This window comes from Brachycentrus maculatus, unplaced genomic scaffold, assembly GCF_059751285.1.
Source record: "Brachycentrus maculatus isolate JH-2025_06_01 unplaced genomic scaffold, ASM5975128v1 h1tg000033l, whole genome shotgun sequence".
NCBI classification, from domain to species: domain Eukaryota; kingdom Metazoa; phylum Arthropoda; class Insecta; order Trichoptera; family Brachycentridae; genus Brachycentrus; species Brachycentrus maculatus.
The window spans coordinates 2,149,677-2,221,083 of record NW_028280787.1 but is presented as its reverse complement, the minus strand read 5'-3'; the positions used below and the strand labels follow the sequence as shown (position 1 = coordinate 2,221,083).

Below are 71,407 nucleotides of genomic sequence, written 5' to 3'. Positions count from 1 at the left end.
AAAATATTAACTAACCATCACGTCGCTTCCCCGCCGGGGTAGGCAGAGATAAAATATAACCCCACACTTCTCTGTCTTTGCAAACATTCTTCACCTCTTCCACATTGATGCATTTCCTCATACATGCCCGAAGATAATTGCGAATCCTCACCCAACCACTTTCAAGTATTTGAAATAACTGATCATGCCAAGTTTTCTTCGGTTTTCTTCTGCTTCTAACTCCAACTAAATTCACCTCGTATATTTATTTAACCGTTCTTTCCTCACTTATTTATTCGTTCCGCGTGTTTTAACACACTTACCTTAATTTTATCAATAATTTTAGTATCAATAAGTTAAAAAATCTTCATTACCAGTTTATCGTGAATCGAATTTCATAATATGACATATTTTGTCATTTTGTTCTTTATATTATAAATATCAATAATTTTTAAAAGGAAAATTATTTACATCATTCTGGAGTGAAGAGTTCATGATAAAAGAAATATGTTATTTATTGAATTGACATCAACATTGTGGAATAACGCGATAATTAAAACATAAAACTAAAACACTTTGAAACCACTTTTTGAGTTTATTAATGTAAACACGACTAGTTTCGAGAACTTCTCATCTTCGAATGTTCTCATCAACAGGTGAAAATTGGTTCTGATTGATTTTCGATTTTCCTACCCTTATCGTCACCCAATGGTGCATAGGGCACTGCATCGTATTGATGCAGTATTCTCTTGATCGTAACTTACACGAAAGCAAGGTGATCACTCCTGCGCTTCAGGGTCAAAATGTCCCTGTGTTTTAAGTTGATGAAACCATCTGTAGTTCTCAAAACTAGTCGTGTTTGCATTAATAAAATCAAAAAGTGGTATTATAAAACTGTTTTATTTTTTTATGTTTGAAAGATATATTCGTGAAAATACTACGTCGAGGTCCCTTGTAGATGGATGTTGAGAATGAGTGTGATATATAATGGAGTATCTGTCTGAGATCGATTGCAACATTAATTTTTATTTCTTCCTGTGAACCTCTACACATTCAAACACTTTGTTAGCTTTTAAGTTCAAAATATGCTTGCGTATTAGTATTGGGTTTTCAAAAAAAATCAATAAATCGGTTAATTTCGCATATATATATATATATATATATATATATATATATATATATATATATATATATATATATATATATATATATATATATATATATATATATATATATATATATATATATATATATATATATATATATATATATATATATATATATATATATATATATATATATATATATATATATATATATATATATATATATAGTGATTCTTTTTCCATCCAAACTTATCGTCTTTGTAGACTTTTGGGATCAGCTCTCCTCGTCCTCAGGCTGTAGGTCCTTCTATCATGGACAACGTCTCCTAGGCCATGCCTTCGAATCATGTTATCTTTCTGTAGCATCCGTGCATGCTTTGGTCTTCCTATAGAGGTGTATGAGGAAGATTCATGGCGATTGCCTGGTTCACAATATGATCAGGTTCTCTGCGTCCTATGTGCCCATACCATCTCAATGAGTTTGGGCGTATGATCTCTTACCGACTGCATAAAGAAGTCGGAGCGACTCGAGCTGAGGCGATATTTATACGGTACTGAGGTGATCAGCGTAATGAATTCATTAAAGGGAGAATGAGCATTTTCTAGTCAATAATAATATTTTAAATCAACATTAAATTAATAAATAAATTTAATAGCTTGTTCTCCACAATCTACAGCTACCGGGTGACAGCTAAACTAAGGCCTAATAAACATACAAAGTGGATAGATGGCAATGTCAAGATACAATGAGTATTAAGGTGATCGAACTTTTTTTATAAATATTTACTATTTCTATAACAATAAACTCTTTACAAGCGATAGCTGTATTTATAAAATTTAATAGCTGCAGAAAAATACAAAAACAAAAAGAAATAGTTTACCGTGAATAAAATTATATTAACACACTCGTATTAAAATATTTTGTTATGTACAAAGTTCTTCATACAGTTCAATTCAGGGATTTTAGAGTTAACGTTTTTTTTTTGCCAGTATTCCCACGATATTTTTTAATGCGTGTATTTTTTCAGTTGTTCTAAAACTAAAATGCTCATTCTCCTTTTTAAAAAAAAATATTTAAAAACCAACTTAATACCAAAATCGCTAGATGTTTTTTTTTTTAAATTTGGATTTAACATTTTAATGATTTGGGTACTATTTAAGTAAATTAAAATAAATTTTAACATGTGATTGACTCGCAGATAAAATTTATAAAATCGTTTTCGTATCAATTTTGAGCCTCGTTTGGTCACACTGATTTTATGAAATGAAAGAATTCTTCGCACATAAAAAACATGGAATATTATCACATTAAAAATGTTTATATGACACCTACATACAAAATATATTTGTCTCAAATGTGCTAAAATATATGTATACTATAAACGATTCCTTATTAACAAATTTAATATCCGAAAATTGTCAAAAAAGACTAATGGTGCTGTATTATTGAATATCGATCGCTTAACGCGCAAACGCAATAGTACTAATTACAATTTTCCCAAAGAAAATCAACAAAGTGGAGATAATTCATCGAAGTATTGTAGTTAGAAAAACATATAGTTCCAACAAAAAACTTGAGAAATTTAGTACGTTTGTGCGTCAAGCCAGAGTGGTTCTCAAACTCTTTTGCCGACGGATCTCTTTTGAAGCACTTAATATTTTATAGAGCCTTAAAATAAGCAATATATGGTTTAAAATCCTAATAATCATACAAAAATAGGTACGTTATACATTAGTGATTTCTACAACACGCGTACCACTTCAAGAAAGACCTCGAACTCGCATATCACGGAAATAATATTAAAAAAATTAAATTATTTTTTGAAAACCATAATGGTAGCACCAAAATACACTTCGTATGACGGTGAAAATCAGATTAATGTGACAAATATGTACCACTTTGAGCGCCCCTGGAGGTACGCGTACCACCTATTGGAAGACACTGCTAGCAGAATTGAACTGCGAAAACAGGTTAATTAATGTAACGACTAACGAGAGCTGAAATGTACTGTATTTTTTTTTATTATTAAAAATTCGCCAAAGAGTTTTAATTTTAAATTAAGGTAAAGATTTAGAAGGGAAAGGCTTGTAAGTAATGATATCTAATTTATTTCTGTACAATCTTTTCTTTGTTACTAAAATCTATGTTTAATATGTGTAAATTGTATGAGATGTTTCTGTGTAAACTGGATTTATTAATGTCAACAAGTCTTATTATTATTAACCACATTCGCAAAAGCATAATCACAAAAACTTTTTTTAATTTAAAAACTTTTTTGTAAACACTTATCCACTCACCGCATACGTGGTAACAAGGGCTTGACTTGTAGCTCGTCTTGGGCAGTCATTTTGTGTCGAGACGTCTTTTATGGAGGCCCCTCTCACCGACTTGATGACATCTGATCATGCTGGTAGCATTATTCTAGGTTACTATTCCACATTTTCAGCCTTTTGGGGCTGCATTGTGGCTTACATCACCTGGGATGAGGAAAATGCAAGAGCTTATATACTATAACTCGTCTTGGTCATCCATCTTGTGTCGTCTTTCATGAAGACCTCTGACCGACTTGATGACATCTTATCATGCTGGTAGCATTATTCTCGGTTACTGTGCCATATTTTTCAATATTTTTGGGCTGCGTTGTGGCGTACATCATCTGAGGTGGGTGAAAAATGTTTTTTCGAGGTTAGTAGAAGCCATTTTATGCCGTGGGTGGATGGAATATTGGTGTTATCATTTGTCGCTTGTGTTTCACTGGGAACAGACCATGTTTTTCAGTTATGCTTTCTGAAATAATATAATCGTACTGTGTAAAAGTACTTCGTATTTAGGGAGTTCATTTCATCATTAAAATATTGTCAATAAAAACGATGGAAAATATTTACGTGTTTTATTTATTCACTCCATTTTTCAAAAAATACGCTAAACAGAAATGGCCGTTATTCTGAGATATTTTACTGACGTCATCCGTTTTCTCTCATCGTCTATCATTCAGTGGCGTGCACAGATAATTAATTAAAATATAATCAGTAGAGGTAGGCAGAAAGGTAAACTGGTATAAGTATTACTTACTATGGTCCGCTTTCGTAGTGTAATGGTCAGCATGCTCGGCTACCGTTCTGGAGGTCCCGGGTTCGATTCCCAGGGGGGGGTCAAATAAAAATATAACTGATTTGAAATGACACTGTAATATTTATTAAATATTACCATGGACTGGTATCTAAAGCGGAGGGCTGATCACATTTCCTTCATGTGTTAACGATCAAGATAACACTGCGTTTATATTTGTGAAAAAAGACCCCGCTTAGCGTTGATTCGTTTGCCGCACCATTTTGGTGGCACAGATTACCCGCGCTAAGCGGGTATAAAATTTTACAGCGAAGCCCCCTTGAGGTAGTCTTTTGCAAGAATGGTACTATATCGTAGTCATACAGGAGAAAGTGACCAAGTGCATTGTTTTACAAAAACGTGATCATTGACTATTTGATATCTTACTAGCTTAATATTGCCCTGAAAAAATCCTAAAGGATTTTAAACTTGGAAGTATAATATATTGACTAGTTGAAAATGACTAACTGCATTGGTGTTTATTTTCTTGCCAAGCAATAGTGACTTAAATGACCCTCCTGAACATTTTACGTTTTGGTAGTTGGTCACTTTCTCCTGTACGACTACGATATAAATCTTACAAAATCATTATTATTCTTAATAATAACACATTTTACATTTTACATTTTAGCGAAATCTGCAGTATTTTTAGCAGAATTATTTATTATATTTGGCAGAAGCACCAAATCTCTGTTCCGAGCTGCAGCATCTAAAGTGAAGATAGCCATGATGATCGCCGATCTACGTTAAAAGTGGCACAGAAAGAAGAATAAGTATTTTTAGAAGGCTTCGTTTTTCCCGCCCTCTATTTGATATTACGAGGTAAGCGAAATTTATACTGATGACGTCGGATAATAAGTCCATTGAAATTTTAGCTTTTTTATCGCTATGCTTTACATCAGTGCTCCGCAACTGGTGTGCCGCGGCACACTGGTGTGCCGTGAGCCGGATACACATGTGCCGCGATCAAATTCAATATAATGATTATGACATTTTACAATTTTTCATTACGTATTTAATACACGATGACAAATAATTTTTCCTAATATTGTCTGTTTTTCAAAATGTAGGATATAATAATTCTCTCTCTCTCTCAACCCTTATCCGCACCCCAATGGTGCATAGGGCACTGCATCATATAAACGCAGTGTTATCTTGATGGTTAACACATGAAGGAAAGGTGATTAGCCTTCCGCTTCCGGTACCAGGCCAGGGTAGTATTGAATAAATATTTGACTGAAAAAATCATATATATTTATTTAATCCCCCCTTCCTGGAAATCGAACCCCGGACTTCCAGAACGGTAGCTGAGCGTGCTGACCATTACACTACTGAGGCGGATAATAATTACTACAATTAAATAATTTTTCAATGATCTATATCTTAGTCACACATGAGAAAGTGACCAAGTGCATTTTTTACAAAAACGTGATCATTGACTGTTTGATATATTACTAGCTTAATATTGTCCTGAAAAAAATCCCAAAGGATTTTAAACTTGAAAGTATAGTATATTGACTTGTTAAAAATGACTAACTGCATTGATGTTTATTTTCTTGCCAAGCAAATGTGACTTAAATGGCCCTCCTGAACATTTTACGTTTTGTTAGTTGGTCACTTTCTCCTGTACGACTACGTTATGTACTTTAGCTTTTGGTGTGCCGCGGAGTACTAGGAAGAATTTTAGTGTGTCGTAGGTAAGAAAATGTTGCAGAACGCTGCTTTACATCGTCAGCGACCTGCGGACGCAGCTTTCAGTGCCCATCGGTAGGTATCTAGAAATCTGCGCCAATTATAGTACCTACTCACCAGTATCTGTGTGTGTGTGTGTGTGTGTGTGTGTGTGTGTGTGTGTGTGTGTGTGCGCGCGCGCGTGTAGGCACTTTGCACCAGGGAGGAGGGACGTTCTGTAAGCATGGCGAGGAGACAAACATGGGTTTGCATTTTGACATCTCAACGTAGATGAATAAGGATATGGAAGTCTGGGTATTTACAGGGCTTATGACCTGTAATAGGCTAGTTTCAGCAGCTGTCAGGTAGCACGCAATATTTAACATTGGCTTACATTTTGAGATCTCAATATATGTAGATGAAGAAGAGTATGGAAGTCTGGGTATTAACAGGGCTTATGACCTGTAATAGGTTGGTTTTAACAGCTGTCAGGTAGCACGGAATATTTAGTACTGGGCGTGTTGTTGTTACGTTTAACAGACGGCACTGCAATGAGGTAAAATAATCTATTTAAAATAAAACACGTTTTTTACTTTTCACAGGTTAAAAAAAATCAGCAGCTGAAAATCACTTGGCCAAGTTTTTCGACGATAAACCACAGAACTTCTACACCGACGGTATTATGAAGCTACCCGGAAAATGGCAAAAGTCACAGATAATAAATGTCAAAATGTATTTGCTTAAACACCATTTTCAATAAAGACATTTTTTGTCAAAAAATGTACCAAAAACCGGGGAGACTTTTTTTATGACATATACGAACGCACGTTTTTCATTTATTCAAATATCTAAAGTTTAAACCTTAATATCTCCCATAGTTCTCTACATATTTCAATAAGAATGTTATCGTTAGTCTTGTGATTTTTCATATTTATTTATTAGCCAATAAACCAACATCGTGACAAAAATATTTTTTACTTACAGGCAGATTGTCGAGTGCTACTGCCATCAGCGTGGATAATCTCCTCCTAAAAACAGAATTAAAAATATTATAAAATTAACACACTTTATTTATTTTATTTTTATTTCAACAAGTACATTAATGTGCCTTTACTAATTACAATAATGAGCCCATACTGAGTTTTCCCGTGCTGAGGACATATTTTACAATATTCATGTTTTATATGACCCAATCGTTCAAAAAATAATTATTTATAAATATAAGTATCCGCTTCTGTAGTGTGATGGTCAGCACGCTCAGCGGGTCAAATAAATATAAGTGATTTTTTCACTGTAATATTTATTCAATATTACCCTGGACCTGAAGCGGAGGGCTGATCACCTTTCCTTCGTGTGTAAACGATCAAGATAACACTGTGTTCATATGAAGCAGTGCCCTATGCACCATTGGGGTGCGGATAAGGGTTTTATTATTTTTATTATTATATAAATATAAACTTTTCGAATGCCCCTGCTAGGAGATAATCCCCTGAGGGAGCTGTCTCCCTCCCACTTATTGGGCTCCGTGGGAAAGAGGTGCCGTAGAGGGAGAAACACGTAGTACGTGATCAAGAGTTGCCACATTGTACTACAGTCCCCTTCCACAAACTGATGGAAATATGGCAAATCATACATACATCAACAACAAACTAGCTAGACTTGATTTATTAGGAAATTCCCCAAAGAATCAGTCAGGTTGTAAGACCTGTAAATACCCAGGCTTCCATATTCTTCTTCATATACTCACTCCTTTCAAGAAAGTCATAATTCAAAAAACTTGATTTTTCAGGATAACGTTTTTAAAGTTTAAAAATATAATAAAACGTATTAAAAATAAATATCAAGCCACTTATTGAATTTTTTACTGTGCAACAGGTCTTTTTAGGTAAAACCTGAAGGTTTTTTCTCCATTTGAAAAATATAAAGTACATATATTAAAAAAAAATAATTAAACAATACCCTTTCTTCAAAATGCAAAAACAACACTTTCTGCCCTGTAGCGGGTAAATATTAAGTTAAAAATATGCCTCTTTTGCTGGGATATAGTACATTTTCTGGGCATTCCGAAAACATGCACAACAAAAAATTGACGATTTTTGATTTATGACGTTCTTGAAAGTAGTGAGCGACATGTTGAGATATCAAAAAAAAATAATAGTTTAACTTGGTAAGCAGTCATAGCTGCAATCATCGTAAACTAGCGAACAAAAGAAATTCGCGGATAAATCATGACGATAGTCAATTTTCATTGAGCCAATAATAAATATATTACTCTTTTGCAAACAATTAGTGCAGGAGTCTGCATATGTTTTTTTTTTAATTTGAGTTAATGAAAGTCTGGAATGGTGTATAATTACACTGGCCAACAATTTACAACTTTTATTTTGAAACTGGCATGAAAATACCTGATCCAAATGCACTTTGCATGGTTGAATTCAAAAACGAAAGCAAAAAAAATGTAGCACGTCAGATTTTTTAATAATAAAATAATAAAACCCTTATCCGCACCCCAATGGTACATAGGACACTGCATCATATAAACGCAGCGTTATCTTGATCGTTTTACACACGAAGGAAAGGTGATCAGCCCTCCGCTTTAGGTACCAGTCCAGGGTCATATTGAATAAATATTTCAGTGAAAAAAATCACTTATATTTATTTAACCCCCCCTGGAAATCGGACCCAGGACCTCCAGAATGGTAGCCGAGCGTGCTGACCATTACACTACGGAGGTGGACAAAGATTTTTTAACTATGGATATTTTTAATTCTGATATTGACTAAAGTTTTTCTAATTATTTATGTTTAAATATGTACAAACATATAATGCTATCGTATTCGATATTAACAATATAATATATTTCCACTGTTACTCCATAATTATCAATACTTTTTTTGAATCCCTTAGACCTTAGACTAAAATATTTAAGAAACTCCTAGGTGGACAAACCCAGATTTGTGAACAACGATTTGGATACGCTAAAAATATTTTGAATCGATATTAAAATTTTATATTTATTATTACAGCAGAACAGCTGTAATGAAAGAATAAAAAATAAGTGTTGCTTTTAGAGCCACGTAGATTGTGATTCCAAAAAATCCCATCAAATAAACGAATCTTTTGTTGATTCGATTTGGTTACTGGCTCGCTGATACCAGGGTATCGGTTCACTAGCTCATCGAATCGTTCAATTTATTCAGATCTTCCGAATGAACGGATCTTACTCGCCTCTAATTTCAAATGAAAGGAAAGATCTTTTCATTTGAAATTAGAGGCGAGTTAGATATCGCTCACTCCTTTCAAGAACGTCATAAATCAAAAATTGTCAATTTTCAGTTGTGCATGTTTTCGGAATGCCCAGAAAATGTACTATATCCCAGCAAAAGAGGCATATTTTAAACTTAATATTTACCCGCTACTGGGCAGAGCGTGTTGTTTTTGCATTTTGAAGAAAAGGTATTGTTTAATTATTTTTTTAAATGTACTTAATATTTTTCAAATGGAGAAAAAACCTTCAGGTTTTACCTAAAAAGATCTGTTGCACAGTAAAAAGCTCAATAAGTGGCTTGATATTTATTTTTAATACATTGTATTACGTTTTTAAACTTTAAAAACGTTCTCCTGAAAAATATTTTTATTTTTATTTATGACGTTCTTGAAAGGAGTGAGCGATATGTTTGATTGTATTTTAAGCACGCGAAAATGCAACAATTATAAATATTATTGACAAAAATACTGACCAAAAAATAACCTTAAAATATAAAATCCGCCCCTGACTGAAGTAGTATTATTTATATCTTGGGAGTCCTTTTAAAACGTTCACAGGTTTAACTCCCGGTTATACTTTTGGCGAATGTATGGAGGAGGTCGTGTGAATTTCAATTCAACTGTATTAATCCAGAATTTTAAAAGGATATATAAGTATATAAAAAATAGTACACTGTTACCTGATGTATTATCCTCTTGGGACCTTAAGGTAGGGTGTTAATGATCTTTTAGTTAAAACTGTGTAATAGATTGATGATATCCGTGTTTATTTATTTATATTTTCTCATACGCATAATTTAAAATTAAGTGGAGAGGAGGATGAGACTGCTGACCACATATTTTTTAACTGCCCCTTACTCCCTAACCTCGAGTTCATTCAGGACATTCGGTGGGAGGGTTTGTCCTTCCCGCTGAATGTCCAACACTTTTTATCAATTAACTCCAAAAATATTAATAGTGCGGTCACTAAACATGTAAAAAAGTATGGCAAAAACGTGTAACCCCAAGAAAAATCGTTAAAAAAAATTGTTTAAGTAAAATCACTAGTATGGCATGTATCATCCATTTTTCGGTGCTTTGCCAATAAATAAAAAATAAAAAAAAATTAATGTAATGTGCTTTCTGAATTTCCTCTTGCCGAGCGTACATTTTACAATATTTATTATGAAACTATATGGAGAAAATTGTTTATGACACGCATTGAAATACGACATGCCCGAATAATACGATCTATGTATTTCAGATCTACAAATCGCTCACTCCTTTCAACAACGTCATATATAAAAAAAACTTGATTTTTCAGATCGTTTTTAAAGTTTAAGAATATGATGAAATGCATTAAAAATAAATATCGAGCGACTTTTTGAACTTTTTACTGTGCAACAGATCTGTTTAGGTAAGACCTGAAGGTTTTTTCTCCATTTGAAAAGTATTTAGTATATTTAAAAAAATAATTAAACAATACCTTTTCATCAAAATGCAAAAACAACACTTTCTGCCCTGTAGCGGGTAAATATTAAGTTAAAAAAATGCCGCTTTTGCTGGAATACAGTACATTTTATGGGCATTCCGAATACACGCACAACTGAAAATTGATGATTTTTGATTTATGACGTTCTTGAAAGGAGTGAGCGAAATCTATCTCCATTTTTCATTTATACTCTGTTTCTTTTTTTAATGACTTGATGGATTGTGGAAGCGGGTTGTATGAATTTATTGCAAATCACAGTTATTTTGACCAAAAGATGTATGTAGTTTTGTTTGATGTGTTTCTGTGTTTTGGAATTTTTAGTTCTACATGCGTTTCTATAAAGTGTGGTTATTGTGATTTTTGTGCATTGCTGGGAGGTGCTTTCATGTGTTATATGAGATTAGTTGTTTTACTGTCAAAAATATAAATACATATATACGAGTGTTTATATATATATATATATATATATATATATATATATATATATATATATATATATATATATATATATATATATATATATATATATATATATATATATATATATATATATATATATATATATATATATATATATATATATATATATATATATATATATATATATATATATATATATATATATATATATATATATATATATATATATATATATATATATATATATATATATATATATATATATATATATATATATATATATATATATATATATATATATATATGTATATATATATATATATATATATATATATATATATATATATATATATATATATATATATATATATATATATATATATATATATATATATATATACATATATACATATATATATATATATATACACGCGTCACATATTATCATATAAATGTAAATAACAGTATAATTCAATCCAATGGTTATTGGATTGAATTTAACATTTATTATATGGTATGTGACGCGTTTCGTCTTATTAAGACATTATCAAACACTCCATTACATGTTTGATAATGTCTTAATAAGACGAAACGCGTCACATATTATCATATATATATGTAAATAAAAGTAGAATTCAATCTTTACTTTTGGAAATTTTACCCACAGTTTTTAAGATTGTATTTTGTTCAGTTCTCCGACAATTTGATAACACATCTTTACATAGTACGACAGTACTGTTCATTCTCCTCATGCGTCACCCCCAATCTGTCACAGACCCCTCCCATTATAATTTACCTCTGAATCTTACTGAGGGATGACTCCAGTGGACAAACCTTCAGACAAAGCAGAACCTTTTATTGTACGTCATCCTGAAATATCATTTTTCAGGTTTTCAGTAATCGGTTTTTATTTTCACGAGTGGATTAAGAACATACAAAATTTTCGGATTTAAAACAAGGTTTTGGGAAAAATAGTAAGTATTGGTTTTGAAAAATTGTTTACTTTTAAATATTGTATAAAGTTATTAATTTAAGTCCGCCTCCGTAGTGTAATGGTCAGCACGCTCTGCTACCGTTCTGTAGGTCCCGGGTTCGATTCCCAAGGGGTTCGATTCCCAAGGGGGGTAAAATAAATATAAGTGATTTTTTCACTGTTATATTTATTCAATATTACCCTGGACTGGTACCTGAAGCGGAGGGCTTATCACCTTTCCTTCATGCATGAACGATCAAGATAACACTGCGTTTATATGACGCAGTGCCCTATGCACCATTGGGGTGCGGATATAAATATTATATATATTTATTTCTTTGATTCGGCAGTCACTTTGTGGTAATATCTATTCATTTTTAAAGAGAAATATCAGTTTTTTTACTGCTTACCAAAATACTTAAATTTCATACTATTTCTGTGAGCCTAAGCGGATTATTATTATAAATGGGTATCAAATTATGGTAGAGTGGGCTCAAACCCAGAAACTTTGACTCAAGAGTCCGCGACACTAACCACGGGACCACAACCTGACACATTTTATTTATTTGGTTTTTGGCACAGTTTAAAAATTGCAAATAACTATTAATTATGACACCTAAGAAGATAATGAAAAATTACGACATCATTTTTTTCATAACTTCAGTTAACATAACCTTTTAACCTTTTCGGAATCTACCTGTATAATATTAACTTTTCGGAATTTTAGAATTATGTTACCTACATGCATATAAAGTATAATAATTCATATAATATATACATATAACATATTTATTTCATTAATTAATTTGATAGTCACATAGTAGTTAGTATCTATCCTTTTTAATTTAAGTTTCACTTGGTAAATACCACTATTTCTTAAAATCTGTTATATATACATGTCGCTCACCCCTTTCAACAACGTCATATATAAAAATTCACCAATTTTGTGCGTGTTTTCGGAATCCCCAGAAAATGTATTGTACCCAGCAAAAGCGGCATATTTTTAACTAAATAATTTTTAACTAAATAAGTTTTAACCCGCTACAGGCAGAAAATGTTGTTTTTGCATTTTGATGAAAATGTATTGTTTAATAATTTTCTTTTACTTAATATTTTTCAAATGGAGTAAAAACCTTCAGGTTTTACCTAAAAAGATCTGTTCCACAGTAAAAAGTTCAATAAGCGGCTTGATATTTATTTTTAACACAATTATATTTTTACACTTTAAAAACGATCACCTGAAAAATCGAATAAAAAAAAAGTATAAACTTAACACACGTGTAACATATGTATGTGTGTATATATATATATATATATATATATATATATATATATATATATATATATATATATATATATATATATATATATATATATATATATATATGTATATATATATATATACATATATATATATATATATGTATATATATATATATATATATATATATATATATATATATATATATATATATATATATATATATATATATATATATATATATATATATAAATACATAGACTTTCATATTTTTCTTCATCTATGTTGAGATGTCAACAACATATAGCACAAGCTAATATAGGACATTATTATTTATATTTTTACACATACACATATATTTTCCTGGTTAATTATTACAGGGATCATAATAAAATAATAAAAATAAAACCCTTATCCGCACCCCAATGGTGCATAGGGCACTGCGTCATATAAACGCAGTGTTATCTTGATCGTTTGCACACAAAGGAAAGGTGATCAGCCCTCCACTTCAGGTACCAGTCTAGGGTAATATTGAAGAAATATTTGAGTTAAAAAAAATTACTTATATTTATTTGACCCCCCCTGGTAATCGGACCCGGGACCTCCAGAACGGTAGACGAGCGTGCTGAAAATATATGTGTTTGTATATTTTTATACATCCACATATATTTTCTTGGTTTATTATTACAGTGATGATATATTTCAAAATTTATACAAATATTTTTTTAATAAAAAAATTAACCCGATGTTCTACCCTCACCCCGTTTCACAGTTCAATTCCTTTCTTACAAACGCACCCTCCATCGCTCTTCGCTCGGTTTCAAGTATTCCCATTACTTTTCTTGCTGCAAATAACCCCAAAGTGGTATGGACAAGTGGCGATTACGCCTCTGGACGTTATAAAACCCCCTTATGTAATATCAAACGGAAATTCAAACTTTTGTAAAGCTAGTGTAAAGAAATTTGTGTTCAATTATCTTTCTATGCTTTAAAATGAAATGATAAGTTATTAAGACTTCAAACAACTATAAATTTTTGACATCTCATCAAAGATGAAGAAGAATATGGATATATCTGTTCATAAATACCAGATCAATTGAATGGTGGATCTTTGGTCGGACGAGAGGATAATCAAATCAAATCAGATAATTTAATTCAATGAATTATATGCATCTTAATCCAAGAAGAAAAAAAATATATTAAAAAGAATTAAAATTAAAATACAACATTTTGAGTGTGACAAATACTTGTTCACTAATCTGGATTATCTCTAATTATAGGATTAATTTTTCATATCATTTTTTGACATCTCAACATAGATGAAGAATTTGTACACACTCAAAATGTTGTAAATCAAACAACTATGGTTAAATACAAAAAAAAAAATGAATTCTAATAATAATTTATTAAATAATATATTGTTTCAAAATTCTTCGCCATTGCTTTCCATTTTTCCTTTGTTTTCAAATTCCGTCCCTTGACTAACCCCTTCCCCTTACTTTCCCCTCTCCTTATTTATAGAACAATTTTATATTTTATATTTAAGTTATTATACAGACCTGAATGATGGAAGTTTAACTTCTGAAACATGTAGTCTATAATAAAACCCAAGTGGTAAAAAACGAAGTGTTTTCTTTAATCATTGTAACATGTCTTACCACAAAGTTAATGCCGAAACAATAAATAAAATAACTATGGTTAAAACTAGAGATGTAACTAAAGGGAAGCAGTTACTTTTGTCGTTAGTTTAGTTAGTGTCGCGGACTCTCAAGTCAGAATTTCTCGGTTCGAACCCACTCTACCACAATTTGATACCTATTTCTAAGAATAAGCCTCTTAGGCTCACTGGATAATGAAATATGAAAGTGTTTTTGTGAAAATAAAAACTTCTCTTTCATTTTTTTTATCAATAATGCATATCTCAGCCTTACGTTCCTTCCCTATATAATAACCTAATCTTAAAGGCAATCTCACCTAACCTAAACTAATCTTCACTTTACACACGTGTAACATTCACGTATTCAAGTATTTTTTTAAATAATAAAAACACAAATATTTATCTTTTTTTTAAAAAAAGGTTTGCATTTTTTTCTGTTTTCCATATCGTAGTCATACAGGAGAAAGTGATCAAGTGCATCATTGACTATTTGATATCTTTGTAGCTTAATATTGCCCTGAAAAAAACACATAGGATTTTAAACTTGTAAGTATAATATATAGACTTGGTAAAAATGACTAACTGCATTGATGTTTATTTTCTTGCCAAGCAAATGTGACTTGAATTGCCCTCATGAATATTTTATGTTTTGTTAGTTGGTCACTTTCTCCTGTACGACTACGATATGTTTAAAATAATTTGAAACCTATATGGGATAGTTCCAATATTAGTTTAAAATCTTTAATCATCATATCTTTATCGCAGGTGGTAATAGTGGACAATCCTATGTCGCGAGTGACGGGGTGTGACGGCCCGTGACACCCCCGTGATAACCTTGTGACGGTCCGTGACAGCTCTGTGATAACCCCGTGACAGCCCCGTGATAGCCTTGTGACGGCCTTTACAGCCCCGTGATAGCCTTGTGACTGCCGTGACAGCTCTGTGACAGCCCCGTGTGTGATGTGACTGCATGGGCCCCATCATGGCGACCAAATGGATGAGATGGGTGTGGATCGCGTTACTAGTGTGTGCCAACATTCTGCTGGCTTCGACAGACCTCTGCTATGCCCAGTAAGGAACTTAATCGTATTGTGACCTAAACTATATCATAACATCATCTATATACCATCATCGTCATCATCACCTTGTTAAGACTTTTTGTTTACCTAAACCAGCTCCATTTTTATTTTTGCTGAAATCTAAAGACAAGTTAGAGAGATACAAATGATGAAGCATTCAACATTTTAAATGTCGCGAGTGCGAGATAATTATGACGTCAATATTAATTCAAATTATTATTTATTAAATTATGGAATAATTTCTTGAATGTTTTTCGCAGATACTTTGTGGCACATTTTATAATCTTTATAAAATTAAACGGAGGCGGACTCCGCCTCCGTAGTCAGCATGGTCGGCAGCATGCTCGGCTACCGTTCTGGAGGTCCCGGGTTCGATTCCCAGGGGGGTTCAATAAATATAAGTGATTTTTTCACTCTAATATTTATTCAATATTACACTGGACTGGTACCTGAAGTGGAGGGCTGATCACCTTTCCTTCATGTGTAATCGATCGAGATAACACTGCGTTTATATGAAGCAGTGCCCTATGCACCATTGGGGTGCGGTAAGGGTTTTAATAAAAAAAATTAAACAACTTTGTTTCAACCACTTTTTCATTATTAGTACACTTTAACCAACCGGTTTCGACAAGAACCTTGTCATCATCAGGGTTCATTAAATTCTAAAACATTTAAAAAGATACTCATAGTTAATAACATTCCCTTACCAAAAACTTCCACACACTCCGTTACACCATATGATTTAAAAAATATAATGACAAGGTTCTTGTCGAAACCAATTGGTTAAAGTGTACTAATAATAAAAAAGTGTCATCAATTGATTCGGCAGTCACTTTGTGGTAAAATCTATCCATTTTTAATTAATGTTTTACTTAGTTAATACCACTATTTCTTAAAATCTACTGTGACACGAGATTCGATGCATTCCGCATCATTTTCATGCGGACATGTGTTTCGGTGTTTGAAAATGATGCGGAATGCATCGAAACACGTGTCACAGTAGATTTTAAGAAATAGTGGTATTTACTAAGTAAAATATTAATTAAAAATAAAAATGTGCTTAGAATAAAGTTGTTTAATTTTATAAAGATTATGGTATAATTCTGTATTTATTTATTCATAGACAGACAAGAAATGACTATACAACGATGTGTTACATCGATGAAGAGATTGCCATAAATATCTTGTATTTATTACAATATTTTAATTATCTTCTTCTCCGTCTTATTCCTCATTACTGAGGGTTGTGACCCTTGCAGAAGCAATGATTCTTCTCCAGTTATTCGTTGACTGCGCTGCACGTAGCGCTCCAACCACCGAGGTGCCTGCTGCTGCCTTAACTTGATCGGTCCATCGTGTGGGGATCTGCCTCTCCCTCTCTTCCCCTCCAGGCTACCGATCACAACCAGTCGTTCCAGGCTATCCTCGTTGCCACGCGCAACGTGTCCAAACAACTGGAGAATCCGTTGTGTACAGACATTGGCCAGAGTCAAGCCATCCAAGCGTAGTTCCTGGCGAATGGACTCATTGGTGCGTCTAGCAGTCCATGGAATTCGTAGCCTGCGCCTCCAACACCACATTTTAAAAATAATTTAACGTTTTTTGTAGTTTTTATGTAAATTTAATTATCACATACTTCATAACATGTTTTTTCTTAGGTCCAGTTTGACATTCCAAGAAATCCTTCCCGAGGATCCAAAGCAGTATGACAAGATGCGACCTCCCAAGAAGGACGAAGGACATCCCACAGTCGTGTACTTTCACGTTACTGTCATGGGCCTAGACTCCATTGATGAGAACTCCATGGTAAAATTATATATGATTTTGTTATTAATTATTATTTATTCTCATCTATCTCAGATTCTTTAAAAATATTTATTTATTTATTTTTTCAAAACATATTACATACATAAATCATATATAATATTCGCGATGAGTAACTTCTTTTTCTAATTTTGGGACTTGGGATTAAGGTTAACAAGACTGGAACACAAATAATAAAGTTACAAAAAATATTTTTTTTAAATAACCAAAACTAATACGTGACAAAATATAAAAACAATAAATAGGTATAATAAATAGGCATAAGAAGCATATTTAAAATAAACAAATGAGAAAATATAAAAAATGAGAAAAAATAACAAATGAGAATATATAAAAAAAAAACATAGGGCAAAAACAAAATAAGAAAATATGACTATATATATATATATATATATATATATATATATATATATATATATATATATATATATATATATATATATATATATATATATATATATATATATATATATATATATATATATATATAACGTGGTAATATTTTTCTTTATAAATTGGGTGTAAATAATATGTAAAGTGGGCGTATAATAATAAAATAAACAATGTGTTGCTTTGTAATTAAAGTTTATTCTTAATTTATCTTTATAATAATTTTTATATCTATCTATCTATCTATCTATCTGATTCTGACAGTTAATAATATTATCGGAAGTCTTTTGTTTAATTCTGTGCGACGCATGCGACATCTGGTGGTAGAACTGTTTTATGTAGGTACTATTTGTAAGTACTTAATAAAATGTATAGGTAGGTACCTAGTTATTTTATGGGTTTTTAAATCCACTAAATGATCTATAGACCTTGTACATAGCAAGGTACATAATAAATGCAATTCCCATCTAAAAAAAGCAAAGTAAATAACAAATATAACACTATATAAAAAAGTATAACATAGTTATCCAAATGAATGCTTTTTACTCTTAGTAAGATGATAGTTACATCAATGAGGAAATTTTCGTCTCATCTACCAAACGCCTCAGAAATTAAATTCCCGCTGATCGTCCTTTGATTTTTAAAATGAAATTGAAAATGGCTGACTGGCGGTTTGAGGTCTTAAATTCGTGTTCCTAATATCCGTTTCCGCTTTTGTCGAAGGCTTTCAATCTTTGGAAATGTAAGTAAATAGGGGGTGGGAAGAGTGGTAAGGCTTCAGGGGTGGCAAGTAGGGGTTGATTCTGAGGGATTGTAAATATAATTCTTACGATCCACAGTATTCCTGTTCTAATATTGAACCATGCTTCACAATTGTTCCTTGACTGAATAATTTAGAGACCTTGGTGTATTTACCCCTTTTTCAAGCAAAAAATGCGATTTTATATTTATATAATAATATGATGATTATTATCTGTGTTATATTATTTTAAGTTTAAATTATTTATTATTTTAATTTTATAATTTGATGTTTATATTACACATCGCTCACTCCTTTCAACAACGTCAAATATCAAAAATTCAATTTTCAGATGTGTATGTTTTCGGAATGCCCAGAAAATGTACTATATCCCAGCAAAAGCGGCATATTTTAAACTTAATATTTACCCGCTACAGGGCAGAAAGAGTTATTTTTGCGTTTTGAAGAAAAGGTATTGTTTCATTATTTTTTTAAATATACTAAATATTTTTCAAATGGAGAAAAAACATTCAAAATTTACCTAAAAAGATCTGTTGCACAGTAAGAAGTTAAAAAAGTCGGTTGGTATTTATTTAAAAAAAAAATAATTATATTTTTATACTTTAAAAACGATCTCCTAAAAAATCAAGTTTTTTTTATAAATGACGTTGTTGAAAGGAGTGAGCGATATATTGTTTTGTTTTGCAAACAACAACTTTTAATTTCCAAAAATCCTCAATATTTTGAGTGTGTCCAAATATTTGTTCTCAAATCTGGGTTTGTCCACTTAGGTTTGTGAACAAAGATTTAAATACAGTAAAAATATTGTGGAATGTTTTTATCTAAATATGCAATCTATACGTGTATTTTCAATAGTTCGTGTTTTAACCTACTCAAAAATATATCCAAAAATATAAATAAATTTATATATTTAAATAATTTTAAAAATACTTTTAATTCTTTGAATATAAAAAAAACAGAAAATGTGTGTGATTCAGAAAATGACATTATTAAAAAAAATTGTAAGGAACAAAATATTTATAATTCGGAAAATACCGATGATTTAAAAAAATCATCGGCATCATTCGGGAAGATAAATAATTATGAAAATATCAATAACTAAGAAAATGTCTATAATTAAAAAAATATCAATAACTAAGGCAATAAATAATTCAGAAAATATCGATAACTAATAATAATAATAATAATTAAACCCTTATCCGCACCCCAATGGTGCATAGGGCACTGTGTCATATTAACGCAGTGTTATCTTGATCGTTTACACATGAAGGAAAGGTGATCAGCCCTCCGCTTCAGGTACCAGTCCATGGTAATATTGAATAAATATTACAGTGAAAAAATCACTTATATTTATTTTACCCCCCTTGGGAATCGAACCCGGGACCTCCAGAACGGTGGCCGAGCGTGCTGACCTTTACACTACGGAGGCGGACAAAGACAATAAGACAATAATCGATAACTAAGACAATAATTATTATATTTCATACAGATATATATAGACATAATTCAGAAATATATTCAGGTATATATATAGACATAATTCAGAAAATATCAATAATTAAGAAAATATATAATTCTGGAAATACTAATAAATAAGACAATATAAATAACTAAGTATTTATTTTATAATTTAATCAAGAGTCGTCTTGATTATAATGTTTTTAATATAGGTATCGTAAGAATACCCTTTATAAAAAATGCGTTTTTAGTCAGTAGCCCATCGAGTAGTGAGTACTTATATGCAGTTCGTCATTTCCGTTACAGACATATGCAGCGGACATCTTCTTTGCTCAGACGTGGAAGGATTTCCGGCTGCGACTTCCTGAAAACATGACGTCAGAGTACAGGTCGGTAGCTCCTTACATTCCTCTAATTTCACGGTTCGGAAAATAACGGAAAAACTTTTCGGATTCGTTTCATACGTAAAATAAACTTGAGAATGGACGAATTTGAGCATTCTTCCTCTTACCCATATCCCCAACCAACGAATTTGAGTATTCTTCTGCTTCTTACACAACCAATGGTGCATAGGGCACTGCGTTTCATTGAGTCAGTGTTATTTCAATGTTTAATTCAATTGACTTCCCTCTATCAGCTTGAGACGAGTCCTTCGAACAAACTAACATTAACATTTTTGGTAGGTATCTCAATATAGATTAAGAAGAATATGGAAATCTCGGTATCTTTTTTTATTAAAAGGAGAAATATTTGTATTTTTATTATTTACACAAATATTTCAATTTCATACTATTGCTGTGAGCCTATTATCAGAAATAGGTATCGAATTGAGGTACAGTGGGTTCGAACCGAGAAACTCTAACTAAGAGTCCGCGACACTAACCACGGGACTACAACCCGACACCAGTTACAAATTGTACGCTGGCAATGGTCAGTCTACAACCAGATCCAAGCACTACCATCGACGCAGTACGGCTGTCCAAACTCAAAACACAGTAAGGGACATTTTTTTTGTAGTATGTTTTTTTTTTGCATTTTTGGACTAAGTAGATGCCACTTAGTCCAAAAATGGAAAAAAAACGTACTACAAAAAAATGTCCCTTACTGTGTTTTAAGTTTGGATAGCCGAGTATTCCCTCATTATTTAGAAAATTGACAGTTTAAATTATTTTCATCTTCCTTCAGCGATCATAAACCCGTAATTTGTTTCTAAGATGATATTGACGAATAAAAGAAATATATCATTTGTTTAAGAGTGCTGTCCGCCTCCGTAGTGTTATGGTCAGCACGCTCGGTTACCGTACTGGAGATCCCGGGTTCGATTCCTAGGGGGGGTCAAATAAAAAGAAGTGATTTTTTCACTCTAATATTTATTCAATATTACCCTGGACTGGTATCTGAAGCGGATGGCTGATCACCTTTCCTTCGTATGTTAACGATCAAGATAACACTGCGTTTATATGATGCAGTGCCCTGTGCACCATTGGGGTGCGGATAAGGGTTCGAATGAAAAATTAAGAGAGATTTTCATCGATGAAATTTCACATAACCATTTTCTAATCCTGATATGATAAAATGGTATACAAATACAAAAAGAACAATGCATAAAATATACTGTTTCTAGATCCTAAAAAGTTTAACTTCTAACGCGCGAGAGTCTCGGGTATTTTTTTTGTTTATACAGGTTGACGCAAAATTAATCATCCTTTCCGAAGATGTTATAATTTTCGCCACAAATTGCGTCACGCAGTGTCATCTTGATGGTTAAAGCATGACGGAAAGGTGATTAGCCCTCCGCATCAGGTACCAGGCCAAGGTAGTATTGAATAAATATTAGACTGAAAAATCATTTATATTTATTTGACACCCCCTGGAAATCAATCCCGGGACCTCCAGAACTGTGCCGACCATTACACTACTGAGACGGATAATAATTACTACAATTAAATAATTTTTCAATGGTCTATAATATATTTCGCTCACTCCTTTCAACAACGTCATATATAATATCAAAAAACTTGATTTTTCAGGAGATCGTTTTTAAAGTTTAAAAATATAATACAATGCATTAAAAATAAATATCAACCCAGTTTTTGAATTTTTTACTGTGCAACTGATCTTTTTATGTTTTTTAATGTTTTTTCTCCATTTGATAAATATTTAGTATATTTAAAAAGAAAATTAAACAATACCTTTTCGTAATTAATCATGAAGGCTCATGGTGGAGCGACCTTTCTGTAAAATCACCAGGTTGGCAAATCTCACTATATCCATGGTTGCCAGGCTGCCATTATGAAAATCTCATGTGGTCCATTTATTGATTTAGATTACTGGAAGTGGACTGGCTGAAGCACATGTGGAGACCAGACTCGTTCTTCAAGAACGCCAAGTCGGTGACGTTTCAGACCATGACCATACCGAACCACTACCTCTGGTTGTACAAGGACAAGACCATCTTGTACATGGTGAAGCTCACCCTCAAGCTCTCCTGCGCCATGAACTTCCTCATCTACCCCCATGACACGCAGGAATGCAAGCTACAGATGGAAAGCTGTGAGTACTTTAACCCATTACTTTTTATTATTTTTTAATATGTTTTTTTTAAGTCAACGGATCTTGCATCCCTTATATCTGTATTTAATATGGTTCCATAAGTTTTTTTTAATAATTTTAATTAATTTTCTAAACATCTGTACTTCTTCTTCTTTATGAGCCCTCTGACCTCCTCTGCCGGATATAGGCTTCTTCCTCTTCCGTTTCTTCCGGTCGGTTGCTTCTTGCAGCCAGTTTCTACCCCCCACAGCGATAATGTCGTCACACCATCTCTTTTATTTATTTTATTTGTTTGGGAATTGTACAGATTTTCATTTAAAAAAGTATATTATAAAAAATAGTTACATTAGCAAGAATAAACTTTACATTACATTAACAAAAATAGTTACATTAATAAAAATAAAGCCATTTCTTGAATATTTTTCGCAGATACTTTGTGGCACATTTTATAAACTTTATAAAATGACATAACTTTCTTATAAACATTTTTTATGAATACAATTTAACCTACCGGTTTCAACAAGAACCTTGTCATCATCAGGGTTTATATTAATTCAAAAACATTACCTTTTCTTTAAAATGCAAAAACAACACTTTCTACCCTGTAGCGGGTAAATATTATGTTTAAAATATGCCGCTTTTGCTGGGATATAGTACATTGTATAGGTATAGGCATCCCGAAAACATGCGCAACTAAAAATTTTTTTTTTTGTTTTTATGACGTTGTTGAAAGGAGTGAGCGATATATAATACACGCATTGAGTAATTCCCATTTCTCATTTTCGAATATAGGATTTAGGTTGACAAGTTTGAAACACAAATATGAAAGTTTATAAAAAAAAGATAAAAAATTAAACAAAACTAACTAAAAAAAAACACAGGGCTAAATATAAAATAAACAATTAACGGGTATAGTAAATAGGCATATAAAAAACATAAGTTAAGAAGCATGTTTAAAGAAAACAAATGAGAAAATATAACTAATCGCTAAACAAAAATCTTTCCATAAAGTATTTTTTCAGTTAATTTATTTTGGATCCCTGATTGGCTTTAGGAAGTATATTGCAAGGACCTTACTCCAATCTTAGTTGCGTTTATCGACTCCACGTGTATTCTATTATGTCCTCGTGTATTATAATGACGAATTTCGGTGCAAAAACGACGCGAACATGGTTTTTTCTAGGAATCCTCATTTTTCCGTCGTATTTTTTACGACAGTTTAGTATTCTAGGGTTTATATCTATAATCCAAAACATGAAAAAGATGCGTGACAATGCACGTTTCTTGCACGTCTTCTTAGTATCTTTTCAATATTTTTTTTTATAATTGCCCCCTAAAAATAACGAAGTTGCGGTGACGTCACGACCCACTCGGCCGCCATCTTGTATGCTTCCCGCCGATTTTCCCCGATAACGAACACTCGAGGCCACTCCAGGCCGCGGCCACTCGACCACACTCGACACACAAGGCAGCCCGAGACGTAATCTACACGAGTCGATAAGGCAGGTGCCTGCAGAGATGCGAGCACTGCCTTCTAGACCGCATCCGACGTGTTTGTCAAAAGGGAAAATTCATAATTCGTCACCTCTTAGAATAATGAAGTAAAAATAAAAACATGACGTAAATGATCGAAAAACATAACAAAAATAACTTCTAACTACTGACACTTATCGGCATCCAACTGTGCAAAGGACACTGCATCAAATTGATGCAATGTCAAGTTGATCGTTTATTACTTGAAGGCAAGGTTATCAATCCTGTGCTTCAGGTAGGCTCCAGGGCAGTATGTATTAAATAAATACTAGAGTAAAAAACACTTTTATTTCATCTGGCAATCGGCACATCCAGCATACTAGCCAAACGCGGTCAAAACGATCTTATCACATATTTGATTTCCGTGTTTTGGGATACGCACACTATTGTCCGTGTTATAAATTTCCACGTACGTATTACCGCCTACAGAGATTTGTATTTATTTATTTATTTATTTCAAAACATATAACATACATAAGTCATATTTATATAAATATAATATTCCCCATGAGTAATTTCTATTTCTCATTTTGGGACATGGGATTAAGGTCAACAAGACTGGAACACAAATAATAAAGTTACAAAAAATATTTTTTTAAATAACCAAAACTAATATTAATACATGGCAAAATATAAAAACAATAAACAGGTATAATAAATAGGCACGAGAAGCATGTTTAAAAGAAACAAATGAGAAAACAAAAGGTAAGAAGCATATTTAAAATAAACAAATGAGAAAATATAAAAAACATAAGGTAAAAACAAAATAAGAAAATATGACTATATTTAATCTACTTCTGGGGCTTATTCGCTCCCAAGTGGTGTATCGATGCACCAAATCGAATCGATGCTGTGTTAAATCGATCGTGTCATACACCATACCCAACCTGCTTTCGTTTGCTAATCCTTAAAAAAACATATTAATCTTGATGTACATAGGTATTCACTCGATTTACCGATAACTGCTATTGCGAAGTTGTCAAAGTCAAGTCATGGCGCGTATTTGATTTGTAGGAGGCGTTGGAAAATTGGGTCGAAAATAATAAAGCAGAAAATCAGTATTACTCCCTATTTTTAGGAAACCCTTATACCTGGAATTGTAAACACCGAATTCGAAGAATTTCTTTCTTTTCACGATTAAATACTTAAAGATGGAAATGTGCCTTGGAAAAAACGAAATACAAGTACAAAAAATATAAAGGACCAGTGAAATGGATACCAATCAAAATCCAACAAATCGTTGGGTTACAATTTCATAAGAAACATTAAAAAGTTAAATTTCAAATATTCATACACTTTATATATATATATATATATATATATATATATATATATATATATATATATATATATATATATATATATATATATATATATATATATATATATATATATATATATATATATATATATATATATATATAAATATATATATATATATATATATATATATATATATATATATATATATATATATATATATATATATATATATATATATATATATATATATATATATATATATATAAACATATATATATATATATATATATATATATATATATATATTTATATTTATATAATATACATATAAATATATAAAATTAAACACTTGAATATACCACTTTATCGAGTTTTATTTTTATTTACGACTAGTTTCGAAAACGACAGTTGTTTTCATCTTCTGGTACAAATTAAAACTAATCTTAATTAAACTAGTTTTAATTCGAATTAATCCTTCAGGAATTGAACCAAGTACCTCATGTGTGGTAATCAAACGATTCCACTACACGATGAAGACGGATTCGCTTTCGCCAAATATTAAACATGCATCTTCTTCTTCCTAGCTCCATCCCAACTTATCGTCTTTGTAGATTGTTGGGATCAGCTCTCCTCGTCCTCAGGCTGTAGGTCCTTCTATCATATACAACGTCACCTAGGTCATGCCTTCGAATCATGTGATATTTCCGCAGCATGATTTTTTTGATCTTCCTCTAGATGTCTTTCGAGAAAGATCCATGGCAATCGTCTGGTTTACAATATGTTCAGGTTCTCTGCGTCCTATGTGCCAGTACCATCTCAACTGCTTTTCCTCTACCTTACCCGTTACAGCCAGGCTTCCACGAATGTCTGAACTCTTTATTTTGTTTCTTGAATGTTTTTCACAAATACTTTGAGGCACATTTTATAAACTGTATAAAATTAAACAACTTTGTTTTAACCAATTATTTTTTAATACACTTTATCCAACCGGTTTCGACATGAACCTTGTAATCCTCAGGGTTTATGTACTAAATTCTAGAACATTGAAATACTTTTAATTAATTAATAATAAATAAATAATAAAACCCCTATCCGCACCCCAATGGTGCATAGGGCACTGCTTCATATAAACGCAGTGTTACCTTGATCGTTTACACATGAAGGAATGGTGATCAGCCCTCCGCTTCAGGTACCAGTCCAGGGTAATATTGTATAAATATAACAGTGAAAAATCAATTATATTTAGTTGACCCCCCCTGGGAATCGAACCCAGGACCTCCAGAACGGTAGCCGAGCGTGCTGACCATTACACTACGGAGGCGGACATAACTTTGACATTGTTTGTAACTCAGACTTTGTTTTAACCACTTATTTATTAATACACTTTATCCAATCGGTTTCGACATAAACCTTGTAATCCTCAGGGTTTATGTACTAAATTCTAAAACATTGAAATACTCATAATTAATTACAATTCCCTTACCAAAAACTTCCACGCACTCCGTACACCATACAAAAATAAAACCATATAAACCCTGATGATGACAAGGTTCTTATCGAAGCCGGTTGGATAAACTGTACCAATAAAAAAGTAGTTAAAACTAAGTTGTTTCATTTTATAATCTTTATTTTGTCTCTAAGCGACACTTCAGCTGACTATCTAAGCATTCGCATTTCAGCAGTTTCTGGTTGCCTAAATATGGAACATGAATACTGTGTTTTAATTAATATTTTTTTTGTAATTTCTCCCGTGTGAATGCTGCATTACCCCTTTAGACCATAGAAGAGGCCTTTGAATAGATGTGAAGTGGCCCTTGTTTAGCCAAATCGCCGCGTCATCAACTCCAACTCGGCGACCCGCCAACTATTGTGACGTCAGCGCCGCTTCTTTTATTCTCCATATCTATGGAAAAGATTTCCCGCTCTTTTAATGACGTCATCACGAGATGAAAATGTAAATGGCGGGGTTTTGTGGGAAGCCTTACAGACTAAAGGAAATTGTGTACTATTTATTTATCGAATGAAACTGTAATTAAAATAATAATGAATTTGACATTTAAACATAGGTGATTAAGAATATGAAATTCTGAGTGATTTTAGGGTTTACGACGTGTCATAGACTGGTTCAAAGGATCATTTTATACAAGTGTAACATTCACCATTCAACCCATGATTGACAACAACACTACTCAAATTTTGGAAGTTATATACATCCATTTTTTACGCCTCCTTAGTGTAGTGGTTAGAGCATTAGGTCCCGGGTTCGTTTCCAAGGGAGGTTTTATTTAATATAACCTTGGACTAGTACCTGAAGCTTGGGGCTGATCACCTTTTCTTCGTGTTAAACACTGCTTCTATACGATACAGTACCTACCCTATGCACCATCAGGTGCGGATTAGGGTTGGAAGAAGTAAACTCCCCTATAACGAGATAAGTATCGCGTTATCGGAGGGAACTGTAAATGGAGTTAAGATTTTTAAATTGTAGCTTAATTTTAAATTACTCATTTCAGTAATTTCGCTGGTTAATGCTGCGATAATGCGATACCCATCTTAAGGATATAGAAGGATTTACTTTATATATATATATATATATATATATATATATATATATATATATATATATATATATATATATATATATATATATATATATATAATATATATATATGTATATATATATATATGTATGTATATATATATATATATATATATATATATATATATATATGTATATATATATATATATATATATATATATATATATATAGATATTTTTTTTTTTTTTCAAAACATATTTCATACCTAAGTCATATATGTATATGTTCCCGATGAGTAATTTCTATTTCTCATTTTGGGACATGGGATTAAGGTTTACAAGACTGAAACACACATAATAAAGTAACAAAAAAGATTTTTTTAAATAACCAAAACTAATACATGGCAAAATATAAAAATAATAAACAGGTACAATAAATAAGCAAAAGAAGCATTTTTAAAAGAAATAAATGAGGAAAACATAAGGTAAGATATAAGTACTATTAATTTTTTGTGGATTTTCGGTATTTTCACTGGAGATAATATCTTTCAGCTTGAGTTTCCACATCGACAAGAGTTTGGTGACAGTCTTTGATGATAAAAATAGGGAAAATAAGAGTGAAACCGACCGAAGGGAAATAATGAGAACGGATCGTGTCAACACTCCACTCGATGTCCTCCACCTTCTTAGCGACCCCTACAGACTACACGGGGCCATCTACCCTCACACTAATCTCCACTACAGGGTGGTTTCAATCAATTTACATATCAAAACAACAAATTTAATAATTTTTTACTTTTAGTTTATACGATTAGTAACAGAGTTTCTTCGTTACCGATATTATTAGGCTGTTAGGAGGTAAGACAAATTTTTGATTACCTATATTACTTTTTTTGCTCTTATAAAAAAGTCTACGTGTATAATCTCTCTACTTACCCCTGCGGAGATGCGGCGTGCTTGTTATTTTTTCTTTATTTTTAATTATTTTGCATTTTACAATTTATTATCCAAAATTAAAAAAAAATCTAGGTAGACAGTTATATTCCAATTGGAAAAAAAACTCTTGTCCTCTGCTCCACATACTGTTGTAATAGATACGAGTGACAAATCGCTCACTCCTTTCAAGAACGTCATAAATAAAAAACTTGATTTTTCAGCGGAACGTTTTTAAAGTTTAAAAATATAATACAATGTATTTAAAATAAATATCAACCATTTATTGAACTTTTTACTGTGCACCAGATCTTTTTAGGTGACACCTGAAAGTATTTTCTCTATTTGAAAAATATTTAGTATATTTAAAAAATAAATAAACTATACATTTCCTTCAAAATGGAAAAACAACACTTTCTGCCCTGTAGCGGGTAAATATTATATTAAAAATATGCCAATTTTGCTGGCATATAGTAGATTTTCTGGGCATTCCGAAAACACGCAGAACTGAAAATTGTCGATTTTTGATTTATGACGTTCTTGAAAGGAGTGAGCGAAATATGTAGGCTTGGAATTTAAGTAAATAATACTAATGATGAAAAAATGTCGAATTAGGACCTAAGAGGAAAAAATCGATGACGAATGAGATTTGACATTGGACCAGTAAGGTTTAACACAAATAAAGGTTTTTACAAAAATGTTAGTAATATGTATTAGCATATAACTACTTACCGAGATTTTTATGTCTACCGGTAGACATAAAAATCTCGGTGAGTGGTTTTATACTAATATTATTAATATTTTTGTGAAAATATAAATAAGTAAAAATTACTAACCACAAAGAAAATGCTTTAATTATTAATAATATCGGGAATACAAAAATAAGGTATTTAGTTAGTCGTACTGCTGTTATTTATTGGTGTTGCTCCTTGTTGTAGGCAATTTACATAACACATTTTTTTCTGAAGAAGCCAGCCATATTTTAAAAAAGAATTGAAGATAATTATAGCGGAATCGTATCCTCATCCAATTTTAGATGAGGCACTCGGCTGTCCAAATTTAAAACACAGTAAGGGACATTTTTTGTAGTAGGTTTTTTTTGCATTTTTGGACTAAGGAGAGTCTACTTAGTCCATAAATGCAAAAAAAAACTACCACAAAAAAATGTCCCTTACTGTGTTTTAAATTTGGACAGCCGCACTGTATCCTTAATTACAAAACGGTAAGGAAAACAGTCCTACACTTCAGGTATCTAGGGTCTAAGGTGAAATTTATTTATTTATTTATTTAATTTATTTATTTATTTAAACTTCATGTACAGAAAAGAAATACGTACATTGGCGGGCTAATTGCTAAAAAGCAACCAACCAACCAAAAACAGACAAGTGATATTGATCAAAACGTTTGATACCATATACTCGTATGGCTGTTTGCAATCAGAGGGTAGATAGTTCTTGAACATTTCAAAAAATATAAATTACAAATTGAGTATAATAAGGAAGGCAAAGGAAAAGGGAGTTTAGGGAAGGAGGTAGAGGGAAAACCTAAGGGAGGAGGTTCGATGGACAGTTAGGACATTTTATATTATATTTTGACATCTCAACATAGAGGAAGAAGAATATGGAGGTCTGGGCATTTACGGGGCTTACGACCTTCAAAGCCTGGTTTATACACGTGAAACATTTACCAATTCTACCTATGATTGACAACCACACTACTCAAATTCTTGGTTTGTAGTTCTATATATATATATATATGATCCAATTTTGAAACATTTTGCAAGAATCACTAGAATTTTCACTAGTGACATAGTTTTATTGAGCAAAAACTCTTATATTTGTATGTAAAGTCCGAATCCTGGTTGGACGCACTCAAAATGTTGTTCATTTCATTTTATTTTATTTTATATGACCAGTGACCGCGTTTCGTCGTTTCCGACATTATTAGGTTGGAGGCTAAATTTTTTTTTATTATATTACTTTATTGCTTTTATAAAAAGTCTACTTGTATAATATTTCTACCTACCCACGCGGGGAAGCCGCGTGATAGTTAGTTAGTTAATTTGTTATTCATACTCTTGTTTTTCCCTTGTGTTGCGCCTTGTTGTAGGCAATTTGCATAACGTAATTTTTTTATCCATGTTTTGTACTGATATTTCTTGGTAGAACTGCATTTTATAGAATAAAATAACAACTGTGTATGTAGTTTTTTTCCACATTGATTTTACTTGACCAGCAACCGGGTTTCGTCATAACTGACATCATCAGACTGGTCGGTCGGTTACGATCTCGGTTACGATGTAACCCGGTTGCTGGTCAAATAAAATTCATGTGGAAAATACTACAAAGTTGTTATTTTATTCTGTAAAGCTAATTATTACATTTATTCATCATATGCATTAAATTAACTCTGAACCCAATTCTAGAATTGTGGTCATAATTCCTAAAATGAAAACAAAACATTTTTTCCTAAAATTTTCTTTTTATTTTTTTTTCAAAATATATTACATACATATAAGTCCTATATACATATAATATTCCCGATGAGTAATTTCTATTTCTCATTTTGGGACATGGGTTTAAGGTTAACAAGACTGGAACACAAATAATAAAGAAACAAAAAAATGTTTTTTTGATGGTCGAATTATCGTTGTCGATATATCGACCCTTGATTAAGCGACGGTCGATTTAGCGACATTCCACCGGAGACCACCGGAGGTCACATGTTTTTCCACGCCCGAAGAATGTTTATGTGGTTATTTTTTTGTTTTTTAGAAAACAGTAAACAACCAATGTTGACATAGGTACCCCTTTATCTTAGGGATATTATATAAGATGCATTAGTATTTGAAATTGTATTTTTACATTTCAACTTGCGGAAATGAGTGATTTAAAAGTAAAATACTAAAAATAAAAATTTATTTTTTCAATACATAAACGGTGTTCTTAGCTCAATATGCAATAACGTTAAATGTTACCAGTGTTTAATGAAAATTATGTCGCGATTTATCGTATATTGGGCATTTACGGTTTGACTTTGTTGTGCAGTGTCCCACACCACCGATGACATGGTATTCCAATGGGATCCCGATGTACCCCTTGTGGTAGATGAAAACATAGAACTTCCACAGCTTCAGCTGGTGCAAAATCGGACAGCAGACTGCACGCAAGTGTACTCAACAGGTATATAGAAATTATAATCTATTTTTTATTTTCATTTTTCCAACATTCATATCGTTGTCATACAGGAGAAAGTGACCAAGTGTATTTTTAGCAAAAACGTGATTATTGACTATTTGATATATAACTAGCTTAATATTGCCAAAAAATATCCCAAGGTGATTTCAAACATGGAAGTATAATATGTTTATTGACTTGTTAAAAATGACTGCATTGATGTTTATTTTCTTGCCAAGCAAAGTGACTTAAATGGCCCTTCTGAACATTTTACGTTTTGATAGTTGGTCACTTTCTCCTGTACGACTACGATATAGAAATTATAATCTATTTTTTATTTTCCTTTTTCCAACATTCATATACGGTAATGATATTGGATGTATCGAAACATGTGTCACAATGTATTTAATTAAAATGGTACAGTGAACTTCCCTATAACAGTGAGATAGGAACTCCGTTATCTGAGGGAACCTAATAGGGGGTTAAGGCTTAGATCTCAAGTTGTCTCAAGCGTTTAAATCAGAATGCGTTCAGCCACACTCAGGACTTTTTTTTAGATTTTTTTTAAATGTGAATTTGATATATATTTTTTTTAAGAAGACATATATGGACAAAATATTTTTATTTTATTTTTTTAACTCCTTACCTTTCAATAACTCTAATATTTAAAAAAACATATAATTATTTCGGAGAAAAACTTATTTTTAAAATACAAAAAAATGCATACAATTACGTAAAATGCTTAAATTTAGAGAAAATAAAGATGCGACTTGACGAAAAAATGGCCTTAATGTTTTAAATTGTATTTTACTTTTAAATTACTCATTTCAGTCATTCAGGATTAAAATGTATAAATACAAATAAATAGTAATAATACTAATACTAAGTAAAACTGTAATTAAAAATGTAAAAATACAATTAAAAAAAATTAACACCCTATAACGTTTCCTCCGATAACGTGGTACCTATCCGGTACGTAATAGGGGATTTCACTAAGTAAAAGTTTTTATTAAACTTTTACTTACTTTACTCATGTATTATATTAAAAAATGGAATACATTACAGTGTTTTTATTTCAGGAAACTTCACATGCCTCGAAGTGATTTTTGTGCTGAAACGTCGACTCGGCTATCATATATTCAACACTTACATCCCAACATGCTTGATAGTCATAATGTCGGTAAGTATCTACGAGGGTAGTTTGATAAACAGGTGTTTTTTGTTAAATTTTAACCATTTCTGTTCTTTCTTCTTTTAACCTCTCGGAAAAAAGTGGGCCAAAAATAGCCACCCTTTTTTTCACTATCATGTTTTGAAATATATTAAATCAGTTTAAAAAATAAATAAACAATATTAGGAAAAAAAAACAGAGGAAGAAGGGCTAAATCTAGACTGGTATGACCCGATAGATGTCAAAATGTATATTTTTTCAGTGGGTTTCTTTCTGGATAAAGCCCGAAGCCGCTCCTGCTCGAGTGACGTTGGGAGTGACGTCACTACTGACGCTGTCGACGCAACACGCCAAATCGCAGGCGTCCTTACCACCCGTCTCGTATCTGAAAGCGGTGGACGCCTTCATGTCAGTCTGCACAGTGTAAGACCTTATTTTATTTATTTTTTAAACCCTTATCCGCACCCAATGATGCATAGGGCACTGCATCATATAAACGCAGTGTTATCTTGATCGTTTAGAATAAAAAAAAGAAATAAAAGTAAGGAGATACATTGTTGATACCATTTTTCAAGCTAAAATAATAATGTTAGATTTTTCGATCATTCATTATTCTTTAAATCCTTATCCACACCCGATGGTGAAAGATAGAACACTGCGTTTATATACCATCATATAAACGCAGTGTTATCTGGATCGTAAGCACATGAAGGAAAGGTGATCAGCCCTCCGCTTCAGGTACCAGTCCAGGGTAATATTGAATAAATATAGAAACACGGTAATATTGAATATTTATGTTTTACTGAGTAAATACCACTATTTCTTAAAATCTACTGTGACACGTATTTCGATGCATTTTAAGAAATAGTGGTATTTACTAAGTAAAAGTTAAATTAAAAATGGATAGATTTTACCACAAAGTGACTGCCGAATCAATTAATGTAATACTGAATAAATTGAGTGAAAAAAAACACTTATATTTATTTGACCCCCCCTGGGAATTATATTTGATTGTTCTGGGAGTTTATGATGTATTTTTCACATTTACCTTCCGTATCCTTACTATCCTACATTCCTACATATAGAAGCTTTGCGGAATTTCGTATTTTTACTTTATAATTGAACGTTATATTGTGTTTTATTTTGATTTTTTAAGTTAGTATTTAAAAAAATATATTCATGAAGCACTCATAATTCAAAGTAGAATTGAAAATCTTGTCTGAAAACTTGAATACACATCGCGCGCACACACTATGACAGCGCACCGCGTAGGCTGACTTATATGCTAACATTAATAATATTTTGTTGATATTTTCTGTAGGTAAACATAAGAAAATGTTTTTTTACTTGAAGGTTCGTGTTCATGGCGTTGATGGAGTACTGTCTCGTGAATGTCGTTCTTGGGGATTCAGACGCTCCGAAACCACCTCCTCCAGAATCAAATGCAAACTTGCCAAAGGTATAAAATGAATCATGATATACTCGTAAACATATAAGAAAAAATGAAGAAGAAACAAGGATATACATAGTCTGAAACCGAATGGGCTGATGCTGATGAAACGACAACGTTCACGACAACGCTCCAACCTAGGTACCTAATCAGGTTTCAGACCTCGTGAGTTTTTGGGCAAACACTCGATCATTGTTCTTCCCAACCCTTTTTCAGTTCTTACTCGCTTCTTCTGACTTCTTCTCGCGAGTGTTTTTGCCTAGAATTTTCATTCATGAATTACAGTAACTTTAAACATAAAGAGTAAATCCACTCACGAGTAGGCATAGGCTATGAAACTTATAAAGTTGAAGCCTGAGTAGGGACATGATAAGTGGTGTTGCATAAGCCGTAGCTAGATTTCAGAGTCACTTAGGTAATTAAAAAAAAACTGACTTCTTCTTACTCCCCAAAATCAAAAGACCTTTAAAAGGAAGAAAATGTGAGACGATTTCAAAGACAAATGCGACAAATGCGACAAAGGAGCTGAAGAACATCACAATGTTCTAGGAAGACTTATTGAACATCTCATTTGGGTATTTTTTCACAAATATTTTCCCCAAACGCCTTATAATATTTGATTTTAATGGTTCGTCTTTCTCAGCCAAATCGATGGATGAAATACCGTCCAAATCCTAAAATATAAAGTCCAGAATCTTACCAGGTGTCATTTGAGTTTTTGGTCTCTTTGGGCAGCTTTCACTGGTTGTTTTTCACTCAACTGACTGCCGATTAGATTCTGGAGTGTAGTGATGGATCCATGTTTCATTCACTGTCGCATACTGGTCCAATTTCAAGTCGATTGTGAAAACGCGAAACAAATGGTTTTATTTTTTGCTTAAATTATTTATTGAAAAAACACATCTAAGTTCCTTTTTCTTTTAAACGTATAACTCATATAGTACCTATTTGCTAAATTTTTTTAATTTTTACCTTTTTCACTATTTATTTCTATTGAAATCAAATATTTGTGGTTTATATCAACACTTTTAATATAATTTTACTTCTTATAATATCTATTGTATTCTTGCCAGTGCCCTTCACTATAACCTAAAATATAATGTTTACTCACACACAGGCCATGCTTTAGTGGGATCTTTTTTTGTAGTTACATTTTTTTTAAGACTCCAAGAAGCATGTCAGGCAAGAGTCTTCGAGATAGAATAAGAAATGCCAGGATCAGGGAGAAATATGTGAGATCGAAGATGTCGCTAACGACGTCGCTTCCCCATCTAAATGGGGAAGGAAACAAAGATGACAATGGTATGCGCATATGAGGAGAATAGAACCATCCAGACTCCCCCACATTGCCGTGAGGCCAACCCCATGGTCCACCAAAGAGATGGGTCGATATCTAGGAATCGACATCGCAGGAGGCTAATCCCTCTTAAAAACAGGCCGCAAGGCCTACAATAATAATAAGAAGAAGACATTTTTTTGTACTTGTATTTATATTCTATTGTTATGCTAAAAATTTTAAAATAAAGAAAAAATGTTCAGCTGAAACCATGTATTTCTGAACTGAAACTGAAATATTTACTCCGTTTCAGGATAATGCCCTCTTCATCAACAGCCGATCTCCGCCGAAACCAAAGCCAAAAAGGAAGGGGGCTTCTGCGTACAAACGGAGAATGTGGGCCCTCAACATCGACCGCTTCTCCAGGGTATTCTTCCCACTTCTTTTCTCAGTCCTGAACGCAACCTACTGGATCATGTTCTCCAAGTACATATAAATAAAAATCCTTGGTCTCTCCTTCGCAAGTTCCTTGCATATCCATGCGTCTCAAAACCATCAATTCCTCAGTGTTCTGGACGACTTGCTGAAGCTGGCAGTTTTAATAGCGCATTCGAATTACGGAGCTGGTAGTGAATTTAATTTCATTTACAACATTTTGAGTGTGTCCAAATACTTGTTCACAAATCTAGGTTATATTACTTTCTTCTTCTTCTAATCCTTATCCGCACCCAATGGTGCATAGGGCACTGCTTCATATAAACGCAGTGTCATCTTGATCGTCAACACATGAAGGAAAGGTGATCAGCCCTCCGCTTCAGGTACAAGTCCAGGGTAATATTGTATAAATATTACAGTGAAAAAATCACTTTTATTTATTTGACCCCCCCCCCTGGGAATCGAACCCGGGATATCCAGAACGGTAGCCGAGCATGCTGACCATTACACTACGGAGGCGGACAAAATATTTTACTTTACTTGAGTTATATATTTTACGTATTAATTTTTAAATCAAACACAGATTTTTTGAGTCTACTAAGTTGTATTTTTTTTTTAAACACATTAAAAATAATATTGTGACAATTGTTACAGCATTTTCTAGTTAAGGTATTTTCAAACTAATGTCGTTTGAAAATGCCATAACTAGGCGAAACAATTGTCATAATATTAATTTTTTGTGTTTTTCGTGAATTAAATACAACTTACAACATTTTGAGTGTGTCCAAATACTTGTTCACAAAATCTGGATTATCTCCAATTACAGGAGTTATTTTCATAGTATTTTTTGACATCTCATCAAAGATGAAGAAGAATATGGAAGTCTGGGCATTTACGGGGCTTACGACCGTCATAGGCTAGTTTAAGTGATCACTTTACACACGTGCAACATTCACCAATTCTACCCATTATTGATAACCACACTACTCAAATTCTTGGAAGTTCTATATATATGAACCAATTTAGAAACCTTGTTCATGAATCACTAGAACTTCACTAGAGACATCTATTGGTGAGATGTAAAGAAGCTTTTTATAAAGCAGAGACTCTTATATTAGTATGTGAGATCCAAACCACTTAAACCAGCCTATGACGGTCGTAAGCCCCGTAAATGCCCAGACTTCCATATTCTTCTTCATCTTTGATGAGATGTCAAAAAATAATATAAATACAACTTAGTAGACTCAAAAAATCTGTGTTTGATTTAAAAATTAATACATAAATTAAAATGGAGTTCTACAAAATAAACGCTAAATCAATAAACAATCAATAAATCAATGAACTTTGTTATCTGAAATTAGAGAGAACTATTGCAATACGGGCGTCGTGAAAATCCTGAAAACTGAAAAATATTGAAAACCGATGACAGTTAAGTGTAAATTTCTTGAAAGGTAGAAAAAGAAGAATTGCAACATTAGTTAGAGTTCTCAATGTTGCATAGCCGTACTCGTATATCTTTGTATAACTTATTCAAGCCACTTGGAAGACTCCCTTGAGATGTTATCATGTATGTATAATAAAACAATTATGAATGTTTTTTTAAAAAAATGTAAAAATGGTGGTTGCTTTTAATCGTTCGTTTAATTATGGACAACATATATCGCTCACTCCTTTCAAGAACGTCATAAATCAAAAACCGTCAATTTTCAGTTATGCATGTTTTCGTAATGCCCAGAAAATGTTCTATATCCCAGTAAAAGAGGCATATTTTTAATTAATATTTACCCGCTACAGGGCAGAAAGTGTTGTTTTTGCATTTTGAAGAAAGGGTATTGTTTAATTATTTTTTTAAATAAACTAGTTATTTTTCAAATGGAGAAAAAACCTTCAAGTTTAACCTAAAAAGATCTGTTGCGCAGTAAAAAGTTAAATAAGTGCCTTGATATTTATTTTTAATAAATTGTATTATATTTTTAAACTTTAAAAACGTTCTGAAAAATCACGTTTTTTTATTTATGACGTTCTTGAAAGGAGTGAGCGATATGCATGCAAAATCATTGTAGGGTTTTTTTTAAATAATTTGTGTGTTTCAAATTTATACATAAATACATAACTAGTTACACAGATAATGAATATTATGCTAACAGTAATATTATCATATATACTCGTAGCGTTGTATTGTATAATTTTAAGAAAAAACTATTTAATATTGTATAAATAATAAATAGAAATATATAACACTGGCCAACAATTTACAACTTTTATTTTGTAACTGGCTGAAAATACCTGATCTTTATGCACTTTGCATAGCTGAATTAAAAAAACGAAAGCAAAAAAATGCAGCACGTCAGATTTTATAGTAATGGATATTTTTAATTCTGATATTGACTAAAGTTTATCTTTTATTTATTATTTCGGCGTTAACTTTGTGGTAAGACATGTTACAATGATTAAGGAAACACTTGTTTTTATACCACTTGAGTTTTATTAAAGACTGCTAGTTTCTAGTTCTAGTTCTAGCTTCCGAAACTAGTAGTCTTAAATAAAACTCAAGTGGTATAAGAACAACTGTTTTCTTAATCATTGTAAAGTTTATCTTATTATTTATGTATAAATACATATTAACATATAATGCTATCGTATTCAATATTAATAAGTCAATATATTTCCACGGTCACTCCATAATTATCAATACTTTTTTTTAATCCATTAGACCTTAGACTAAAGCATGTCTAGATACCACCCACTATTACGGTTTTAACGTATGGGGTCCATACAAACAATAATATGACTGTAACATGAAAACTTGACGTGATACAAGCTTGTCACCATATAGACTTTGAATAAGAACGATTAACTTAGTCCAAATCAGTCATCAAACTTTCAGTTACAAAATTATTGTTGGCCAGTGTAATTAATGCAAGCTTATACATATGTATACATCGATCCAAAACGTCGAATAATTAGGGTTTAGTACCTACGAGGGTTTGATCACATTCTGATAAATCTGTTAGGTACCTAATCCTTTAGCGATTAACAGTTGGGTAAGATCCGTTCAATGAAATGATCCGAATCAGTGGTCCGTTCATAAATACCAGATCAATTGAATGGTGGATCTTTGGTCGGACGAGAGGAGAATCAAATCAAACGTAAAAATTAAATTAAATGAATTATACCTATTAATACAAGAAGAAAAAAAATATATTAACAATAATTAAAATTAAAATACAACATTTTGAGTGTGACAAATACTTGATTACAAATCTGAATTATCTCCAATTATAGGAGTCATTTTTCATGTTATTTTTTGACATCTCAATATAGATGAAGAAGAATATGGAAGTCTGGGCATTTACAAGGCTTACGACCGTCATAGGCTAGTTTAAGTGATCACTTTACACACGTGCAACATTCACCAATTCTACCCATGATTGAGAATAACATGATGATACAATCATGGATAGAATTGGTGAATGTTGCACGTGTGTAAAGTGATTACTTAAACCAGCCTATGACAGTCGTAAGCCTTGGAAATTCCCAGGCTTTTATATTCTTCTTAATCAATATTGAGATGTCAGAAAATAATATGAAAATTAAAATAAATTATATCACCCACAAACATAAACAATAAATAATAAGTGTACAACCCTCTACAAGCACAAGAGCTAAGTCTCTTTATTGGAGAGAACTGCGTTGTTAAATTTAAGATTGTAAAGTAGAAATGTCTAGAATATTAATTAAATAATAAAAGAAAAACCCTTGTAACTATATTAAATAAATAAAATAATAATTAAAATAATAATTAAATTCGGAGACACAGTAAAGTAGATCTTTAGATCGTAAGGTTTAAATAATTTCAATAAAATAAAAAATGTAATGCACAAAGTGACATAGGTATATTAATTACCATTGTATAAATTGATGTAATGCACATAAAGGATTTTATTTACACAGGGTGTCCCATAATCCAACGTATTCCTTTTAAGGGGTGTTAGAAATTTCCGACCCAGTTTCTCCAAGGTATGCTTGGCTACAATAGTTTAGAGACTAGAAGGAATGTGTATTTGATTACGCATTTTTATCGATTGTTGCGCGGTATGATCGATAATCCTGAAATTATCCGGAGCATTGGTCTGTATGTTCCCGATAGTTACCTAAGACAGCGTCGGCATAGATTGTTTCACATTCCTATACACAGGACCAACCTGCCGATGGTTATGCCTGTAGGAAGAGCTACCGCTATGTTGAACAATATCACATTGGATATTGATCTGTTCCATGTGTCCGAAGGAGTTTTCCGAAGCGGGATTCTTCTACACCTTTAAGTCTTCTTGCTTACTTTTACTTTTAATATATACGCCTTGAATATTGTTTGTTATGTATATATTATTTTTTTATTGAATAAATTGAAATTGAAATTGAAAATATAAAAATTAAAATATTTTTTTTTAAGAATTGGCACTCAAAAAACTGATTTGAGGGGTAGGTGTTTGGGAAATTCATAAAAATGGAAATATCTCGAAAACTAAGGCATTTTTACTGAGGTCATATTTTAATTTTTTGGTGAGTCATAAGCTGGCCTAACACCCCTTAAAAGGAATACGTAGGATTATGGGACAGCCTGTATAGCTATTCGGCAGTCAATTTTTCAATCTTGACTTTGTAGAATAATATAATGATTGAAATATAAAATAAAAAAAATTTAACAATACCACTTTTTGAGTTTGTTAATGTAAACTCTACTAGTTTCGAGAACTACATAGGTAAAAATACATACTATTGTGCACTGAATGAAACGTTGTGTCAATATTTCAAACCAATTAGTGAATATTAAAAAAAAATCAGATTTAGAACAACGAACATTTTTTATTGTTTTTTTTATATTTATTTTAGGTACCTACATAGATACGTTTTTTAATATATTTTATTAATTATATGTATAACGGCTCTTTAGGCATAGCCTGTGTTGAGCTGAAATACTTACATGTTAATACAATAAAGTTTTTTTATGAAAAAATATTGTTATAGCCCCTTATTTATACAAATTGTAATATGTATATATTAATTTTGAAAAACTCGTTGCTGTGTTTTCAACAAATTTATTTATGTAGGAACAAATTAATGTACATGGTGGCACAAAATTAATCACTGTATCAGAAGATGTAATAATTTTGGCAAATGGTGTGGTACGTCAATAATATTTGACATTTGTGAACTAGGACAGCTGCAGTATACAAACGTATTTAGGGTGGGGCAAAATTAATCATCGAATCTCGTTTATAAATAACTTTTTTATTTAACACGAAAAAATTATTTTCAGTATTGAAAATCTTTATTTGGAGATTTACATTGTGGAACAGTTGATATCCGTTAAGTGGCTGCCGCCAGTGTTGAAACACGCGTGTGCTCGTTTTATCAATCTTGTTTTATATACTGCAGCTGTCTAGTTCACAAATGTCAAATATGATTGACGTAGAACGCCATTTGCAAAAATTATAACATCTTCCGATAGGGTGATTGATTTTGCGCCGGCCTGTACATACGTATTTATTGTTAAACTAGCTACATTAATAAACAACTAATAATTTAATTATATTATGCATTCGTTATTGCACTTTATTATATTATGTTATTCTGTTGATAGTAAAAATTACTACTAGATATAATGATGTTATTGTATTTTGAAAATAAAGTAACGATTTATGTTTTTAATGCATTACGAATTATTTAACGCTTAGTTTCAGAGAAATAAATACATTTAAAAATGAAAAGCATCCATATTTCGATTGTGGTTAACATTAATACGAATACATTCACAACGAATTTAATGGCGGGCTATCCGGTTTAACTAACTATTTCTGGTGGTGGTAAGATAATTTTTCTGTATTTACAAGTTTAAAAATTATAAATAACCTGCATTTAATAACATTTTTGACAGGCATAGTCGCAAAATATATTCATGAATGATTAATTTTCAATTGGTCTGAGTTTTGTAATGTATTTTTCACATTGACCTTCCCTGTCCTTACTTTCCTACCGGCATACCACTAAAAGAAGAGCTTCGCGGGTTATTCCTTTAAAAACTCCACGTAAATATTGTATAACTGGTGTTATAAACCATAACCTGATTTCATCCGTGGGCAAATCACAAAACCAAAAAACTCTCAACTAGCAACAAAAATTCGTATATTAAAACAGCTGTAACATTATTAATTTTTTTTCATTCGGAAGACATATATATAGAGAAACGATCGATACAAATGGCCCGCCATCTTTTGCAAGCCGACAGTCCCAAAACTTTTGTTGAGGGGAATATTGCATTTACGCGTTGACATTTACCAACAAAATACAAGTAAACTTTCTGTATTTTTTTATACTCATATTGATCTGGTTTTGCTACCAACGGAAATCGTTGATAAACGGAATGGTCTGCAATTAGCTTTGCGAAGTAAATATAGATAAGCCATAAAATAAATCAATTGAGTGGGTAGATACTTTCAAACATTTTTAGTTGCAAATTTTCCCAACACTATCCATGGAAATAGCAAATTGCACAAATCCACATCTACAAGACTGTAGCTTTATCTATGGTTTCGCCAAAATGGCGTCCTCGGCGGAGACATACTGTCTTTGCGGGCAACCTTATAATGTCGGACAGTTCATGATTGAATGTGATTGCTGCCGTGAATGGTTCCATGGCAGGTAAACAAATAGATTAGGGAGATTCTGAGCTAAAAAAAACTCGGACATTCGTCATATTATATTAGCGGCGCGCGATTGTAGATTGCAGCCCCTCCTCCGACAGTCGTCTCACGTTTTGTCTTGTTTCTAAATTAAATAGTGAGTAATAATAAAACCGATAGGGTGTGAGGATAGAGGAAATATGTAATTTTCCCTATGTGCACTCATTTTCCGCCTTTTATAGGAATTTCGTCTCTTTTAGACGCGCGATTGTTGATTGTTTACCTCCTCGTTGCTAAGGACTGTTTGGTCTAAACGTCAGTGGGATACCGCGATAACAATGAATTTCGAATGTTTACCACGGTTTTGTCTCTATAATTGCTAATAGTCAACAAATATGAACCTCACATTTTAATATTAATGTATTTTTCAGCTGTGTTAACGTAAAAGTTTATCAATCTGAAGACATTGACAAATACCACTGTCCAAAATGTGTTCCAACTTACGGACCCTCTATATGTAAGTATAAATCCTCATAACAATGCTTAATTACTTATTAATTCAATTGATTATTCATTACTTACAAATAAAAACGGATTTGTTATTGTTTTGACCTCTGATAACTGCTTTACGACGACGTCAAATTACAGTATTGTTTTGTTTTGTACTAACATCAAATTGAGTAGGTTTCACGCTGGGCCTCATGAAATAAACAAATTGCGCAATTTGACAATTGATTTTTCAAGTTTTTAAATAAGATCCGACAAAATTTATACCAACATATCGAGCAAAGCAGTCTATATGTAGTAGAAAAAAAACAATCGCGAATGAAGCAATATTACACATTGATTATGGTGAAGTTTGTTAAAGAAATGTAATTTGACGCGTGCGACATTAGATCCCATCAAAAAAAATAATGACAGAAAAGAATTTATAGTATTTTTGTCTTGTAGTGACACCTATCTGCTATACAGCAAAGCAAACATGACAAAAAATTATAGATGTTTTTTACTTACATGTTTTTTTTTGTAAATGTAGTTAAAGGTAGCCTTAATGCACAAAAATGTGCACACTGCCGCAACATAAGGTTTCTAAAACGCATACATATGTGCACACCATAAATAATATGTTAAAGCAGTGTTCTGCAAACTTTTTCAGTTAAATGTACACCTGCCAAATTAAGAAATTTCAGTGGTACACCAAAGAAAAAAAACAAAGTTTATTTTATATTGATTTATTATCAAAATATAATGCGAAAACATATAATATGAAAACAAAGTTTATTTTTAATATCTTCACAAAACTAGACTTTTTTCCGCGGCACACCAACTAATCACGACGGTATACCAGTGTGCCGCGGCACATACTGTGCGGAACAATGTATTAACTACAACTACTACTACTACTATCACGCTGTTTCCCCGCAGGGGTAGGCAGAGAGGATGGAACGCCACACTCTTCTGTCCTGACATACACTCCTCGACTCCTTCACATCCATACATCTAGTCATACATGCCCTCCGATTATGCAGACTTTTGACACCGCCAGATTTTAGGTTCTGATTGATCTGATCGTGCCAAGTCTTTTTCGGTCGTCCACGTTCTGTTTTCCCTCTCACATTCGCCACATATATTTTCTTAGTTCTTCTCTCGTTATCCATTCGCTCCACATGTCCATACCACCGCGAAGAACTCTTCCTAATCTTTTCAATTATTCCTCGTTCAGCCTTACATTCCTTTCTTATATCGTCGTTTTTAATTCTGTCATAGAATGATGATTCCACACATTCGCCAGTTCCATGTTTCGCTTCCATACATTATTGTCGGTATTAGTGTGTATTAGTGTCTTTTAATTTCAATTTCATTATTTTTTATTAATTTTGACTTGCGGGACTTGTAAGCAGTAGCACACATAACTTACCCGTGATAGTAGGGTAAATGAAATAAAGTAAATTTGACTAACTAACTAACCGTCACGAGAATAGAACGCCACACCACTCTGTCTTTGCAAACATTCTTCGCCTCTTGTAAGTTCATGCATCTCCTCATACATACCCGCCGATTATTTCGAATCCTAAACTGACCGCTTTCGAGTATTTGACATACCTGATTGTGCCAAGTTTTTCTCTCTCTTCCTCTGCTCCTATTTCCAACTTTATTTGCCTCATAAATTTGTTTTACCATTCTTTCCATATTCATTTGTTACTCATGTCCATCTCAACACACCTTTCTTAATTTTATCGATAACACTTATCTCAGCCTTTCATTCTTTCCTCATAGCACCATGTGAATATCTATCATACACGATTTTACCGCACTGAGAGATTGCATTTCGACAGCATTCAGTCTACTTTAATCCTTCTTTTGTTGACTCCATGCTTCTCTTCCATACATAAGGGTTGAATCCAGGACTCCGTTGTGTTTTTATTATTTACAAAAATACTTAAATTTCATACTGTGTGAGCCTAAGCGGCTCATTATCAGAGTGGATTCGAACCCAGAAACTCTGACAAAAGAGTCCGCTACACTAACCACGGGACCACAACCCGACACATACAAGGATTTTTTAGCATCCAAAAGATCCCAAAGTATACTGAAAAACAAAAAAAAAACATGCGGAGCAAGATCTTACATCAAAAGATATTGTAAGAGGAGATGCATGAATGTGGAAGAAGCGAATAATGTTTGCAAAGACAGGGTGGTATGGCGTTCTATTCTCTCTGCCTACCCCTGCGGAAATGGTTAATGCGCCATGATGGTTATTTAGTTAGTTAGTACATCCAACCTGGGATAACAAAAATACCAGTCTGGTTACGACGAAACCCGGTTGCTGGTCAAATAAAATTCACGTGTAAAAAACCACATTGCTGTTTTTTATTCTATAATAAAAAATATGCTACGCTTTAAGAAACAATGGCCACTTTAAACGTAATCCGATACTAAATTGTTTTTGTCAATAACAATACAATTGATTGTTTGCGTTTTTATTCTTTGAAAATAAAAACAAATCCATCTTTGTCCTTGAATTTATCTCAAAATGTACGGCTGTCCAAACTTAAAACACAGTAAGGGACATTTTTTTTCTAGTACGTTTTTTTGCATTTTTGGACTAAGTAGAATCTACTTACTTATTTATTTTTTTACAAAAATGTTAATAAAATTAGTATATAACCACTCACCGAGATTTTTACGTCTACCGGTTTCGAGACGTACCCGTCTCTTCGTCAGGACAATCACTAACACAGCATGCAAACAATACTACCCTTCACCACCATAGCACCATTTACACACTCGAAACTACACAAAATGTCTAACACATGCGATTTTTGGTCGACCCGAAGACCAACATGCACTATAGTTTTCAAAACAGACATGCGTTATGAGCCGAGGTTAAACGTACAGGTTAAATGTACGTTTAACCTCGGCTCGTAACGCATGTCTGTATTGAAAACTATAGTGCATGTTGGTCTTCGGGTCGACCAAAAATCGCATGTGTTAGACATTTTGTGTAGTTTCGAGTGTGTAAATGGTGCTATGGTGGTGAAGGGTAGTATTGTTTGCATGCTGTGTTAGTGATTGTCCTGACGAAGAGACGGGTACGTCTCGAAACCGGTAGACGTAAAAATCTCGGTGAGTGGTTATATACTAATTTTATTAACATTTTTGTAAAAAAATAAATAAGTAAAAATGACTAACCACAAAGTAAATGCTTTAAATATTAATAATATTGAGAATAGAATCTACTTAGACCAAAAATGTAAAAAAAATGTCCCTTACTGTGTTTTGAATTTCGACAGCCGTGTACTTGCTGTTATTTTTGTATTAACGCATTGAACCGCCTTGAACAAAAGCATATTTTTGAGAATATACATTTTTTTTATTTAATTTTTTGACATCTCATCAAAGATGAAGAAAAATATGAAAGCCCTGGGCATTTACGGGGCTGACGACCATCATGGGCTGGTTTAAGTGATCACTTTACACACGTGTAACATTAACCAATTCTACCCATTATTGACAACCACACTACTCAAATTCATAATTCAATACTCATCTTTGGTGTCATAGCTAGAAAAATTATCCCCATGAATAATAAAATATGTCCGCCTCCGTAGTGTAATGGTCAGCACGCTCGGCTACCGTTCTGGAGGTCCCGGGTTCGATTCCCAGGGGGGGTCAAATAAATAAAAGTTATTTTTTCACTGTAATATTTATTCAATATTACCCTGGACTGGTACCTGAAGCGGAGGGCTGATCACCTTTCCTTCATGTGTAAACGATCAAGATAACACTGCGTTCATATGAAGCAGTGCCCTATGCACCATTGGGGTGCGGATAAGGGTTTATTATTATTATAATAAAATATTATATTTTGTATATTAAAAGCATTGTTAACTTTGTGGTATGGTAATATAACACTCTCCTTATTATTTCTCATTCACTTTGTGTAATACCACTTTTAAAAACACTTATTCTTGACCACCGGTTTCGGAATAATTATTTCATTTTTGTACAAATGTCTAACCATAATAATTTTATTTTAATTACCTGATGATGGAATAATTATTCCGAAACCGGTAGTAACGAATAAGTGTTTATTAAAGTGGTATTACACAAAGTGAACGATGAATGATAAGGAGAGTGTTAATAAAATATTATTGGCGTAAAATTTAACACGTTTTAAATACTCTGTAATTACTCCGTAGAAAAATTGAGAGTTAGGCCACTTTTGAGCTGACGGGCTCATATGTAAGTTGACAAAATGTCTCCAACTCCAAGTTTCGAGCGATTTCCGCACTGTATTGTTTCCTGTGATTGCAGACAGGGTTCCCACAAACGACCACCGACAGGACCGGTACGAGCTGAATGCGGACCGCAAGCCGATGCAGGCCGGCAGTCGGGCCTTTGTGGCGTCCCTGCAACAGCGGAGATTCAGCTCAGAACGCCACGTGATGGTTCTGAACGGGCAGCTCTTCACGGAGCTGTATTTGAAAGATAAAGGTATGCGTCAGTGACGTACGTGATTGTGAAATTTTTATGGAAAAAAAATGGAAAATTTATGGAAAAAAAACCTAATAAAAAGCGTCAAGTGGCAACTGGCTCGCTCAGTTGGGTTGTTTACCTTAAGTAACACAAACAAGTGGAAACACGCTAACAGTGATACGGCACATATGCTGTCCGCGAACACTGCTCCTTCAAAAGCATCAAGTGGTTAACACTTTGACTGACGATAGTGTTTGCGTGCGTTCCAGGGTTCAACAACCCCCTGCAGTTTGAGAACTCGGCCGGGCTGGACCTGCGCGTGCCGCCTGCAAACGCGTTCAGCGTCAGGACGGTGGCGCGGCACTGCGGCATCGGCAAGGAGATCGACGTCATCGACGTGACGCGGCAGACCAACTTCAAGATGGCGCTGGGCGACTTCGTGGACTACTTCACGTCGCCGCCCGAGGAGCGCGGCGAGAAGGTGCTCAACGTGCTCAGCCTGGAGTTCAGCGACACCCCGTGAGTCGGCACATTCAAACTTATCATTCATCATTCAAATTCAATTCAATAAGCCAATGCTGAGAAGTTCCTGATTGGCCCACACTAGATTATCCTTCCTGTTCCCAACACAGATTCAAATAAAAACATATTTAATTAGCTTGAAGAAACAAAAATCCACTAAATGATCTATATACCTTGTACATAATAAGCAAGGTAAATAATAAATGCAATTTCCATCTAAAGAAAAAATCATTCATCTTTCATTTAAACACTTTTTGGACGGGTATGGTATTTCTACTCATTCGGTCAATTGATGCTTAAGGACAGGAAGTCTATTTTAATCTTATACGCCAGCCTAATATCAAAGTCAGGAAAGAAGAAATTATTCCGTGCGACAGGCTGGCGCCGTGGCGTAGCTAGGTAGACGCTCGACTTCAAAACTGGCATCGCGGGCTCGATTCCCGCCAAGTGCAAAATAAATTCAAGAAAGATTTAATTTCAACTGGTCTGGGTACTTGTGATGTATTTTTCACATTTACCATCCCTATCGTAACTACAGACAAACCTCTAATAAAAAATTTAAAAATTAAGCTAAGCGTGCGTCTTAGAGGTACTAAGCAAAAATCTATATTCGCAGTATCTTTACATAATGCAAACTATGCCATGTTCTCTCCGCGGTTTCATATGTTAGCCAATGCTTTTGAAAATATAGATTTATTTAATATATTGTTATCCACCTTGAAGTCTGTACTTTCTCAGCATTTCTTCTCCATGTTATAATGGATAAATTTAAACGTTGTGTTTCACTGTCTCTCGCTGCTCGCTGATAGTGTCTGAAGGAGACGTGGGTTTACCAGTGCTTACTATTTGTTATTTTTTTATTATTTTATGTTTAAGACTTTTTGTTTTTCTGTTAGTGAATTTTTATATTAGATACTGTATATATGTATTATGTTAAAGGCGTTAGCCATACAAGAAATAAATAAATAAATAAATAATAGAGACTTTGCAGATTATTCCTTAAAAAAAAATGATATGAATATTATGTATCAATCTCTTTGTTAAGGTCTATATGTACAACTATATTGTAGTCGTACAGGAGAAAGTGACCAACTACCAAAACGTAACATGTTCAGGAGGGCCATTTAACTCACTTTTGCTTGCCAAGAAAATAAACACCAATGCAGTCAGTCATTTTAAACAAGTCAATATATTATGCTTCCAAGTTTAAAATACTTTGAGATTTTTTCAGACCAATATTAAGCTAGTAAGATATCAAGTAGTCAATGATCACGTTTTTATAAAACAATGCACTTGGTCACTTTCTCCTGTATGACTACGATATGTACACAATCAGAATCCCTTTGCCAGCGGTCTGCAGGTCTTTACTTTTATCGGCGAGAAGCGTTCATTCTAATGGCCAGTTTTCACTGAAGACTAACTTTGTACCGTGTTGCAGGATGAGCAGCGTGGTGTGGCCGCCGCTGATGGCCCGCCAGCTGGACTGGGTGCGCGTGGTGTGGCCCCCGGAGGCCCCGCCCCCCTCGCCGCTGGTGCAGCGCTACTGCATCATGTCCCCGCTCGGCTCCTACACCGACTTCCACGTGGACTTTGGGGGCACCACCGTCTGGTACCACGTGCTGCACGGCCAGAAGGTATCATAACCTAAAGAAAACCATAATTTTACAATGTTTACTCATGTGTAATATTCACCATTCTACCCATGATTAACAACCACATTACTTAAATTTTAAAACTCCAAGTTATATTGTCACATGTCCGCCTCCGTGTAGCCTGGAGTTCAGCGACATATTGTCACATCGCTCACTCCTTTCAACAACGTCATATATCAAAAATAGTCAATTTCCAGTCGTGCATGTTTTTGGAATGCCCAGAAAATGTACTATATTCTAGCAAAAGCGGCATATTTTTAACTTAATATATACCCGCTACAGGGCAGAAAGTGTTGTTTTTTGCATTTTGAAGAAAAGGTATTGTTTAATTATTTTTAAATGTTTTTCAAATGGAGGAAAGTCATTCAGGTTTTACCTAAAAAGATCTGTTGCACAGTAAAAAGTACAATAAGCGGCTTGATATTTATTTTGAATACATTTTATTTTATTTTTATATATAATTTTTAAAACGATCTCTTGAAAAACCAAGTTTTTTGATATATGACATTGTTGAAAGGAGTGACCGATGTAGTGAGCCTCAGGCTGGAGTTAAGCGACACCCCGTGAGTCGGCACATTCGAACTTATCATTCATCATTCATTCTAACTCTTTGTGGGCGGGAAAGGTATTTCTACCCATTGGGTCAATTGATGCTTAAGGACGGGAGTGTATTTTAACCTTCTACGCAGTACCTTCTAGTGCCATTTAAATCAGTTTGGTGTAATGGTCAGATTCATAATATCATCAAGCCCCCAGGTTTAAAAAACAATCAATCCCGTCCCTTTCTCAAAAACGCTGGTGACCACTGTAATTATATTAATAATGTAATATTTTTTTCCAGATTTTTTACTTTATTCCACCAACCGTGACAAATCTGGCCTTGTATCAGCAGTGGTCAACTTCGCCCAATCAAAGCGAAGTCTTCTTTGCAGACCTGGTGAGAATTTCAAATCATCTTTTCAAGCAATATCTTCTATAGGCAAAGATATCGAGACCTTGCATCTAGCTTTTCGGATACTTTTTTGAAGAATGTGAATTGTAGATGATATGTATATAGTGTTCGATATGTAGACACATCAGCTTAGGTTGATAACAATAATATAAATAATAACAATAAATTAATATTTCTATAATTTAACTGTAAATGTCTCGAATGTTTATCGCAGATACTTTGCGGCACATTTTATAAAACTTTATAAAATTAAACTACAACTAGTAGTTGAAGTAAATTCTCAAAATATGTGTAACTCAAACCTTCTAGTTGTTTAAAAAATTATGTTTATTTTGCTGTTTCTTATTTTAAATTCTAGGAAATATTTTCTTTAAAAATATATAATATAAGAAACAGTGAAAAAATATTGGAAATAAATATTTAACTTATTATTTGGGGAAAACTTGGCATGATCAAGTATTTCAAATATTTGGGGAAATCCAAAGGAATTTGGGCATGATCGAGGATTTCAAATGATTGCACGTGTTCAGGTCAGGAGTATAAATAATTGCCAGGTATATCGCTCACTCCTTTCAACAACGTCATATATCAAAAATTGTAAATTTTCAGCTGTGCATGTTTTCGGAATGCCCAGAATATGTACTATATCCCAGCAAAAGCGGGATATTTTTAAACTTAATATTTACCCGCTACAGGGCAGAAAGTGTTGTTTTTGCTTTTTGAAGAAAAGGTATTGTTTAATTATTTTTTTAAAAATACAGATTATTTTTCAAATGGAGAAAAAACATTCAAGTTGTACCTAAAAAGATCTGTTGCACAGTAAAAAGTTCAATAAGTGGCTTAAAATTAATTTTTAATACATTTTATTATATTCTCAAACTTTAAAAACGATCTTCTGAAAAATCAAGCTTTTTGAAATGTGACGTTGTTGAAAGTAGTGAGCGATATGTGAGGAGATGAAAAAACCGGCCGACAACAATGTGTTTATATTTTATGTTTTTTTTTGTCTCAGGTGGAATCATGTTCAATGTGCATCTTGAAACGAGGTCAGACCCTGTTTATTCCGACGGGATGGATCCACGCTGTCTGGACTCCCGAGGATTCTCTGGTCTTTGGGGGCAACTTCCTCCACAGTCTGAACATCGAACTGCAGCTTCAGTGAGTACTACAGGCTTGTACCGCGTAATCTGACGGCCTAGACGGCGCCAGGACCAACCCTCTGGTCACACTCTGATGGAAGGCTAAGGTTGCAGCGTTGCTGAAAGATTATGCGCCTCCGTTTGCCTTCTAATTTGAGGATAATCCAGAATCATAACTGAAAGCAGCCAATTTTTTAAAACCAACTTTCGGTTTCTTATGGTGTCTTGAGTTGATACTGTCTTTTCATTAATTGATTCGGCAGTCACTTTGTGGTAAAATCTATCCATTTTTAAAAGTTTTACTTGGTAAACGCCACTAATTCTTAAAATCCAATATTTTTATTATTTTTAAAAAAATATTCTGCCTATTAAATATGCCCAAACAAATAAAAAAAAATATTATGACACGTATTTCGATGCATTCCGCATCATTTTCAAACACTATAAAAATAAGGAACAGCTCCTACCCCCTCTTTAACTTTCAACGTCCCAAGGAAAATAATCTAAAATTTAGATTCTAAATAAATTCTGATCTGACCTAACCAAGTCTTTTTCGGCCGTCCTCGTTCTGTTCTCTTGCCCGCATTCACCACATATATTTTCTTAGTCATTCTATAGTTAGCATTAAATGCGTGTTATTATTTTTCTCACCAGGGTTAACGAGATAGAAAAACAAATTGACACCCCTTCCATATTTCGCTTTCCCGGCTTTGAGACTATCCACTGGTATGCCGGAGCGTATTTGCTGCAGCAGCTCAGGAGAATCAACGAGGAGCAACAGGTTAGTGTAGCGCAATGTCCAAATAATACCATGTCTCTGGAAGTACTAACATATGTATGACTTCTCGAAAATTAGAAAAACTAGGATCAGAAACACATAAAATACGGTGGAACCTCTCATAACAAGCTTAATTCGTTTCACTCGCTAAGCGAAAAAAGAATTCATTTGACTGGCTCAAAAGTCCCCAGCTCACAAGTTAATGTCGTGAAAAAACGACTTGCCCTTTCTGTGTAACTCGTTATGCAAACTGTCGCTCGTAAAGGGAGTAACTTTAATTTTTTTTATCACTACGCAAATTACTCGCTATGAGAGGTTCCACTGTACGTTTAAAAAACACCACATGATAAAAATCAATCATTCATAAAAAAAATACAGAAATCATAAAAATCATTATGACTTCCCTTAGTAAATTTTGTAAATTAAAATTATTAGTCTTTGACAATCACTGATTGTCCTGACGAAGAGGCGGGTACGTCTCAAAACTGGTAGACATGAAAATCTCGGTGAGTGTTTATATACTAATATTATTAACATTTTTGCAATAAAATAAATAAGTCAAAATGACTTACCACAAAGTAAATGCTATAAATATTAATAATATTGAGAATATTAAAATTATTGTTTACTAAGGGCACATTATTGTAATCAATAAGGTCATTGCTAATGTTAATGTATGTGTGGATGTCCAGGATAAGGACTTCATCCTGAACGAAGGCGGGGCGGACCTTGTGGATGTCCAGAAGAAAACCGGAGTGGACTTGCCTCCGTACCTGGTGCGCGGAGTTCGAATCCTGGCTGCCGCGCTCAAAGAATGGAATGCTTGCAAATCTGTGAGTATATGTTTTTTTTTTAAGCGATCAGATAATGCCCGCATGGAGACACATAGGGCCCTTGTGCACTACACGGAATTTTACCGTCCGGCAGTCCATTGTTTTTAAATAAAAGCGACTATGACAGTTTAGCGTTTATGGAATTTACGCGCACCGTGATCACGCACCGAACAAGCGCACCGATCCGAAGAAAGACGGCCAAAACCACAAGCCAATCCAAGACGATCATCCGTTTTATCATGCTAACTGGACTGCCGGACAGTAAAATTCCATGTAGTGCACAAGCGCCCATACGGTCTAAATGTAATTGATCATCATGTCGACACCGCATCAATCTGATGCAATACCCTATGCAAAAGAGGAACCTAAGAAGTTTCTAGAACTTGAGAAGTTTCGCCTCCATAGTGTAGTGGTTAGCGCGCTAGGCTACCATGCTGGAAGTCCCGAGTTCGATTCCCAAGATGGTCAATATAAATATTAGTGATTTTTCTGTCTAATATTTATTTAATTTGACCCTGGACTGGTTACCTGAAGCGCAAGGCTGACAACCTTTCCTTCGTGTATTTAATGATCTCGATAACACTGCTTCTATATGATGCAGTGCCCTATGCACCGTTGGGGTGCGGATAAGGGTTTGAAGAAGAAGAAGAAACAAATGGCGAGCCTTTTTACTGACATCATCCGTAGCCTGTCACCAGTGGCGTGCGTTTTTTTGTAGTACTTTTTTTGCATTTTTGCACTAAGTAGAATCTACTTAGTCCAAAAATGCAAAAAAAACGTACTACAAAAAAAATGTCCCATACTGTGTTTTGAGTTTGGACAGCTGATTAGGATTAGAAGAAGAGGTTTCAGTAGTAATTCGGGAGAATCTCACGCATATATTTTCTTCTCAGTACGACCAGAGCAAGAAGGACAACATTCCGGACAGCATCAACAGCGGGCAGCTGGTCCGCGAGTTGGGCAAGGAGCTCCGGAGGCTGGAGAAACTGCTTCCCGTGGCGCAGCCGGTGGTCGTGCAGACACCGGTAGCCAAAAGGAAGAAGAAGAAGCCCAAACCGGTACGTGGCTGCGTGATTTATTCAGGTCAGATGAAAATAGACTGAATGTGATCTCTCAGTATGGTAAGACGAAATGTGTTGGATGTATGAATGGTGAAATTAGTAAAGACTACAAGGCTGAGATGAGCATTATTGCATGCTGTTGCAGTGTATGTCCTGAAAAAGAGACAGGCACGTTATTTATTGATTTGGTGTTTAATTAGTAGAACTCCTTAATTTATGTATTAAATGACTTTAAATGACTTTTAATGTATTTTGACTCTAGTAAGTTGTATTTTATTGTTAAAAAATACATAAAAATTAATATTGTGACAATTCGCTCACTCCTTTCAAGAGCGTCATAAATAAAAAAAACTTGATTTTTCAGGAGAACGTTTTTAAAGTTTAAGAATACAACATAATGTATTAAAAATAAATATCAAGCCACTTATTGAACTTTTTACTGTGCAACAGATCTTTTTAGGTAAAACCTGAGATTTTCCTCCATTCGAAAAATATTTAGTATAATTAAAAAAATAATTAAACAATATCTTTTCTTCAAAATGCAAAAACAACATTTTCATCCCTGTAGCAGGTAAATATAAAGTCAAAAATATGCCACATGTAATATAAATATAAAAAAATATAGTGTATTTTCTGGGCATTCCGAAAACATGCACAACTGAAATTTGACAATTTTTGATATTTTTGACGTTGTTGAAAATAGTGAGCGAATTGTTTCGCCTAGTTATGGCATTTTCAAACGAATGCAGACATTCATTTGAAAGCAATAGGCACATAGACAATAGGGCGGAGGCTTTAATAGATCTTGAAAAAAATAGAGAACTGACTGCCAAATCAATTGATGAAATAATTTTTGTGTTTAGGAACCCAAGCAGCTAAAAATTTCACCGCAGCAAGACCGCCACTTCGCGTCGGTCTCCAACTCCAAGCACCCCCCCGAAATGCCGCTCAACTACGATCCGATCAACCCCCGGACGCTGTACAGCCAGCACACGGCCCTGCCGCCCATGCCGAAGAAGTCCCTCAAGCTGACGCTGCCCAAGCCCATCATGCACGTGCCGGACTCCAACCACATCTTCTCCAACTCCAGCCAGGACTCGGAGGACGCGGAGCTGAACAACATCGCCACGCTGGCCTGCAGGAGCGGCATGGCTTCCTACAGCCAGGGGTACGACTCGCAGGACTCGTTTGGCGGAGAGAACGACTATAGGGGAGAGACTGACTACCGGGTTCCCGGTGAGAATGCGGAGGACGCTCACAAGAAGAATCCCTACACGGAGCTGACGAGTAATGAGCGGGGCGGGGCCGTCTTGAAGATTAAACTGGGGTAAGTTGAGTAATTTTTAGGCAATGAACGGGTGGGGCTGTCTCGTAGATTAAACCGGGGTAAGTTGAGTAACTTTTTAGGTAATGAAAAGAGCAGGGCTATCTCGAAGATTAAACTGGGGTAAGTTGAGTAATTTTTAGGTACAGTCTGTCAATAAAGAGTAGAAAACAAGGGAGGGCGCCACTGTTGTTTAAATGGCAATACTAAAATAGAACACATGCTGGAAATGTAAAGCTGTGTATCCTACAATTTTGTAAAATATTAACTACACAAAAATATTTTTTCATTGCAATATAGATAGGTACCCACTGATCTCAAAATTAAATGAAATACAATAAATAACATACAAACATAACTTAATAGTAAAATATTGTTATTATCGAAACATACAGTAAAGATAGAATTGTTAATGTTTTTTAACACGAGTTCGTAGAAAAAAATAATAACATGTAACTTTAAATATAATATAAGGTGGTTTCATGTAGACGGTGACATTCCTCGTGTTTTAAAGATATTTTTTTTATATATCGTTTACAGTGTTCTGCATTTACAGTGTCATTATGCTTAAAGAGAACTGTCAAAACAGCATGTAAACATAATCTCAAATAAAAAGTAATTTTCAAGTGTTTTCAAGCAACATTGTCTATATATCATTTCAAAGTATTACAGAATTAAAAATAAATAGCAAAAACTTCAAAACATCTTGGAAGTTTGCCTATAAACGTCCGTTATATCCATTGAGATATTTTCGGCTTTACATTCTTCCAAACAACGTTGAAAAACGTTAAAAATTACCTCCCTAGTGCCACTTTTTATTGTTTTATTCATGTTGATAATAGTTTTTATAATTAGTGAATTTTTTAAAATACATAAAGCCAATTTAAATATCAATATCACATGAAAACTCGTACGCCGACGCTAAACAAAATGTGTTTGATACTTTTGACAATTAAATATTGGTGTTGCTAGTCTACAAATTTCGTAGTTCCACTTATAATATTTTCTACTCTAAATTGACAAGCTGTAATTAACGAGGCGGGGCTGTCTTGATAATTTCACTGGGGTAAGTTGAGTAATTTTTTTGTTAGGTACTTATTTAAGGAGTTGTAAGCATCCCGAGTCACATCTGTGTATAATCATGGACCCCAATAGGTCTTTCATTGTAGAATGGTAAACAATTTTTTTTAAATACAGCAGAGCCTATTCCTAAATGTGAGTGGCTTTACTCTTAACTCTTTAAGTAACCAAAGTCTAGTAACTATTTTTAAATAGAAAAAAAAAAATATCGTTCAATTTGCCTGAATTTTTTAGGCATCGTAAGTATTTTTATTTAGACACATATCGCTCACTCCTTTCAAGAACGTCATAAATCAAAAAACGTCAATTTTCAGTTGTGCATATTTTCGGAATGCCCAAAAAATGTACTATATCCCAGAAAAAGAGGCATATTTTTAACTTAATATTTACCCGCTACAGGTCAGAAAGTGTTGTTTTTGCATTTTGAAGAAAAGGTATTGTTTAATTATTTTTTTAAATAAACTAAATATTTTTCAAATGGAGAAAAAACCTTCAGGTTGTACCTAAAAAGATATGTTGCATAGTAAAAATTTCAGTAAGTGGCTTGATATTTATTTTTAATACATTGTATTATATTTTCAAACTTTAAAAACGTTCTCCTGAAAAATCAAGTATTTTGATTTGTGACGTTCTTGAAAGGAGTGAGCGATATGTCTCCATATAGGTATGGTGGGAAACTATTCTCCCAGTAAAACTTATTAACTGTTAATGATTAAAGTTACTATGATTTCATGTAATTCTTGAGTGAAAATGTCTTGGCAAAAACACTTGCTATTACAACAAATCATGCCTTTAAAAAGGCATGATAAGTTGGCACAAAAAACTGTCACTGAAGTGAATTTTTTGTAAATTATCTTTTGTCAAATTTGAAATACATAATTGATTTATCTTTTTTTTGTTCAGATCTCCACCAGGCGCTTCTATAGAGAATTCCCAGCAAAGCCTTCCCAACCACGGCCCGCCACCCGACTATGCCACCACCGAGCACTCCATCCTCAAATCCCACCTCATCGGAAACTCCTCCAGCGTGCAGCGTCACCAGAAACAGTCCAACCAGTGGACAATCTCCAAGAGCCAGGTCAAGAACAACATCAACGACACCACGGACGAGCAGATCCTGTTCACCAACGAGAATCTGACCATGCCGGGCACCTCGCACTCCAACGTGGCTTCGTATGTGAACGCTACCATCCCGTACGACGGGAATGGGATGCTGTACGGGCCCGGGATGTACGCAAACGACGAGATCCAACACGTACAACAAGTTCAAACCGATAACTACGATCCGGAGTACGTGGTCGATCGCAAGAATAACGGGATGTTACCGGATTATTCTCCGACCAAATCGATAAACGAATACCTCGGGCAGGCCAAGCCTTCCGGATTCATCGAGCAACCAAAGATCGAAGAAGTCAAGCCCGGATTCCCGATGAATCTCAACTTTGCGAACAATTCTGACCCTTATTCCCAGGCCATCAGGGCCCAAGATGGCGCGTCTTCCTTCAGCGACGATTCCACGGTTTTGACCGGGACAGACGGATATCGGTTGATCCAGGATGACCCTAAAGGCGGGATCGTCCAAGAGCGCATAGGCTATGTGCTCTCGGATCAGATGTACGATTCCAAGGGATATTTGTTTAAATCAGATCAACTCTTGGACAAGAAAAACCTCATGAGAGAGGGAGTGATAACGAACATTTGCGAAAACATTTTGGGTACGATGCGATACGATACAGTCAGCTCGGCGCATCACCAAGTTGCGGAGTCTCCGTCTGCACCGCCTCCTGCATACGTAAGTCGTGTTGTATTTCATCAATAGAAGCAAAGGATAACCGAGGAAAACTTGGCATGTTTCCTTAGCAATTCTCGGTTATGTCCACTTCTAAATTTCTATCTTATCTTCTTCAAACCCTTATCCGCACCCCAATCTTGCATAGGGCTCGGCATCATATTAACACAGCGTTATCTTGATCGCTAACACACGATGGGCAGGTGATCTGCCTTCTGCTTCAGGTACCAGGATAATATTGAATAAATATTAGAGTGAAATATTTATTTGACCCCTCCCCATTGCACTACGGAGGCGGAAGCGGCTCATTTTCTATGGCCGGCATGGCGAGCACAGAATTGAAGAGCGCGTTAGAGTGCTCGTGGCAGCGAACCGGTTAAATCCATTTTTCCTTCCGAGTTGTAATGCCCTATTGTAATGTTGGTTAATATGTATATCCAAAATCAAACAAGGTTTATTGGATTGAATTCTACGTTTATTTATGTATATGTTAATACGTGACGCGTTTCGTCCTATTAAGACATTTTCAAACACTCTTTGAAAATGTGTGTTTGATAATTTCTTAATTTGAGTGTTTGAAAATGTCTTAATAGGACGAAACGCGTCACGTATTAACATATACATAAATAAACGTCCCGGGTTCGATTCCCAGGGCGGGTCAAATGAATATAAGTGATTTTTTCACTGTATTTGTTTATTAAATATTACCCTGGACTGGCACCTGAAGCGGAGGGCTGATCACCTTTCCTTAATGTGTAAAACGATCAAGATAAGACTGCGTTTATATGAAGCAGTGCCCTATGCACCATTGGGGTGCGGATAAGGGTTTTATTTTTAAATGTATATAAATAAACGTAGAATTCAATCCAATAAACCTTGTTTAATTTTGGATATATTACCCAACAATTCAATATGGAATTCTACCAACTGTCTGCAATTACAATAAATATGCCCTATTGTAAGTTGAGTGTGTGGTGCTGTTCCAGAGTGCCTCTGCCGCCGTCACCCCCCGGAGAACGGACCGCCCCACGCGCCGCAGGACAGACCCCCGCCAGTCCATATACGACTACGAGGACCTCGACGACTCGGAGGCGCTCTACATCGACGAGACGGCCTCCACGCCGCCCTCCCACTCCAAGGCCAAGAAGAAGACCAAGGATAAGGGGATCAAAATCACAATACCAGGTAGGGCCGGGCTACAAGTACTGTCCATTATGCATAATGCCACGCTGTCAGTACTGTCCACTGTGCTTAGGGTTGCGCTGTTAGTACTATCCACTATGCATAGGGTCGTGCTGTTAGTTCTGTCGACTGTGCTCTTAGTACTGTCCATTGTGGATAAGGTCGTGTTATAATTACTGTCGATTGCGCATAATGTCGCGCTATTAGTACTGTCCCCTGTGCATAGGACTGTGCTGTTAGTACTGTCCAGTGTGGATAGGGCCATGTTATAATTACTGTCGATTGTGCATAATCTCCTGCTATTAGTACTGTCTCCTGTGCATAGGACTGTGCTGTTAGTACTGTCCACTGTGGATAGTCCCATGCTGTTAGTACTATCCACTATGCTTATGGTCACGCTGTTAGTGCTCTGCCTAGGGCCGTTCTGTTTATACTGTCCTTCATGCTTAAGGCCATGGTGTAAGTACTGTCTAAGCTTAGGGCTGTACTGTCAGTACTGTCCACTGAGCAAATGGCAGTGCTGTCATTACTGTCCACTGAGCAAAGGGCCGTGCCGTTATTACTGTCCACTGTGCATAGGGCTGTGCTGTTAGTACAAATGGCCGTGCTGTCATTACTGTTCACTGAGCAAAGGGCCGTGCCGTTATTACTGTCCACTGTGCATAGTGCTGTGCTGTTAGTACCATCCATTGTACATAGAGCCATCATGTTATTACTGTCAACAGTGCATAGAACCATGCTGTTAGTACTGTCCCCTGTGCATAGATCCGTGCTATTAGTACTATCCACTGTGCACAGTCATTTTATTTAACATCTCATCAAAGATGAAGAAGAATATGGAAGTCTGGGCATTTACGGGGCTGACGACCATCATAGATATATTAGAGATAATCCAGATTTTGTGAACAAGTATTTAGACACACTCAAAATGTTGTCATTCTATTAGTACTGTCCACTGTGCATACGGTCGTGCTATTAGTACTGTCTGCTGTGCATACAGCAATGCTGTTATTAGTGGTTCAAATATTAATTATATTTTGTTTTTTTATTTATAGCACACGTGTACAGGCAAGAAGAAAGGCAGGTGGCTCCGAGTAACTTCTCAGCGCCGAAGAATGGAATCGAATCCCTGCTCCAGGCATCAGTTTTCACCGGATCATCAGACAACCAGTAAGACTATTTCAAATATTCTTCTTCTTCTCATGGTGCCACTCCACACTGAAGGTTGGCAATCGTCATGGCAATACTCTGTCTGCAGCCGCTCTAAACAGCGCCTCAGTCCTACAGTGGAACCAATCTCTCATGTTGCCAAGCCAGGATATACGCCTTCATCCTATGTGTTTACCTTCCACTTTGCCTCGTAATATATCATGTATTACTATGTATTTCTCTCCACTTTTAAATTGCCCAAAGTTCTCTAGCTTTCTTTGCTTTATGGTGTATATAACTAGTATCTGCCTCTTTCCCCATATGTCTAAAAACATCTTGGTTTGGAACTTTCTTGATCCACAATATTTTGAATATTCTTCTGTAGCACCACATTTTGAATGCTTCAATCTCCCTTGTGGTAGCTTGGTTAAGTTTGTCTGCGAGATTGTCTGCATATTGTCTGCGAGAAACACTTAAATGCGTCTTTTAAATACTGTTGGCAGAGAGCGGCAGATGCTTATAAGCATTCTATTTTCTTACTTTTGGTAGAGCGCGAGAGACGCCTGCAAAAATTGTACAGATGGGAATTGAGTGTTGCGGCTACTTGTGATTAGTAATAATTATACTGAGGGTCGGGTGGCAGACTGTCTGAGTATAATTAGGGCCGGGATTGATGAACAAAACCGCCTGACAACAATGAAAACTACAGTATGTTAAAAAATTCAGTTTTGTAGCCAATGGTGGCAATCGGTAGAGTATTAAATCTACCGATTTGAGTTTTTTTGAGAGATTTTAGAAAGTGAATTGTCTATCGGCATAGCAAGTTTTGCAAGAGTATTGATTTTTCTATTTAATTTTATTCCTAACTTAACGAGTTTTGGCAGATTAAGTTAAATATCTTAAGTTAATAGTTAAATATCGAGGAAAACTTGGCACAATCAGGTATGTCAAATACTTGAAAGCGGCCGGGTCAGGAGTCGTAATAATCGTCGGGTATGTATGAGGAGATGCATCAATGTAGAAGAGGCAAAGAATGTTTGCAAAGACAGAGTGGTGTGGCGTTCGATTCTCTCTGCCTACCCCTATGGGGAAGCGGCGTGATGGTTAGTTAGTTTTTTTTTAAATTAAATATGGACGTCAATATTTTAAATTTTCTACCAATTGGAGTCATTTTCTAAAAAAGTAAATTTCTTAGTATAACGTGGTTTGCAAGTGGACTACTCGTGCGTTAGCAATGATTTTCCGGGAAATAGTGTGTATGTACTTTTATTAAGTATATATATTGAAGGTGATTAATTTTTGCTTGCAGGGAGCGAGATGCGGTTGCCGGGATGCTCTCCATCGGTCAGAGCTACGGCCTGGCAAGAGCCGAAGCCTCCAGGAAGTCCGTCCCCGCCACCGAAGCGCCCCCCATCAGAGCGGTGCACAAGGACGACGAATATGGTCAGTCCCCCACCCTCAACTTTCGCCAAAATACAGGATCTATCCAACCAAAGTATTTTGCTGAGAACGTTTTAATTCACCTTTTTGCCTACACAGTGAAACCTCTATCTATCGTTCCCCGGATGTGTCGTTTATTTCTTCTACCCCAAATTAATTTCATACAAAAATAGATCGCATCGATCGTTTCTATCCAACTTTTTACCGCATTCGTTTGAATTTGCTACATATTTGATATAATTTGTCTGTTTTTTTTTACATTCTTTTTAATTTTCTCAATTTGTTACATTCGACGACAATATTTCAACGTGTGGAACAGACTATCGAAGGCTTGTGTGATGGATACAGCAGAAGAGGTCTGAAGATCTTTGGGTTCTGTTCAACTTTGTATTTTTTTTTAATAAATACATTTATTTACATCTAAAACTTGTATTCTTAAAATTTCAACCTACCAATTTGACCAGCAACCGAGTTTTGTCGTAACCGACATCATCAGACCAGTCTGATGACCAGTCTTAAAATTATACAAATAGTAAATTGTCTACGTAATCAAGTAAGATGTGACCGAATGATGTTTTCAACCCCTACCTTGTTGTGTATATAAAATAGAATTTTGTCTAGTCCCATACCAGTCTGGTGATGTCGGTTACGGCGAAACCTGGTTGCTGGTGAAATAAAATTTATGTGGAAAAAATTACATAGTTGTTATTTTATTCTACAGCATAGTAGACAAAAAAAAAAACAGTGTTTGATTTAACAATAATAATGTTAAATTTTCTCAACAGTCTACCCGTCTTTGGACATGTCTTCCGACGAAGAAGATGGGCTGCCTCCGTCGTCCCGGAAGACGCCCCTCAACCGCTCCCACAAGAAGAAGACTCCCCATTCTACTCCCAACTTGGACAGGAGCGACAGGTAACGGCACTTCAATGCAAAATACAAATACTAGTGACTCGGCAACAATGCATCTAATGAGGGTCTATTTGAAAAAAAATCATATGTGATTTGTAGTTTTTTACACATGTATCACATTTGGTTCATGGTTTAAACTTATCATACATGATTTACAGTTTTTTCACCCATGTATCATGTATCATAGTCGTACAGGAGAAAGTGACCAACTAACAAAATGTAAAATGTTCAGGAGAAGAATTCTTAGCAACAAAATAAACATCAATGCAGTAACCTTCCCCTCTCGGTGAAATGTATTTACTACAACTCGACTTTTCAAATAAGAATATCAATAATGATTAAAGAAAACACTTCGTTTTTTACCACTTGAGTTTTATTAGACTACATGTTTCAGAAGTTAAACTTCCATCATTCAGGTCTGTATAATAACAGTTATTATACAGACCTGAATGATGGAAGTTTAACTTCTGAAACATGTATTCTAATAAAACTCATGTGGTAAAAAACAAAGTGTTTTCTTTAATTATTGTAACATGTCTTACCACAAAGTTAATGGCGAAACAATAAATAAAATAGAATATCAATATAAAATATAATAGATACGGGCTTAGAATTTTTGTATTCCTTCGTAATATAATCATGTATTACAGGAAAGTATTGTTATATAAAGTTATTCATTTGCAGCGATGGAAATAAATAATTTGTGAAAAAATCGGAAATAAAATCACCGATACTCAAACATTTTTGTATGTGTGCGTGTGGCGTGCTTTGTAAGTATTCATGTATATCTCATGTTGTAACGTGTTTACTCCGCCAATCCAGTAGTGTGCAGATCGTCTTGCGCGATGGTCGCGTGTCACTATGCCCGTTACAGATAACAGCCACATACAATGTCTTTTTTTCTCGTTTTCAGGTAATTATCAGAGCCAACATTACAAAATTGTTACATTTCAACATCAACTATGGTCAATGAAGGCAACATTTAGGAATATTCACATTTTTCCCGTTTTTAAACAACATTTTCATATGGTGTACATATTACATATCACCGGTGCACGCTGAAGTTTTTTAGCATCGTAAGGGAAGGGTTAACAAGTCAATATATTATACTTTTAAGTTTAAAATCGCTTTGGGATTTTTTTCAGGGCAATATTAGCTAGTAAGAAATCAAATAGTCAATAATCACGCTTTTGTAAAAAAACGCACTTGGTCACTTTCTCCTGTATGACTACGATATGTTTCATACTTTAAGCTTAATTGTAGCTGTCACATGTGATTCATAGGTTCATGTTAATGTAACATATCGCTCACTCCTTTCAACAAAGTCATATATCAAAAAACTTGATTTATCAGGAGATCGTTTTTAAAGTTTAAAAATATAATAAAATGTATTAAAAATAAATATCAAGCCACTTATTGAACTTTTTACTGTGCAACAGATCTTTTTAGGTAAAACCTGAATGTTTTTTCTCCATCTGAAAAATATTTAGTATATTTAAAAAAAAATAATTGAACAATACCTTTTCTTCAAAATGGAAAACAACACTTTCTGCCCAGTAGCGGGTAAATATTAAATTAATAATATGCCGCTTTTGCTGGGATATGTTACATTTTCTGGGCATTCCGAACACATACACAACTGAAAATTGTCAATTTTTGATATATGACGTTGTTGAAAGGAGTGAGCGATATGTGATTCCCGAGTGCGCAAGTACTTGTAACATATATTATATTTGTAAAACAAGCATTCAAGAAATTTTCGAAGTTTGGTTTTGTGGTCATTTTATACAAGAGTTAGAAGAATGTTTTTAAAGTTTTTATTGTTAGTTGATAATGCACCGGGTTTCTTCATCCAAATAACAAACATGCAATTAGTATTTGTAAATTGCCTTTCTCCACAGAGAGGATGAATCATGGTCCCCTAGAGGCAGGGTCGGCCGCTTGTTGCCTCGCCTGAACAGGCCGGCCCGCCGGGGGTCCCGCAGGGAGGCGGTGCAGGCGGCCCTCCGGGCTGCCAGACTTCGGGGGGTGCAACAGGATGAAAATGCTCAGGTATGGACTTTGGTGATTCAATGTAAACAGGGTAGTTCAATGCATTATCTAACACTCTCCTTATCATTCATCGTTCACTTTGTGTAATACCTTTTAAGAAAACACTACTTCATTCAATAATCATTCCATCTTCAGGCCAAATATAGACATTGGTCTGCATTGCCTTCCCAAATTGCACTGCCATTGGCTGATATATATGGCCAGTGACGGGGATATTGAAAGTGTTTAAAAGTAAATTCACAGTAAAATCGGGAGACAATTTTGTTTCACATTTTCTATAAATTTTGCAACTTAGTTTATTTATTTAAACTTCATGTACAGAAAATAAATAAGTACATTGGCGGGCTAATTTCCAACCAAAAACAGACTAGTGATATTGATCAAAACGTTTGATTTCATATATAGCTGTTTGCAATCAGAGGGTAGGTACTTGAATATTAAAAAAAAAAAATTACAATTTAACATAAAAAAACATAAATTACAAAAGATGATAATAAGGATGGCAAAGGAAAAAAGGAGTTTAAGGAAGGAGGTCGACAGAAAAACGAAGGGAGGAGGTTTGATGGACAGTTAGGATTCTAATGATAAATAGTAATGTCTCAGACGTTTCTTAAAAGTTATTAGAGAAGGTGCATTTGTTTACAAGGAGAGGTAATTCATTCCATAGTCTGGCCGCTTGGACAGAGAAGGAATTACTGAAGAATGATGTGTTATGGCGAGGAATGGAAAGTTAGTTCATAAGCAAGAAGAAAAAAAATTAACAGCGTAAAACCGATACACCATTTTAATTTGTGTTCTGATTATTTTGATCTAGATGGCCCCAGCCCAGCTGCCGCCCGCGGCGCTGTCCCTGCCCGCCCCCAAGGAGCCCCCCGCGCCCCCCGCCGCGGCCCCCGCGCCCCCCGCGCCCCGCTTCCCCGCCAGCCCCGCGCTGCCCGCCGCGCCCCTCCCGCCCGCGGCGACCTCCACCCCCCTCAGAGAGCCGGCGGTGAGTCGCCTATATGTTGTGCCTATGCAGTTGCGGTCAAAATCCAAAGCCTTGGTGCTACAAAGATGGATTTATTGTAATTTACTGGATTTTTCACCCTTTGCACGATTGTCCACTGCTCGGAATTTGACCGTCCGGCAGTCCGGCTTTGAAAAATGAAAGCGACCACGACAGTTTAGCGTGATCGAATTTACGCCAACCAAATTCTTGAAAAAAAAAAACATTGCATTATTATTTTTAATTTATTTATGTGACGAAGAAACAAAGAAATTGTATTTCTGAATATATGCCTTAAATTTTTTACGTATTTTTTATTATCAAAGAAAATTCATAATCGGACCCTATTAGATATTTAAAAATAAAAAGTTAAAAAATCTCACTAGAACTGAAAAAGCTTTTGAACGTATATATTTTTTTTAAATGTGTCTTTTAACTAATTATACATACATATAGGGTAGAGACCCTTGTTATTCTCGCGTTACACATATTGGTCAAGTTAACACGCTAAGGGCGCTTGTCCACGACCCGGAATTTTACCATCTGGCAGTCCGGTTTTGAAAAATGAAAGCGACTTCGACAGTTTAGCGTGATCGAATTTACGCGCAACGTGTTCACACGCCGATCAAGAGCTCCGATCCGAAGAAAGATGGACAAAAGCACAAGCCAATCCAAGCCAATCGTCATTTTTAAACGCTAACTGACGTGCCGGACGGTAAAATTACACGGAATTACACGAAATTCCGGGTAGTGGACAAGCGCCCTATGAATGATACAAAAATTAATGAATATTGTGATTTTGTTTGTCAGGCACTGACGAGTTTGAAAAAGCCGTACCGGAAGAAAAGACCCCTAAAGCCGCTGCGGCCCGTTCCTGTACAGCACATCATCCCCTCTCCCACCACCCCTAAAGGTAAACGCACTGACCCCCATCGAATTCACCCTATTTCATTTCATTTTCAGCAGTTTGTTTACACCAATTATTCCGAGTTTTGTCATATGGCTTCGTAATCAGTGTATCGAAGGCCACGCTTTTGTCAAATTGTACCAGAGTCGAAATAATAATAATAAAGGGTGATTTTTTAGTAGCTATCGGTTTTTTTTAAAAAAAAAACATAAAATTCAGAGAAATGCATGAAATCTTTATTTGAATCGATAGTACGGTCCATATAATTTAATGTTTGAAGATTATTTCATTTAAATGTTGACCGCGGCTGCGCCTCAAATGGTCCATCCGCTTATTCCAATTTTGGCATACACTTTCCAACATTTCAGCCGGTATCTCTGGGAGTTTAATCGACCCACTGAAGCGGCTATTCGGGCTGTTGTGACTAAATTTCGCACCAAATTACGTTGTTGGATATACCGACATACAGAGCTACCAATGCATCCAGAAAAAGTTACTGTTTGGTGCGGATTGTGGGCTGGTGGCATCATTGAACCGTACTTCTTCAAAGATGATGCGAATCGCAATGTAACTGTGATTGGTGAGCGCTACCGTGAAATGATATCCAACTTTTTTTTGCCTAAAATGGAAGAACTTGACTTGCATGACATGTGGTTTCAACAAGACGGTGCCACATGCCACACAGCACGCGAAACAATGAACCAATTGAGAGGCGAGTTCGGTGAACAGTTTATTTCATGTTTGGGACCGGTCAATTGGCCATTTGGCAATTAGATCGTGCGATTTAACGCCTTTAGATTTTTTTTTGTGGGGCTATGTTAAGGCTCATGTCTTTACTAACAAGCCCGCTTAGATTGACGCATTGGAAGACAACATTGAAGCATTTATTCGTGAGATACCGGCTGAAATGTTGAAAAGTGTATGCCAAAATTGGACTAAGCGGATGGACCATTTGAGGCGCAGCCGCGGTCAACATTTGAATGAAATAATCTTCAAACATTCAATTATATGGACCGTACTATCGATTCAAATAAAGATTTCATGCATTTCTCTGAATTTTGTTTTTTTTTAAAAAAAAACGAAAGCTACTAAAAAATCACCCTTTAGTAATATATATATATATATATATATATATATATATATATATATATATATATTTTTCTTTATTTTAAATTCTTTTGCATTACATAACATAAATTCAAATACAAAAAAATATTAATAAAATATAAAAATGAATACAAAAAAGATCCCACAAAGGCATGGCCTGTGTGTGGGTATACAATATAATTTAGTCATAGTAAAGGGTATAATTTGGATGATTTATATAGCGCCTTTTTCGTAAAATAGTACCTCAAGGGCGCTTCACTGTGAATGAATTGGGGAAAAGATAATGGTGGAAATAAATGGCATTCTATGCTCTCTGCCTACCCCTGCGGAAAGCAGCGTGATGGTTGATTAGTTTGTTTTCTAAATGTATCGTTCATATATAAATAGTGTACGGTAAAAGAGTCCGCCTTAATGGTCAGCGTGTTTAGCTGCCGTGCCGGAGGTCCCGGGTTCGATTCCCAGGGGGGTGAAAATAAATATTAGTGATTCTTACACTGCAATATTTATTTAATATTACCCTGGACCGGTTCAGAAGCGCAAGAGTGATCACCTTGCCTTCATGTAAGTAATGATCAATAAAACACTGCGTCAATTCGATGCAGTGCCCTATGCACCATTGGGTGCGGATAAGGGTTATAAGTAAGTAAGTAAAAAAGAGATATCGTATTGATGTATCTCAATTGTCCCTATTGTTATAGTAATATTTTCGTTGTCGTTTTCAGTTGTGAAATTCAAAAAAGGCATGAAGACGGCGAAACAGCGACTCGGGAAGATATTGAAGATCCACAAGATGATGTGCTAGACACTGACCAACTATTTACAAACAAAGAAAATATAAATATAAGCGACATTCTAAATTTATAAAGATAAAAAAATATTACTAGCTAGCTGTAATTTTGCTGTCATAGTTACTTTGAGGTTATTATTGAGGTTTGTCGGGTCGTTGGGCCCTGATTGTACGATAAATTAATTTGTAAGATAGTCAAATATAAAACTGAAACGCAAATGAATAACAAGTCACATTTACAGGCGCCGTGGCGTAGTTGGGTAGACGCTCGACCGCGAAACTGGCGTCGCGGGTTCGTTTCTCGCCAAGTGCAAAATAAATTCGAGAAAGATTTATTTTCGATTGGTCTGGGTGTTTGTGATGTATTGTTCATATTTACCTTCCCTATCCTTACTATCCTACCTGCAGGCAAGCCTGTAATAGAGGTTTTGCGGGTTATTCCTTTAAAAAAAATATATAAATATATATACATATAAATAAATATATATTTATATAAATATATATATATATATATATATATATATATATATATATATATATATATATATATATATATATATATATATATATATATATGTATATATATATATATACATATATATATATATATATATATATATATATATATATATATATATATATATATATATATATATATATATATATGTATAATATATTTATATATCTATTTTAACACATTGTTATCGGGCTGATCTGTGTACCAATTAGTGCCGAAGCGTACGTTTTTTACAAAAAATTATTATATAGCAGTCATTATGCTATATTTTATATACTTAGCTATTTATTTACTACTAACCTGTCCGTGAGTGAGTTTCTGCTGACAAAACTGTATAAGAAAGTTTTATTTCTCTATTTATTTTTTAAACTTTTCATCATTTTATATCATAGTCAATGATATATTTGTCCGCCTCCGTAGTGTAATGGTCAGCACGCTCGGCTACCGTACTGGAGGTCCAAGGTTCGATTCCCAGGGGAGGTTATATAAATATGAGTGTTATTTTATTTATTGTTTCGGCATTAACTTTGTGGTAAGACATGTTACAATGATTAAAGAAAACACTTCGTTTTTTACCACTTGAGTTTTATTATAGACTACATGTTTCAGAAGTTAAACTTCCATCATTCAGGTCTGTATAATAACTATTAATAATAATAGTTATTATACAGACCTGAATGATGGAAGTTTAACTTCTGAAACATGTAGTCTATAATAAAACTCAAGTGGTAAAAACAAGTGTTTTCTTTAATCATTGTAAATATGAGTGATTTTTCACTCTCATATTTATTCAATATTATCCTGGACCTGGTACCTGAAGTG

General features: G+C 34.2%; 2 protein-coding genes across 2 annotated transcripts; both read left to right on the top strand.

Annotated features, from left to right (window-relative positions):
* Positions 1-15,685: 15,685 nt before the first annotated feature.
* ort (glycine receptor ora transientless) lies at positions 15,686-36,885 on the top strand. The gene is made up of 9 exons (XM_088274324.1): positions 15,686-15,985; positions 17,652-17,799; positions 20,732-20,814; positions 22,752-22,978; positions 32,294-32,428; positions 33,502-33,602; positions 33,856-34,016; positions 34,947-35,052; positions 36,633-36,885. The coding sequence occupies exons 1-9, from the start codon at positions 15,885-15,887 to the stop codon at positions 36,813-36,815; spliced, it is 1,245 nt and encodes a 414-aa protein (XP_088130450.1). The 5' UTR covers positions 15,686-15,884; the 3' UTR covers positions 36,816-36,885.
* A 6,438-nt stretch (positions 36,886-43,323) lies between these two features.
* LOC148312770 (uncharacterized) lies at positions 43,324-70,413 on the top strand. The gene is made up of 20 exons (XM_088274311.1): positions 43,324-43,456; positions 43,869-43,954; positions 48,256-48,435; positions 48,687-48,936; positions 50,378-50,573; positions 51,433-51,528; positions 52,556-52,701; positions 53,337-53,463; positions 54,153-54,293; positions 55,187-55,351; positions 56,218-56,681; positions 58,662-59,550; positions 60,534-60,732; positions 61,785-61,899; positions 63,188-63,321; positions 64,104-64,233; positions 66,132-66,282; positions 67,097-67,270; positions 68,078-68,180; positions 70,004-70,413. The coding sequence occupies exons 1-20, from the start codon at positions 43,356-43,358 to the stop codon at positions 70,081-70,083; spliced, it is 3,927 nt and encodes a 1,308-aa protein (XP_088130437.1). The 5' UTR covers positions 43,324-43,355; the 3' UTR covers positions 70,084-70,413.
* Positions 70,414-71,407: the final 994 nt, after the last annotated feature.

Excerpts from the sequence above, each read along its gene's own strand:
- ort (XM_088274324.1), top strand. The coding sequence starts at position 15,885 with ATGGGCCCCATCATGGCGACCAAATGGATGAGATGGGTGTGGATCGCG. Across the intron at positions 34,017-34,946 it reads TTCATGTCAGTCTGCACAGT|GTTCGTGTTCATGGCGTTGA; the intron begins GTAAGACCTTAT and ends TTTTACTTGAAG. Across the intron at positions 35,053-36,632 it reads CAAATGCAAACTTGCCAAAG|GATAATGCCCTCTTCATCAA; the intron begins GTATAAAATGAA and ends ACTCCGTTTCAG.
- LOC148312770 (XM_088274311.1), top strand. The coding sequence starts at position 43,356 with ATGGCGTCCTCGGCGGAGACATACTGTCTTTGCGGGCAACCTTATAAT. Across the intron at positions 56,682-58,661 it reads GTCTTGAAGATTAAACTGGG|ATCTCCACCAGGCGCTTCTA; the intron begins GTAAGTTGAGTA and ends TTTTTTGTTCAG. Across the intron at positions 68,181-70,003 it reads CTCTCCCACCACCCCTAAAG|TTGTGAAATTCAAAAAAGGC; the intron begins GTAAACGCACTG and ends TGTCGTTTTCAG.